Below are 70,986 nucleotides of genomic sequence, written 5' to 3'. Positions count from 1 at the left end.
CAGAAGCGAGTCGTCCGGTCAGCCAAAGATAAGCGCTTTGAGGAGTTGTCAGCAACTGTTGATCAGATGAAGAATGCTATGAAGATTAATGACTGGGTTAGCCTGCAGGAGAGCTTTGACAAGATCAATAAGCAGCTGGAGAAGGTCATGCGCATTACAGAATCGATTAAACCACCAAATCTTTATATCAAAGCTTTAGTGATGCTGGAGGATTTCTTGAATCAGGCTTTGTCCAATAAGGAGGCAAGGAAGAAGATGAGTAGTAGTAATGCTAAAGCCTTGAATGCGATGAAACAGAAACTAAAAAAGAATAATAAGCAGTATGAGGAGATGATTAATAAGTATAGGGAAAATCCTCCTGTGAGTGAGGATGAGGGTGGTGATGATGACGAGTCAGAAGAGGAAGAAGAAGATGATGAAGAGGAGTTTGAGGAGGACCCGACAAAGATTGCAGCTGCATCTGATGATGAAGATGAAGATCGGGATGAGACAACTGAGACTGGTACTGGGTGGGAGAAGATGCTGAGCAAGAAAGAGAAACTTCTGGATAAACAGTTCAAAGATCCAAGTCAAATCACGTGGGAGACAGTCAACAAGAAGTTCAAGGAAATTGTTGCTGCTAGAGGTAGAAAGGGGACTGGAAAGATTGAATTGGTTGAACAGCTCACCTTCTTGACCAAGGTGGCCAAGACTCCAGCCCAGAAGCTGGAAATTCTGTTTGGTGTCGTGTCTGCCCAGTTTGATATTAATCCAGGTCTCAGTGGCCACATGCCGATAAATGTGTGGAAAAAGTGCGTGCAGAATATGCTTACCATCCTTGATGTTTTGACCCAATACTCAAACATTGTGGTTGATGACATGGTGGAGCCTGATGAAAATGAGACCCAGAAAGGAGCAGACCACACAGGGACAATAAGGATCTGGGGAAACTTGGTTGCCTTTGTTGAAAGGATAGATTTAGAGTTCTTCAAGAGCTTGCAGGTAATTGATCCACATACCAGCCAGTATGTTGAAAGGCTGAGGGATGAGCCATTGTTTTTGGTTCTTGCTCAAAATGTCCAACGTTATTTAGAACAGGCGGGAGACTACAAGGGTGCTGCGAAAGTGGCTCTTAAACAGGTTGAATTCATCTATTATAAACCACAAGGAGTGTATGATGCTATGAGGAAGTTGGCTGAGCTCACGGAGGGTGGAGAGGCGGAGTCTGCAGAAGAAAACAAAGTGGTTGAGGAGAGTAGAGGTCCAATAGCATTTGTTGCAACTCCTGAGATTGTGCCTAGGAAACCATCTTTTGAAGAGAACAGCAGGACATTGATGGACAGTCTCGTTTCTCTCATATATAAATATGGGGATGAACGAACCAAGGCCCGTGCAATGCTCTGTGATATATACCACCATGCCATCTTGGATGAGTTTTCAACATCCCGTGACTTGTTATTAATGAGTCACTTGCAGGAAAATATCCAGCACATGGACATTTCAACCCAGATACTTTTTAATAGAGCCATGGCTCAGCTTGGTCTCTGTGCGTTCAGGATGGCACTTATTGCAGAAGCACATGGTTGCCTTTCTGAACTCTATTCTGCTGGCAGGGTGAAGGAGTTACTTGCACAGGGTGTCTCCCAAAGCAGATATCATGAGAAGACCCCAGAACAGGTATCTTGCTGAAAATTTTCATTGTTTGGTCTTTCATGCAGGAAATTTTTATTTTTATTACATGCTATTATATGTTGATCCATTTTTATGTTTTGAGATTAGTTGCTTTATGTTCATAATTTGTAGGAGCTAGTATCTATTTCAGAGTGTTATATAATATGGAGGAGGACAGTTAAAGATATTTACAAAAGTTCTCTGGTCATATAGTAGGGGAGAAGGAGAGAAAATGGTATAGAGAGGGATGAAGGGAGCGTGACGAGCGTCAAAAGTTTTTTTTTCACTTGCATTTTGGTGTAATAAAGAGATACTCTTTTTTTCACAGCTAGGCAGATCTGATAGAGGAGAAGTCCACTCCATATGCCACTTTTCTTTGTGCTTTTTGACACAATCTTTAGTGAATTTCTAATGAAATCTTTTAACTTGTCCAGATTTGGCACATGGCCCTCCTTTTCTTCCTTCATCTAGTAATCCTTCTTTTTACTTGAATCATAAGTCCTCATCACTCATGCTTCTAGAGCACTATGATAAGATGGACAGAAGTTGCTACCTCCTTTATTCTGACTATGTTCACTTGCTTTATTGAAACTTTGAGATAGATCCCTTAAAAGGGAAAAAGATTAACACAAACTATAAGGTCTTCCGTGTGTTCAGTGGATCTATCTTGCTGGATCAGTGCGCTCTAACCATAATAGAACAGAGCAGTCTAATATGACACTTATGGAGTTATGCGGTGTTGCTTAGTGTTTTTCTTCAATTGAATGTGTGACTTGAACACCACTGATAAAAATAGGTTATAAAGTGAGAATTATCCAAAAAAAAGGGAATAATTAATTATTTTCTTTTTCCAACGACAGAGCAATAGAATGCTCTACAGTTATGGAGTTATAAACAGATTAGGATGTGCTGTTAATGTTACCATAGGCTTTTTGATTGGATTTCTACTTCTAACAGTGCTCTTAGACTTCTTAGCTGTATGCCTTTAATGAAACTTCTTACTTCACCCAAAAAAAAAAAAAAGATTCGGATGTGAGCGTTAGGAATCAAAATGGGTAACTTATACTTGAATGATTTAGAATTGAATCACGTGTTATTTATTTTGCTCTATCCACGCGTTGGGAATAATTCCCGACATATGTGGGAGTTTAGAGGGTATTTAGTTTTTGTTTTTTTTAAAAGATTGTTGATATTAAATGCTAAAATACTGTGAACTAGCAAAACTTGTTATTTGAAAGGACGATAGGGAGATAATCAGTCACAGTATTATTAAAAGAACGTTGATGCATGGGAGTTCCATCAGTTTTAGCAGTATAAAGTGACTTGCAGAGTAGGTCCAACCACTTGAATGAACATGTGCACGTGGAAAATTAGTGGCCAAATTCACATTAACTCAAATAATCACATATTTTATATCAGATTGCACCTTCAACTGACTCATTTATCACTGTAGGATTTTGGCTGGAATTCTTCATTATGATTCTTACCAAAGATTCTAAACTATACATTTTGAACACTATTAGGAGCGGATGGAGAGGAGGCGTCAGATGCCGTATCATATGCATATAAATCTAGAGCTTCTTGAGGCCGTCCATCTGACATGTGCAATGCTTCTTGAGGTACCAAGCATGGCAGCTAATAGCCATGACATGAAGCGCAGGGTCATAAGCAAGACATTCCGGAGATTGCTTGAAATCAGTGAGAGGCAAACTTTTACCGGTCCACCTGAAAATGTGAGGGACCATGTAATGGCTGCGACAAGGGCCCTCAGGCAAGGAGACTTTCAGAAGGCTTTTGATGTTATCACGTCCCTTGATGTGTGGAGGCTGCTTCGCAACAAGGATAGTGTTCTTGAGATGCTTAGAGGCAAAATAAAGGAAGAGGCACTGAGGACCTACCTTTTCACATATTCGTCTTCTTATAATTCTCTGAGTTTGGATCAACTTGCGGGGATGTTTGACCTTTCAGCTTCACAGATCCATAGCATTGTGAGCAAAATGATGATTTCTGAGGAGCTTCATGCAAGCTGGGATCAACCATCCCGATGCATGGTCTTTCACGATGTTGAACATACAAGATTGCAGTCTTTGGCATTCCAGTTGACAGAAAAGCTGTCAGTTTTAGCAGAAAGTAACGAACGAGCAACAGAATCGAGGATTGGTGGTGGTGCATTGGATGGCCTTCCTCTGAGGCGCAGGGACGGCCAGGATTATGCTGCTGCAGCTCCTGGTGCTGGTAAGTGGCAGGAATTCTCCTTCTCACAAAGCAGGCAAGGTGGTGGTGGTGCGCGAACAGGGTATGTCGGTGGTAGATCTGGGCAAGGATCGAGGGACCGTACTAATCAGGCACGAGGGACTCTCGGTGGTCAAGGCTCAAGATATCAGAGCGGTGCAGGTTCTAGGGGAGGCCAGATGGATGGATCAGGTCGCATGGTTAATCTTAACAGAGGGATCCGTTAGTTAGAGCCGTGCACAAAGTTTTGCCTACAGAGAATCACAGAGCACTTGAGGGGGGTCCCTGATTGTAGTAGAATTTATAGTTTTTTTGCTTGTTTCGTAAACCAACGTTTCATTGTGCTACATTGTTTTCTGTGACTTCCTAGCATCTTTTGGCGATGCTATACTGCTTTTCTCATTTAATGACATTCATTATGGTGGGTACATTCTTTTTTAATTTAATCTGCATAGAATATTAGCTCGTAGTAGATACACACTAGAATTTTGTTACCTTCAAAGTCGTTTATTCTTTGCTAGAGTAGATGCTGCACAAAGTCTGGTAATGTGGCTTACAGACTGCTTCTGTGGATCATGCTTTCCGATAATTCCTTATACATTTCTTGATTTGTATCCTATCCTTAATCCAAATAAATAATTTTCAAGCTCCGCGACATGCTATCTATTTTTTTCTTTAATAAAATATCAGAACCTTCTTTCCACTCAGTAATAGGTACCTGAATGTGGCAGCAGAATTGCTCCTTCCTTCGCAAAGTTTTGTCCAGAGAATTTTTGTGTATTTAGCACTCAAGACGATCATTGCAGCGAGATATACTCCTAGCCTGATAATCATTTTGGAAGTGATGGACATCTTGTACATAAATCCTCTAAATGTATATTCTCTTTGTATAAAGCACTTTTGTTGATTAGAATGGCTAGTTATACACTAACTTGCACTCAGTGTTGACACTAAGTCACAGAATATCGTACATTTCGTAAAATCAGACACAAGCCCAACAAGACTTAAACCTTTTTTTCAATTTTTACTCAACAGTTAATAGAAGTGGACTCGTGGGAGGCCCCGATGACCATGTTGAGCACATGAAATTCTGGGCTCTGGACTCTATGACATGTGTAGATAGGCCCATAAGGCCCGCCATCTTGAATCAGCTTCACTGACGGAAAGAGGAACAATTTTTTGTGCCCAGTGGCCCTCAAATGCACTGGTCTTTAATTTTTATGCCTTTTACCGAATATCATGAGATTCGGGATTCGAACTCCGGCTCAATAAAAAAATAAAAAAAAAGACAATTTCACAAGGCAAAATTTTGTAGTAAAGTTAAGCCTTAAGGCAGAGATTTGTCTTCAGGTATAGAGTTTTGGTATGCGTGAAGGCAAAACAGGCAGGGGCGGATCTAAATATAATTTATTTTACATGTATGTCGAAAGTTAAGCCCTGAAAAAATTATATTTAGCTTTTTCTTTTTTTTTCAGAACAACCTGAATGAAAATTCTGGATCCGCCACTGAAAATAAGCATGCCTGAAGGTAACAAAATTCTACCTGCAGACAAATCTTTGCCTTGCGAATCTAAACTCTACCTTGCAACTTTTTTTTTTATAATTTTTGACTGAGCGGAGATTCAAATCCGAAATTAAGAGATTCTAGCAAGACCAAAAATTAAAGACCACCCCAAAATAAGAGCATTCCTGCCAATTGCCCGTAGAGGAACCCAAATAACATGCATGGACAATAAAACCAAAAAGGTTGAGAAAGAAGATAAGAATACTTATACAAGGACAATAAAAATTTGGCTCCTTGGTTTTGACTGACATCACAAATAGAGTCTGTTAGTCTTCCTTAGCAGTTGCATGGGTAAAAGTTTTTTATAGGATATATTTTATTTGGACATCGTTATTTTAAATGTAGTAATTTTTTTTCTGTCTACCCATTTCGAAATAAGACATGTAGTGTTGGAAGTTTGACTAGATAAAAGATGTTTGAAATTTCACACAGATGAAGTCCATACGAAAATAACAATTTCAGCCATAATTCGGACAAAAAATACTATTTTCAGCCACATCTGATAATATTGACATAAGATAATTTGGGGGTAATCAGAGACAGACGAAAAAAAAAAAAAGAGACAAAAGATGGTAGGGAGTTAATTTGAAGAAAAAAACATGGAGAAGAGACGAATAAATTAAGTTAGATGATGGAGGAGTAATTGACAAAAAAACAAAGAAAAGTCTCTTCTAACTAAAACCATACTCCAGCTCAAGAAAAAAGACATCCCTTGCCGACACTGCACATGATGACTTGTTTATTTTAGGTTTCTCTCACCCTCACCTCTCCTTCACATGCAGACGTCATTATCTTTATTTAGGGAAGAAGCCAGTAATATACTAAGAAATATTTTGTTTATTCTTCTAGAGAAATCATTGAGTACTTGAGTAAGTGAGTTGTCAACATTCGCAAACTAAACATGATATAGTCCTAACAGATATAACGATTAACGTTAAGCAACTTATAGACAGGGATCTTTTCTTTTGGTTTAGTATATATTTGTTTTTTAGGTTAAAAATGACGACGACAACAACAACAACAACCCAGTGAAATCCCACATCGTAGGGTCTGGGGAGGGTAGAGTGTACGCAGACCTGACTCCTACCAAGGTAGGACGGCTGTTTCCGAATGACAATAATACTTATAATAAATCTTGCAACCAAAGCATTAGGTTGTCAAATTAGTTTTAATCATATTGCACTTGTATGTATGGATGGTAGGAATCAGAGTATGGAACCCTTCCGCTACATATGTCTATCTCCTTTGAATCTCAACAGAAAAACATGCCTTTTGCATCTACATACTGCCAATAAAAAAAATTAAATTAAAAGATAAAAATACTAGTATTTCGTGTTTACATCAATACAGTGATTACATGACACATGTAATTACAACACTCTTATCCCTAAATAAGTAGTTAATAATACACATTTTTATTTTTATTTATGATTTAATCATGGCAAATTATTACGTATAATTTAGTATAAACATTGAGCATGATTAACTTTTTTCCAAATAAAAGCATTCGTTAATTTAGTTAAATTCATTATCTTACACAGTGAAAAAACAAAAAACAAAAAAAACTCAACCAATTTGTCTAAAAAATAATTAACAATATAAAAGAAAGTATGGAGAAAGAAGAGTTTTCTTCTTTCCTTTTATTTAAAACAGGAAGTTTTAAATAAAATCATTTGTTAAGTGAACTAAAGATTTGATTTGCCGCAATTAATTGCGTGACAACACAGCAACTTCCACTGTGGAGATTCTATATTTATTGTAGAGACAGAAAAACCAGACTTCCTAAATCATAAGTGGGTAATGAGGATGTACTGTAATACTAGTATATTTGTGTCACTGTCTTTTCCTTGCTGCAAAATTCATTTTTATAAGCACAGACCCATTTATTAAGAGTATCATTTTATCAAAAAATATTCAGACAATTTTATTATCTTTCATATTCTGTCTGTTGAACATGCTGTGGCTAAAACGCTACCCAATATGTCAGCTGGTTCCTCTTCGAAATTACATCCCCTTTCATGTGTACATCCCCTTTCATGTGCCATCTGGTGATTGTTAGGTATGAAAATGATAGCAAAAAGCCTTGTAGTGAAAGTCAACTAAAGCTTCCCACTGAAAAAAGTTTATTAAAATTTAAAAGGAACCACCAGATTTTTAATATATGTTACTGAAGTGTAATTTTCTCTTGCAACATGCATTATTTGCTCTGAAATTTGCATATATTAAAATGTATTCGAGCAGTAATACACAACGAATTCTGTATTTATTCTCAAAGATAGTGGAAATTATCTTTTATATATATAGAAATATCACTCCCCTGGTTAAGAAAAAGTTACCTTATTTTACTCCCCTTGTTATTTTCTTAGCTAGCTATCTATTAAGTTATTTACTTTAATCTCGTTTTCAGCTATTTGAAAAGTGATCTAAATAAAATTTTGTAATAGTATCCATAAATCTTTAACTTTATGGCAAAAAGAAAAAGATCTTCAAAAGCTCATTTCCTTCAACACTAATCAATACTAGTACTACTATTGTCCTAACGGCTAATATACAAGTATAGAGCACGTTTGCTTAGCTTATAAGTTGCTGAAAACAATTATAAGTTTAGCTTACCCAATTAGTTTATAAGTTATTTTATATTTAAAATAAATCTAAAAAAATAAATTGAGTGGCCCAACTTAAATAAATTATAAGTTGTATTTTTAAGCTCAGTCAAACGGGCTCATATACATTTTACGTTGTGTAGAGTAATTGGAAATTAGGAAGTAAATCACCATTTGAAGGGAGGATTGGAATTAGACAGGTTGTCATTGTCCATTAGCTGTGTCGTTAGTGTCATCAACTACAACCTTTTTTCCGTGGGTACACATTTTCTTGTGCATTACTTCACTGCCTTTTTTCATTATTTTAGGTTAGGTAATACCAGTGCATATAAAAATATTGTGTTATAATCAAAAAGCCAAAAAAACAGCACCATCACAGCTTCACATATCCATTATTTCCACTAGATCTTCCAGACTCACTTTCCTCCTCCATAATACCCCCTTTAACCCTCCCTTCTCAGTTCTCATTCCACATTGAAGAACCCACGCACAATTCTTGAAAAAAAAAAAAAACAGTAAATCAAGACTTACCCAGTTCAGCATTTATCAAATCTTGAAAAAAAGATCCAAGCTTTGCATATTTTGAGGTTGTGGGTGTGTGTTTTCAGCTCTATAAAGAGTACCCAATCCAGTATTTTCCTGAATCTTGGAAAAAAGATTCAAGATTTACATGTTTTGAGGTTGTGGGTGTGTGTGTTTTCATCTCAAATTTGAGTAGCCAAAATGAGTATGTACGGTAGGGATCCATGGGGTGGACCATTGGAGATCCATGCTGCAGATTCAGCAACAGATGATGACAGAAGCAGAAACTTACAAGATTTTGATAGGGCAGCTCTGTCTAGAAATCTTGATGAGACACAACAGAGTTGGTTGTTAGGTCCAACAGAACAAAAGAAGAAGAAATATGTTGATCTTGGTTGTATTATTGTGAGTAGGAAGATTTTTAAGTGGACTGTTATCAGTATTCTTGCGGCTGCATTTTTAGCTGGTTTTATTACTATGATTGTTAAGCTTGCACCTAGACACAAAGATCATAAACCTCCACCAGATAATTATACTGTTGCTCTTCGTAAAGCTCTTATGTTCTTCAATGCCCAGAAATGTAAGTCGTCTCTTATTTATTTATTTATTTAATTAGATTATTGCCTGAACTCTTTAGTCTGTGTGCTTAAAAATGTGATTTTTACTTTACCATCTCATGGCAGAGTAGATCTGATTGATAATTGTTTTTGTCTGGAACTTGAATGATCTTAGTGATGCTTGATTCAGTCCTCTGTATTAATCTTCTTGCTTTGATTTGGATATTTATTATTTTTTCCCCCAAATTTTAGATTAATTAAGATGATCAAGGTCATTTTATGAAAAATATGAATTTTTTTTCCATTTATTTTATATGGGATATGGAATGACTCTACGTGCTAATAGACAAAGGGCTTTGACATAAGATTGGAAGATTACTGCATCAGCAGTGGCTTGATTTGAGATGCACTAATTTTGACTTAATTGATGTACATTAGACTCTTATGACTTAATTGATGTACACTAATGTAGTAGTTATTTCCCCCAAATTTTGGTTAACTAGTTGAGCAAGGTCTTTTTGTGAAAAATGAAAAATATGATATTTTTTCCATTTATTTTATATCTGATGTGGAATGGTTCTACATGCTAATTGACAAGCGCTTTTGACTTAAGATTGGAAGATTACTGCATCAGCAACTGCTTAGTTTGAACTGTACAACAACAACATACCCAGTGTAATCCCACAAGTGGGGTCTGGGGCCTGGGGAGGGTAGGATGTACGCAGACCTTGCCTCTACCTTTGTGGGGCAGAGAGGGCTTGGCTTGGTTTGAACTGTAAAAATATAATTTTGCCTTGAATGATGTAACATTAGACTCTTATGGATTCAGTAGTTCTTTTTTTTAATTTAGTGTTTGAATGCACTTAGTCTTTTTGTTGATGGTTATAGCTCAATTGTTTGCTAATCCTCTATTGGTATTTACAGCTGGAAAGTTGCCCAAGCACAACAATGTGTCATGGAGGGGGAATTCATGTTTGCAAGATGGCAAGGCAGATGATTCAACTATGTTCAAAAATTTGGTTGGGGGGTATTATGATGCAGGAGATGCGATTAAGTTTAATTTCCCTCAGTCATTTGCTCTCACCATGTTAAGTTGGAGTGTGATCGAGTATAGTGCAAAATATGAAGCTGCTGGGGAGCTCAATCATGTTAAAGATATTATTAAGTGGGGTACTGATTATCTCCTGAAGACGTTCAATAACTCTGCTGATACCATAGACCGGATTGCTGCACAGGTAACTATCATTTATTTTGCATTATAATAAATGTATGGATTACAATTTTTCTCAACTAGAATGTTATAGTTTGTTCTATAATCAGTAATTAGTATTCAACTCTAACCAGTTATCATCGCCTTGGCCATCCGAGTCCTCTTTGCTTCTTGTAAATCAGATCAGCATCAATGACTGCATGAGATTTTATTTTCACAACGCTTGGATCAAAATTGAATTTATTCGGACTACTTGATCTCATTGGAATTCTGTTACATTTATTTAGGTTGGAAAAGGGGATACTTCCGGAGGGACTGAGCCCAATGATCATTATTGTTGGGTGCGTCCAGAAGACATTGATTATGATCGTCCCGTGACTGAATGTAGCAGCTGCTCGGACCTCGCTGCGGATATGGCTGCTGCGCTGGCTTCTGCCTCCATTGTTTTTAAGGACAACAAGGCTTACTCACAAAAACTTTCACATGGTGCTAGAACTCTCTTCAAATTTTCTAGGGACCAGCGTGGTAGATACAGTGTCGGCAATGACGCTGAAACTTTCTACAACTCTACTGGTTACTGGGATGAGTTTATATGGGGTGCAGCTTGGCTGTATTATGCTACTGGAAATTCTTCATATCTTCAGCTTGCTACAACTCCTGGTATTGCCAGACATGCTGGTGCTTTCTGGGGAGGCCCTGATTATGGTGTGCTCAGCTGGGATAACAAGCTCACTGGAGCTCAAGTAAGTCAATATTGCCTCTTCTAGTATTTCTTTGCAGCTATTGTTCTTGAGACTTGTAAGCTAGGAGGTTTTATTTCTTAGAGGGACCTAATTATTTTGCTATAATGCTGTTTTTCATTTTCTCTTCAGGTACTACTGAGTCGTATGAGGCTGTTTTTGAGCCCTGGATATCCTTATGAAGAAATCTTAATGTCATTTCACAACCAGACTAGCATAATCATGTGCTCCTACTTGCCAATCTTCACTTCTTTTAATCGCACAAAAGGTAACCATTTTTTATCCAGTTTGCGTGTAAAGTTATTTGAAGTTGTTAGTTTGGAATCTAAACCAATTCTTTTGGGCCTTTCCACAGGAGGGCTAATCCAATTAAACCATGGAAGGCCTCAGCCTCTCCAGTACGTAGTCAATGCAGCTTTCCTGGCTACCTTGTTTAGTGACTATCTTGCAGCTGCCGACACTCCTGGATGGTACTGTGGACCCAATTTCTACTCCACTGATGTCCTGCGTAAATTTGCGGAGACCCAGGTAAATGATCTCTCCTATTTTTAAGTTAATAAAATTCTCCTTCCTTATTCTTGGGTTTCTCTTCTCCTCTGTCTTGTCAATGGTTGTGGTATATGCTATTCCTCAACCAACTTCACCTCCCTCTGCATCATGTTCTGTGGATGAGTGGGCTAGATTGGCCTCATATATGGTGTAGAGAGCGCTAATGAATGATAGTTAACTGCTAGAGTGTAGACAGGGCCATCTCAACAAGATTTTGGGGGCCTAAAGCCAAACTTCAGAAAGAGGCCTTATGTTTTTTTTTTTTTAAAGAGAAAGATCGTCATATATAGTTTTATTTGAAGTCTACTTTTTTAGTTTTTTTAGATGCGAAGTCATTAATTACTATTTTATAGTCGTCAAGAACAATGCAAAATTGTTAACAATTTTTTCAAATCAATTTATTTGAAAAAAAATTCAACTGACAATATAGCTAAACAATCACGCGACTAAAAAAAAGATTCTTCTCTTTTTTTCTTTTATAAATATTGTGCACTCCCTCTGTCTCAATTTATGTGACACAATTTGAATTTCAAGAGTCCAACTTTATTTTTATCGTGAATTCAGACATACAATCTTTAAGTTTTTTGAAAAATAATTTACATATTTAGAAACTACATAAAAGTAGCATAAGTGACAATAATTTTTTAAACAAATTAGCATAAACCTTAATAAAAAATGGGGCCCCAAAAATTTGGGGGCCCAAAGCCATTGCCTTAGTGGCTTTGGCCATGGTCCGACCCCGTGTGTAGAATATTAAAGACACGGTATAAGCAAGTTCTCCTTTACTATTTTTGCTGTCAATACTTTTCTTCGCTATTTTCATCATAGCCTTTTTACTATTGTAATTTTCAAACTTGTTTTAAAAAACACGTTTCTTGAGCCGAGGGTCTATCCGAAACAGCCTCTCTACCGCACAAAGGTAGGGGTGGTCTGCGTACACCCCACCCTCCCCAGACCCCACTTATGGGATCGCACTGGGTATGTTGTTGTAGTAGTTGGTATAAGCAAGTTTTCCTTTGCCTATTCTGTTGTAAGGTGAAAATCATTGCTGGGTTTAACTTGGTCATTTCTCTAACTTTGTAGATTGACTACATCCTTGGCAAGAACCCCAGGAAAATGAGTTATGTTGTTGGCTATGGCAATCACTACCCTAAGCGTGTCCACCACAGAGGTGCATCAATTCCTAAAAACAAGGTCAAGTATAACTGCAAAGGAGGATGGAAATGGAGGGATTCATCTAAGGCTAATCCGAATACTATTGTTGGTGCCATGGTTGCTGGACCGGACAAGCATGACGGATTCCATGATGTCCGTTCTAATTACAATTATACGGAGCCTACTCTTGCTGGAAATGCTGGTTTGGTTGCAGCTCTCGTAGCTCTATCTGGAGATAGAGACGTCGGAATTGATAAGAACACGTTATTCTCTGCAGTACCACCGATGTTCCCCACTCCACCACCTCCTCCAGCACCCTGGAAACCATGATCTTTTCATCTTTAAAACATCGTGCGTGCCTCTCTCTTGTCTGAGTGTAGGTTCCTTATTTTTGATACTGTTGATTTGGATATTAGATTCTGAGACCATGAAGTAAGATGAAGGACAAAAAAACTTGGATGTGCAACTTGAACATAGTAGTTTGGGCATTACTAGGACTAGCAAGTGGAACTCTTGAAGAAATGCCCAAATGGCATGTCTGTTTTACTTTGAACGTATTGGTTACACACAATATGTATGTAGTATGTATGTAACGTAACCAATCATGTATTCTTTGAACACTGTAACTGAACGTGAACCTAAATTTCCTCGACAACTTTTCATGTAATGTTCATCATCTATTTCGGTTTTGCATTGTGAAAATTATAAAGGGCAATTAACTTGCCAAACAGCAATCTAACATATTGGATATTGATGGGTGTCCTTTCAATGCTGCAGCTGGTTCAAAGTAACCCTCATTGATAAATTTCCATGCCGATAAACCCCTCCTCTGTATCAGCAAGGAGCATATGACTATATTTGTCATCAAAGTCGAGCATAGACTTGTCCCAACTGAACCATTAAAGCTGAGGACAGTCTTTATTTGAGTGTTTTTTTTGCTTTGATAAGATTAGTTAGACCCACAAAAATCCAATGGCCCTTTAGTAAGCATACAACCAACTTCACCATCTATATTAGAGACCTTACTTTAAAAAACAGTAAGGTATACTTGTATGGAATTGTTTTTGGGTGTGTGACCAAATTTCCACATGGAAAGTAAAAAAGAATAAAAAAAAACTACTCTTAAAGGTGTGAGTCAACCGTATGAATTTGACCCGAAATGAAAAATGTCATGCAATATTAAGAATATCTTTAATTTATTTAACCGTAGAACATATGTTTCTGTAATTGTGGATTTGTATAGTCAGTTTGGTTCGTTTTTTCAATTGTTTTTGCATAAAACTATAACTGAATCAATTTTGTCGAATTTTATAAGTAAAAATCAAAATAAAACAATAAAAATGTTAGCTGTTTTTTTCCCGATGTGATTCAAGTTTTAATTTGTTACTTGTGAACACCTCTAGTCACAATTTCAAAAGTCTTATAGCCAAAAAATATTAAGCATGTTTGAGATACAAAAGTCTTATAGCAAGAGATATCATTTTTTTGCGCGGATTGCCCTTCTTTTGGGGTGGTCTTTAAATTTTGCCCTTCAAATTTGTGGTCTTTAAATTTTGCCCCTCATATTTGTGGTCTTTAAGTTTTGTCCTTTGCTTGGAAAGGTGGCGAATACATGAAGTTCTGGGTTCGAACCCCCGCTCAGGCATAAAATAAAAAAATAATTTCGCAAGGCAGGACTGGGGGAGTGTATGCCGGATCCACCATACAATCTTTAAGGAAAAGCTAAAGTTATGCCGGATCCGGCATAACTAAAAGTCTGCCCCATAAGGCAGAATTTTTCCTAAGACATAGTTTAGTTATGCTTTATGGGGCCGAATTTTAGTTAAGGCATAACAAAATTATGCCCCATAAGGCAAGAATTTTTCTTAAGGCATAGACTTTGCCTTATAAGGCAAAGTTTAAGTTATGCCTTAAGGAAAAGTTCCGACTTATGGGCATACTTTTAGTTATGTCTTTGGGGCACACTTTTTAGTTAAGACATAACTAAAAGTTTACCTTACAACAACAACAACAACATACCCAGTTGGATCCCATAACGTGAGGTCTGGGGAGGGTAAAGTGTACGCAGACCTTACCCCCACCTTGGAAGGTAAAAACAATAAAATAATTACAAAATTTAAACTTTGCCCCCACTAAAAGTCTGCCGGAGAGGGCATAGCAAAATTTAAACTTTGCCTTATAAGGCAAACTTTTAGTTATGCCTTAAGGAAAACTTACGCCTTATGGGACATACTTTTAGTTATGTTTTATGGGGCACACTTTTAGTTAAGACATTACTAAAACTTTACCTTGAAAAGTTAAAAAAAAAATACGTATATATGCTTCAAGGCAAAGTCTGCCCCCTCCGGCAGACTTTTAGTTAAACATGACTAAAAGTCTGCCGGAGGGGGCATAGCGAAAATTTAAACTCTGCTTTGCAAAATTTTTTAAAATTTTTGACTGAGCGGGGGTTCGAACCCGGAACCTATGGGTTTTAGCCGAAGGGCAAAATTTAAAGACCACAAATATGAGGGGCAAAATTTAAATACCACCCCAAAAAAAGGGCAATTGCCCAAGAGATATTAAGCATGTTTAAGATCCAAAAGTCTTATATATCCGATATACATTAAGCAAGTTCTAAAAAAAAAATTTTGGGAAGTCCCATGGAATAAACCGCTTACTAACAAAAATGACCCGTGTCCAGTAAGGCTCAAATTCAAAAACTCTAATTAAGAATGGAGAACTACTATCACTCCATCACAGGCGTTGTTTGTATTTATTCTTTTCTATATCCCAATAATTTGAAATTTGTGACTAGACCTGAATTGTAAATAATGGCTAGCATGAAGAAAGTTGAAGGAAGTCCCTTTAATAGTTAATATTTAAATGATTAAAATTCAAACCTAAAAGAATAAACGGATTTAGTGACTGAAATCTGATTAATTAAAATTAAAATCTTAATTAATTACAAACAAATTAAGCCTAAGCTCATGAAAACAAGAGAAAACATCCATAAAAATAAACTAATCAATCTACCAGAAGGTGTTAAAATTAAGCTAAGTTTTTTCACCGGTTTATTTTACCTTTATTACTCTAAATAAATAATACTACTAGTAAGAATTTATTCATAGAAAAAAAAAAAAATGGTCCAAACGACAGCTAACGCTTTCCTATTAAAGAATTTAGGCCCAATTTTCCCTCCTCCGGCGCTTCACTAAAACCCCCGAACACTCTCTTCACTTACTATCTCAAAAATACCCATTTATTGGCAAGAAGAATGGAAAGTAGGTCATGTCTAGCAGGTATGGAAGTTCCCATTACTGGCAGCGATTCCCTCAAGTTTGTTCAACTCACGCTCCCTTCTTCTTCTTCTTCTTCTTCTTCTTCTTCTCCAACCGGGTCGACCCATTTAACAAGAGACGTGGGTTCTTGCTCCATTATTGGCAACCCTCCCTCCTATTTCACTTGGTAACATACATAATTGATTGTCTTTCTTTTTCTTTAACTAGTTTATCTACTTCTTGAGAAAATAGTTTATCACTGGGGTTTATGATTAGAAGAAAACTGATCTGTGCAATCTTTCTTGAATGATGAAACTGTCTTTCTTGTTTTTGATTATTCAACAAGTTTCTTCCTACTGTAATTGGAACTTAATTATGAAATCTTGGTACTTCTGTTTTTGCGTCTTTCTTGAACAATGAATCCGCGTGAATAAAGTTCGGTGTATTTTCAGCCTGGCCTTGATGGGTAATGATAGACTTGACCATGTTAATACAAGTGTAGCCTCTTGACTCTGGATTGGAATAATTGATTGCATATTTAATTTTCTATAGTAGTGTATGTAGTTCTTGTGGAAATAAGTGTACCCTTTCTGAGTGTGGGTTTAAAATATGAAGTGTATCTGGTGTTAGAAGAAGAGTGATCTATGCAATTCACATGTATTGTGCCGTTCTGAGTGTCTAGTGAAGTGGGTTGTGTATGGTTTTAAAAAGACAAGGGATTTTGAATTTCTTGGATGGTTACTTTATTCAAAGAAGTTTCTTCATATTTGTAATTGGAACTCAATTATGAAATTTTGGTACTTCTGTTTTATATCGTTCTTGTTATTTTTTTTTTCGTACTGCTTTGAATTGCTTGTCCTTGTGCCGAGGCCCTACCGGAAACAGCCTCTCTACCTTCCAAGGTAGGCGTAAGGTCTGCGTACACTCTACAGTCTACCCTCGCTAGAGCCCACTTGTGGGATTATACTGGGTATGTTGTTATTGCTGTTTATATCGTTCTTGAACAAAGAAAATATTTGTATGATCCAATTGGTTGTGAGAATAAAGTCCGGTGTATTTTGAGCCCAGCCTGATAGGCAGTGGGCTTTGTCCGAAATGATAGAGAGGATTTTCTTGGGTGGGGGATGTTCTTTAGTTCCTTGTGTTAAGAAGATTAAAATTTAGATTCTTAATAGTGTTATAAAAAAATAAAAATGGAGCTTCTATAGGATCAGCCGCCTACTCGTGGCAACCCCACAAATAAATATCTTTCTCTTTCGTGTGTCGAAAGGGCTGGTAAAGATGTTGGTAAGAACACGTTGTACTTGGGCTTTGCCTGCTTTTGTAGTAGGAGTTAACAGCATCTCATCTTATTCTTCTTACATTTCCATCTCTTCAGGTTGTTATTTTACATGCTTTCTTCCTTGATGTGTTTGGTGTAGCATATTGATTACCCTGGTATTCTTCTTCACATACTAACTATAACTGCTACAGGAAAATTTGCAGAAGTCAGCCAAATGTGCTGGAAATAATTGAGTTCTGTGGTCATAAGGAGTTCCCAAAAACGGGATTGCAAATTATATTCCCAGAAGCACTTTTTCCATTTGCAATGATCTGCAAAAATGAAGTATGCCATTTTGTGCCGGCTTTATGCTGATTAATTTTTCTTGTTATCTTTCATAGTTGACAAAGATTTTCATGGATCATTAACAATTGTTAATGCACTCTTGGTTCTTGTAGATGGCATTTTCTTCTGTCAAACCATATTTGCTTCATGCCATGACAGTGTCTGGGGTTGCCTACCTTATTAAACTTGAAAACATCTCCAATTATGTATCTAGCTCCCATTTGCAATCTGATGACTTTTTTGAGTTCAACGCTCTGACTCATCCTCATCAAGGAGCAACAACAGCAGTGGCAGGAATAGCAGAATTGATGGTAGTTGGAAGAAGTGATGGATCGGTTGGATGCTTCCAGCTTGGCATCCTTGACCAACGAGCTCCAGGTTTCAAATCCTTGTAAAATTTTCTTTCAACTTTGTATTTTATGCTTTTTGGATGTTTTTTTGGTAAGTGTCTGGAACTTTTGCATCTTGAGGGCTGTACTTTATGTTTTGAAATATGGATTCTTTTGTCTTGTTACTGCCGTTACTTTTGCATAAGAGCGGCATCTAGATGTTTTACTATTTGCAATCTTGTTGCACTTGTGCTTTGGTCTCTCTTTTCTCCTCTTCATGCTGACACTTTGTAAGTTGATAGGCTTTGTGCAGGAACTGCGTGATGATGCTGGTCTTGGTCGTTTGTGGGGCGTTTTGTCAAGGTATTTACTATCAAATGTAGTTACCAATGGAAAACTAGTTATGAAACTGGGTTCTGTCTTCTTTCTTTTGCATGTTTACAGATATTATCCTTGCGATTGTTCTCAGAGTTTCTAAGATATGCAAAGGATACAACTGTTTATATCCTTTCGTCTGAGTTCAATCTGTTTGATGTGAGATTTTGGCTAGCTCGCCTTAGTTTCTGATAATGGCATTCCAGAATTCAACCTGTCTGAATTATTTCCAGTTTGGTGTGCATCTTTAAAATTCATGGCTTGAGAGATAGAAAATAATTGAGTTCTATTTTCATAAGAAAGAATAGTCATCAACAAAAGTAATGAAATGAGTAGAAATCTTGAAGTAGAAATGATACAACAACCCTTATGTATCTGAGTAGACAACTCAAGATATTCAAGACTTCAAGTATTTCAATTATCTACCTTGCATTTTTGTCTTACACAAAAATAGCATCAACTATGAAGTTACAGAACAATTGAGGTTTTTTTGTTAAAAAGGAACAATTGAGGTTTTTGATTAGTGTACAAACAGATATATAGACATCTACCTCCAAAAGAATTGAAGTTAAAGATAGTGAAGGAGGAGAGTTTCACCTATTGTTTTAAATGCAGTGTTGTATAAGCTAAGGTGACAATTGAAAAGACTGCAGGATAGTTAAGGACATTAAAATGTATTTGTTATTAAGATGTGGTCAAAGGTACAGGAGTCGAGATCCCATGGCCCAACAGTAGACCATGTGACGTAGGCAATGGAGTTGCGGGTTGGGTTGTCTAAGTTGTAGATGAAGATTCTCACTGTTGTTTGCAGTCTGGTACCAAAGATAGCATAACTAGCTGTGTCGATGAAGTGGCGCTGCAGCTTCAAGGACCTGGTACTGCAGTGCCAGCCTTCTGCCTGTTGAGTCTGCAGCCGCTTGCTGGAAGTTGTGCAACACCTGAGGTCTTTGAACGCTGCAACCTCAACTGAAGTTTCTGGTTTTGGCTTGTAACTGCAAAACAACTGTATATACATAATTTTCTTTTAACTTCCAATCAATATTTAACCTAAACAGCTCTTAACTTAGCATAAAATCAACTATATGAACTACTTACACAATTAAATCATAGGTAGCATGACCCTACTGCCATTTTCACTCAAACTATATAGGGCTTAGTATTCAATTAGTGAAGTTAGATACCATAACTCCAATTCTTTAGTTTAATTAATTAAATAACCCTATTTGTTTTAAAAAAAGTCAATTAAATAACCCTATTTTTAAAGTAATCAGTCCTCCACCCTGTATATTGTGCAAAAAGTAGTGTTGGAGCAATATATGAGAGAAAATTAGAGAGGAACTAAAATGTCTGCAGGTGTGTTGCAACAGATGCTGTAAATCAATATTTTGATGCTTTATAATTTACATACCGAAACTAATGGCTTTCTTGAAAAACAGCTTTTGATGCCCATTACCCCCCTAACAAATAGAAATGAGACCAAATATTTTGTTATGCATTCTGTTTTTCCCCCCCTTTTACCCTGTCTCTGATTTTCAGGGGAAGGTCAATTGCTGCAGTGCAGGATCTAGTAATATCGGAATTCCACCAGAAAAAGCTTCTATTTGTGCTTCACTCTGATGGGAGCTTACGTGTGTGGGACCTTTCAAACTGTTCCAGAATTTTCAGTCATTCGTTAAGTGGTTCACCATCAGCAGGCAATTTGCTTCTTATTTTGTATTTCCATTATTTTTCTGCTTGAACTGATTATTCAGTTGCTTTTGTGCACAAGTTCTTGCTTAAGAATTTGGATTTGTCTGTCTTCAATTCAGCACCACTTTTGCTCTCCTTGGAGCGGGGAGGGGAGGGATTGTGTCTCACGTCCTATCCGCGGTGTCAATCTATGGGAAGACATGTCATGGACTACATTTAATAAGAAAATTTTACTGTATATACTCAACAGATAGGGTTTTATTTTGTAGATGACTTTTTAAAAAATACTGTTAATTTGTGGACATCTTTTTGTGAGGTTTAATAATAAATGCACCGATGATCTACTGGTTGCAATACTCCTGTAGGTATATTTTCCAGCAAAGAAAGGAAAAAGGAAGTGTAGGAAAGTTTACTTTGCTCCTTTTTTGTGTTTCTTAAGCAAGATAGCTATGGGAGAAGTGCCAAAACCTTGATCTACTGGTTGCAATACTCCTGTAGGTATATTTTGCAGCAAAGAAAGGAAAAAGGAAGTGTAGGAAAGTTAACTTTGCTCCTTTTTTGTGTTTCTTAAGCAAGATAGCGCTATGGGAGAAGTACCAAAACCTTCCCACTAGAAGACTTCATTCCCAACCAAGCCTTGCACAAATTTCAGTGTTCTTGAAGGGAGGTGTTTTTTCTTACTTTGACCTTCATTTCCCTTCGAAGAGCACATGCTAGAAAATTAGTTTTCCCTTTCCTTGATTTTGCTGCAAATTTCCCGAGAAATATATTTTCTAACTACTTTATTGACATCCAAGAGAAGCCATAGTGATTAGAAGTTGGGTCTTTAGATTTCTGTGATGTAATGTGGAGAATTTGGAGGGAGAGATACCGGAAGCTGTTTAAAGGATAAGGTTCTTTTCAAATTGTGAACATCGTACTGTTTCATACTTAGTTGGCACAGTCTATTTTTTATTATTTCATGTCAATAAAAGATAAGCTTTATATGATAACTTCTTTATTTCATTTTGCATTTAGGATCAACTTTTGCAAAGATATGGGTGGGAAATGACCACAACAATGCTGATGCAATTCCTCTGGCGGTACTACAAAAAGATGATTCGGTAAGTCCTTCCTTATTTTATTTACGTGCTTTTTGCAAATCCCTCATTTTTTTTTTGATAAGATAATATGAAATCCCTCATTTTTCTTTGTACTTTATTTTATATCAGTTGGAGTACTGCTTGTTACCCTGAAAACCTTTTCCCTATTCTGCATAGTTGTGTAGTTATGACCGGAAAATACAGTGCAAAGAGTTACTCAAATTAGGAGCTGTCTTAGACTTGCATTTTTCCTTGTGCTTGTCATTTCTTTATTTGGTGATTTTCATGGCACGTATGATTCTGCAATAACCTGCAACTTACATCAGATATGTGCTTTTCTTTGGCAAGTAAAACATGAAGACAATCCATGGAGCTACTCTGTGCTTTTTTCTCCTTCTCTATTCAACCCATCTAGCCACTAGTATTTCTCCGGGCCAACTCATTAGCTCGTTGAGCCTAATCTCTCTCCTCCAACTCGCTGAGCCTCCTCGCTCCATACTCACAGACAAAAATCAAAATAATAGTAAAATAAAGCAAAAAGGAAGCACCAGAAGAAAAATCAAGTCCACGTGTAAACCTTAAAACTGGGTTACATGTGGTATTTGCTTTAAAGATTTGGCGTCACTGCCTCTATGGTGGCGAGCATTGTGACTTGTTTACGAATCACAAAAGCAGGGTGTTAGAAATGCTACTTGTTCTCATTAGTTGTGTAAGGGTTTCTAAAGGAATTTAATTGGTCTTGGCTAGAGGATTTAGATGGATCACATGGGCTAGAGCCTAGAGGTGGCTCTCACCACCTATAAATGGAATTCCCATGTTCCAGCTGATTTCTCTTGCATTCTCATCATTTATAACGTCCTAAATCTATTGACCAGCCCAACAACTTATTAGGTCTGTACTTGCTTATCATAGCTGGGACTGATTCTTGTTTCCTGTAAGTTCTTCGGTGTTTCCCTTGTCTTTTTAGCTTTTCAAATTGGATGTTTTGAATGCAGATTGTTCAATATGGCCCACGGTAGTGTTGATTGACTTGCCATGTGCCCTACTGTTGGAATTTCACTTTCTGCCCTTTAATATGCCTATACCTTAGCTTTGACTTCTACTTGTTTCTTTGGTTATTTAAGGAAGTTGGCACAGCGGTGATCTCTTTATATAGCCTTTATTTCAGTACTGGGGACAGAATTAACTTGTTACTGGATCCTTCAACAAAAAGCATCTTGTTGGAAGAGGTAAACAGTTTTTTTTGGGGTTAAAGAGCAGCTTGCTTTATGTATCTTGATTAATCTCAATATTCATTATTTAAGGAATATCTTTGCTTACTGTTGTGGGGGTAACCTCAGGGTGACGTCATTGATGTAAAACTTACTCCAAACAAGTTGTGGATACTCAGAGAAAATGGATTGGTCATGAAGGGGTTGTTTTGTCAGGATGGGAAAGAGTAAGTTTTCCTTTTCTTGGGAGAGTAAGTTTCCCAATGCCTGGTATGAAAGAGCATATTATAACTTTCTTAACATGGTCTCATTATATATTTTGATTGGTAGATGATTGGGCGTCTTTTGCAGAGATGTTCTGATGTAGATTCTCTACTTTCAATATATTTCTTGTATACAGGAGCTTTTCACAATTTTAATAAAATTATTTATCTTAATAAAAAAATTATTTATTTCTTTTCTTAAGTAGGTGAAGAGATTGTTATCAGTTGAGCAGTTTTATAGATTCCTTAGGAAGAAATGGTGGTCAGCCTTGTCTTGATTTTGTGTCTATCTCACCATTTATTTAGATTGTATGTACAAAGAGTGCTCAGTATTTTGCTTAAAAGGCCGAATATTTCTTTTTGAGAGGAGCTGTTGTTAGAAGGAGAAGGATCAGTTGCTGAAGTGATGTTTTTTATTTTCTTGCAGTTGTTGTATTCTGATCATCCTGTGAATGTCTTTCGAAGTTTTCCACTTTTCGCTTAGGATTGTCATCTTCTATGCGTTCATAGTTTCTTTGGTGTTAATAAAGATACATACTGGTTTTTCTTCTTTTCACTTGTAAATATGGTTTCAGCACAACCTCAGGTGCTTTTATATAAATATATACAATATGTTACCTTCTCAAATAAAAAATTAATACATACTGGTTGACCGTCAAAAATAAATAAATAAAGATAGATACTGGTCCGTTGACATTTTCTGCTGCGTTCAATGGTTTTGGCAGTTTGTCTGCACATGTTAACTACAGTGTTGTATTTTTTCTTTGCTTAGATTTACATACTCTGCTTGCTTCTTGTCTTGAGGGCAACTAATGGTGATATTTATTTTCAGGGAATTAGCTTATTGCTATACTTTACAGGATGCATTTGTTGCTGAGCAGCTGTTTCAAGGCTCTGAAAATTCTTCAGATGATCTACTTTGGCTTTCTCACACAGTTTTGTCATCTCCAAAGGTGCTCTAATACATGCTCTTTTAGTATCTTTCTATTTATTGTTGTCTTGCCATGTTGATATGTTCCATTTGTTTTCATAGTCATTTGCCTTTTCCGCCCCTAGTTGGTAAAACTTCTACTGGAGCTAAATTTTATTCTGTATAAACATTCCAACACAACTTTAAAAGTTATGCAGTATCTTGATTTCACCAATGAATGTTATTGATGTGTCGGATTAAGCATGAAAATTATGGCTAGTTAGCTGATTTCCTCTTGTTTACCCCTTCTTATCTTCGAGTTTTTGATTGTTATTTTGTTTACATTTTTGTTTAATTTTATGCTGTGCGGGTCAGGGGGAGAGGGTACTTGTGAAACCGGTTGACAGTTCTGCAGCTGCTAACCAGCTTGCTGGTATTGGTTGAGTATTAATGAGTCAATTAGCTTTACTTTTGCGCGATTGGGATGCTACTTTTTATGAGTCAAATGGGTAAGCTGCCTCAATTTAACATTGCGTATAACCTGAAGATTCACCTGAGGTGCTATTAAACTGCTACTTTCATGCTGAGGTCCGTTTGTTCTTGCATAATTGATTGAGTAAAAGATTACGAGGGTGTTTGGATTGGCTTTTAAGCCTGCCAAACCAGGTTTTAAGCTCTTTTTAGTTTATTTGAGTGTTTGGAAAAAACAAAAGGTGCGTAAAAGAAGTTTAAAAAACAACCCCCAGTAGTTTCTGTTTTTTTTTCTCTTTTTGGCTAGTTTTTTTTAATTTTACATGTTATGTTAATCACCCTTTGGCCATGATAATATAGGTTCTTTGTTCTGTCGTTATTCACTGCTTTCCCACTTATTTCTTGTTATACTACCCGTTATGCACTAAGAATTGAAGAGGGTCAGACATAGCCACTAGACTCTTTGTATATTCTAACCTCTGATAGGGCAAAATGTAACAACTGAAGAGGCTCGCACTTAGCCACTAAGAACTGAAGAGGGTTAGACAGTAGTAAAAAATAAACCCAAGTGCTTAAAAGCTACTTTTATTCAGCTAATCCAAATGGGCTCTATATCATAAATGATATTTCACTTAAATTGCTTCCCTACACTTTTTGCAAAGATGAGAGCCCTTTTTATCCCTAAACTAAACATGTACAAATGAGTGATCTAGATAGCTTATTACCGATGTTATAAATAAAATGCTTATTATATAAGTGTTATAGTACAAAGCAAGCGGATCACAAACAAACAGAAAGAAGTTGATGAATAATATAGGATGAAGAATCAGAGTGAAGCATTGGCAGTTTTTTCAAAGGAGAAACTTGCAGTGGCAGTTAGCAAAGGTCTTGAATCTAAAAAGTACTTGTAAGTTGTCAGCCTTCTCTGCTAATGATGGAAATTATGTCGTAAGTTGATTGTAGTTCAAGAAATTGGGATTTTGGTTTCACTTTCTTGCATAAGTGAACACAGAGACATTGTGTTGGGAGATTTGGAACATACAGGTAGGCGTCACGATTTTGGGTATTGCAGGAGTATTAAGGTTGAGGAGGTTAAGGGTGCTGTTCGTAGCATGCGCAGAGGAAGAGCGACCGGACCTGACGAGATCCCTGGGGAATTTTGGAAGAGCCATCCAGAAGAAAAGTAGTTTCAGGTATCTTGGGTCTATCATGCAAGGCAACGGGGAGATTGACGATGATGTCACACATCGTATTGGGGCAGGGTGGATGAAATGGAGGCTTGCTTCCGGAGTGCTATGTGACAAGAAGGTGCCACCACAACTTAAGGGCAAGTTTTACAAAGTGGTGGTTAGACCGACTATGTTTTATGGGGCGGGGTGTTGGCCAGTTAAGATCTCTCACGTTCAAAAGATGAAAGTTGCCGAGATGAGAATGTTGAGATGGATGTGTAGGTACACCAGGAGTGTGACAGGATTAGGAATGAGGCTATTCGGGACAAGGTGGGAGTGGCCTCGGTGGAAGACAAGATGCGGGAAGCGAGACTGAGATGGTTTGGGCATGTGAAGAGGAGAGACACAGATGCCCCAGTGTGGAGGTGTGAGAGGTTGGCCATGGATGGTTTCAGAAGAGGTAGGGGTAGGTCGAAGAAGTACTGGGGAGAGGTGATTAGACAGGACATGGCGCAGTTACAGTTTACCGAAGACATGACCTTAGATAGGAGGGTTTGGAGGACCCAAATTAGGGTAGAAGGCTAGTAAATAGTCTCGATATCCTTCCGTATTAGTAGTCGCATTGTCGCAGTATAATTTCTTCTGCTCTGATTTCTGCTATTATCTGTTATTCCCTGTACTTTGATTATCCTATTTTATCTGTGTCGCTTTCGTTATTTGCATTTCCATACCGCTTTGAATTTCTTAGCCTTATCTGACCTCTTTTCATGCTTTTATTGAGCCGAGGGTCTTTCGGAAACAGCCGTCCTACCTTGGTAGGAGTAAGGTTTGCGTACACTCTACCCTCCCCAGATCCCATGTGGGATTTCACTGGGTTGTTGTTGTTTCTTGCAGAAGCATACCGTTCCCAAATTTCTTCTGTTGTAGCTTATGATATATTCCTCATTGGCACCCAAGGGGGTGTGTTCTAGTGGTTAATGAAGTGAGTGCTAATCTTGGAGACTAGGGTTCAAATTCCAGTGGGTCCAAAAAGACACTTGGTGATTTCTTTCTCTGTGCTTAAGCTTGGTGGGCAGACCTACCCGGTACCTGTGCTTGTTGGAGCTAGCAGATATCTGGTGGATAGTCAAGGTGGGCACAAAGTGGCCCTGACACTACAATTAATAAAAAGAAGTTTCTGTGGAAATGTAACCTATCTGCAAGTGAACGTCACGACTATCTCAAAATAATAGGTGTACTTGTTTTGCTGGTAAACCAGTCACCAAAGCTTCCCAACTTTGTCAAAACTACCCCAAGTCCCCAGGAAAAAAATAAATATTAAGTGCTAAGCCAAAGCTTGTTGAAAATCTATAATTCTACGTTTGCCACTCGAGTATTTTTTAGCTTGGGCTACTTTTTGCTCCAGATTAGTAAATTCTTGAAGTGAAACTGACTAGAAAAACAATCAGGCATCGTTTTTCTTGATCGAGAAGTTCTCTTGCTTTAGATTTCAACAGATAACTCAGTTGATCAGTATTACAATAATTAGCTTATGGATGAGTGTAAATAAAATGACTGACTAGTTCGTGATCTATAGCCTCTTGCATTTTGAGCCTATCTAAACATTTACCTAAAAGTATACTTAGCTGTAGTTCTCGGAAATGCCTATCATTTATGTTACAGCTGATGGTATCATTGCACTATTCATCCTTGGTGAAGAGGTTATCAGAGAATTGGGAAGAATTTGCTAGTCACATTCTAAATTCCATGAATACTTAATCATGTCGTTCAAAGGTGAGAATATACTGTCTTTAAGAATAAGTAGTATAGTTGGTAGCGTGGCATACTCCTTTTGATATTCCAGTAGTGCATGTAATTGGACATTGTCTTCTAGATTGAGGTCCTACAATGGGTACTTTGGGAATCATATTGCTACTTCTTTTCTTTTTCTTTTTCCTTTATGTACATGATTATCAAGTAGAAACCACTGGAGGAGTTTGAAAAATGCTGAGTGGAGTGGAAGTGACTTCTCATGAGATGGGATGTGTAGCCCTAACAAACTTCTAAAGCTTCTAGCTTAGATGACATAGGCCACATTATTATGTTGGGTCAATCACTTGAAGTGTATGAAATATACATTGCTTAAATAATCTTTTTGGGTTCTTTGTCACGCGCGCAAAAACTTGTCTTTATTTTATATATTATATGAACTTTTGGTGAGGTATATTCTTCTCAGAATATTACCAAAGGAGTTAATCGCCACTTTCTGTGATTACTGCAGGATCAGATTTCTCCGTTTGTATCTTCTGTTTTCTTACGTAGGTTGCTCCTTCCGGGTGTCTATCATAGAAATGTTCTTCGGGTAACATTACGAGATTTTAGCAAGCACTTAAACGATTCCGAATTTGACTCTCTGACTGTGGACGGACTGAAAAATGAAATTCTGTCAGTCATTCAACACGAGGTATTTTCACCTGCATGTGGATTCGTGGAGTGCTACTATTGATATTTCCAGGTCTCTCATATTATATGAATTTCAGGATTATTCAGTACTTTTTTTTTCCTTTTTCAAGGTGGGAGCTGATAGTCCAATTTCAGTACTTCAGAGCTGGAAAACCTTTTGTACCTGCTATTTCAATAATTGGTGCAGAACAAATGTAGCGTGTGGTTTGCTTATTGATTCAGCCACAGAAGCTGTGGGTGTAATTAGAAAAAGCTCAGTCTCCATGTGTCGTAGTCTGGAGGACATAGAGCTTCTTGTTTTTGGTGCGTAAAACTTTTTTTTTTTTTTTGTGAGTTCTAATTTTCTTACTTGAGTTGTCTCACTCTTGTACAGTCATTGAAATTTTCCTTATTCAATTGCTTTTTAATTTTTACGCTCTCAGGATCTTCAGAAGAACATGGAAATATAGTATGCTCTAGGTTTGACTCCTCTGATAGTGATCTTGAACGGGAAATTCTTTTGGACATACTGCAGTGTGTTGGTAATCTCAGTCAACAGTTGAGCAAAGCTGCTCCTGCCATATTTTATGAGTCTCTTCTTAGAACACCAAATTTATCATCTGAAGAAGTTATTCCTCGGTTGCTGAAAAATTTAGAAAGTGGATATAGCTCATCAATGGAAGCTTTCCATGTATCCGAACTTGGAACTGATGTAGCATTGGATAAGGAAATTTCCTACCACAAAAGACTCAGAAAATTCTCAGTAGATATGTTTTTATCCCTGCACAACTTGCGCAATAGAGCTACCAGATGGGGGAGAGTTTTGCATGTTATTGAGAGCTACTTGAAATTTCTCGTGCCTCGAAAATATGAACATAACTTGGATTCTGATGGACTCTTCACAGTCAGCACTGCCCTTACAGTGCATGCAACTTCTCAGGTTGCTAAAGTGATGTTTGAATCTGCATTGGACGTGCATTTGCTTCTAAGCTACATGGTTAACAGTAGCAGTCAGGTGCGTGTTACTTTACATCATCAATGTCCATAATTGGCTTTGTAGTCTTGGTTTTGTAGTAAATTTAGATATTGAAACACCAAACTGAACTACTGTTGCGATGCCATTTCTTGAATGCTAACACATCTTCCCGATTGTTATTTCAACTTTGGCTACTGCTGTTTGTGTAGTGAGTAAGTTGCAGATATCCTTGTGAAGTATATTTCAGAATAATTCTTTGTTTTAAAATTGCACTCCAGTTGATTAAAAGGTCATATAAGTGACCATGGCCTAAATGTTCGGAGCTAGTGATCTGGATCCCCTCAAACCTTTTGAAAACTGAGATTCCCCTTTTAAGCCCTCGTATTCAATCAATCAGCACTGAAAAAGAATTAGTTGCATTATTCAGTCTCATAGTCAATTGCTTTAGCAATTTTGCTACTGATAGTATGCTTCAATTGCACTAGTCATTCTTTTATATATAGACAATCAGCCTGTAGATAAAAAATCGAGAATAAAAACGTAATTGAGGGCATAGAAGAAGAGGAAATAATGCAAGACAGTGTAAAAGAGAGCAGCAGAAGAGAAGTCCAAAAGCAGAAGTAGCAGAAGAAGAGGTTGGCTACTAACAGTAAGGAGTTAGAAGAACAAAAACAAGAGAAGTAGATGGACAGAAGTACTAGAAGAAGTGTTGTCGCAAACAGATAAAAAAAAAAAAAAAAAACAAAGAAGTCTGAAGTGTATCCTCAGAGAAATCTTAGTACCAAAGTAGCATAAGGTCTTTTTTTTTTTTTTTTTGATGACATGGGAACCCGCAGCCGCAACCCTTCGGGTGCGCACAGGGCAAACCCAACTCCTGTGCAATAGCTCGCAAACCACACAGGAGAGGTAACCCGCACTAGGCAATTCCCATGCGACGAGCTCGACTCAGAAGGCAAATCCCCTGCTGTCGGAGGCAGGGGGTTTCGAACCTGAGACCTCCATTATGAAAGCCCCATGCTTAACCAACTGAGCCACCCTTGCGGGTAGTAGCATAAGGTCTTATCTTTCTCCCTTTTTCTCTCCATTCTTTTCTTCTTTGAAAGTCAGATTCAAAAAAGTGAGGGAAAAGCAAAAGAAAGGAGAGAAGTTAGAAAGAGGAAGACAACCTTTAGGAAATTTATGGGCTTATAAAAGAATTTGTAATTTATAGGTTGTTTTTCCCCCCATTTTTTTGAATAAAGATCCCTCTAGACACTTGTTACGATTTCAATCTGATAGAAGTATTGAAAAATTGCATTAGATTTCTCAATTCTTAGCTCATACAGTAGTAAATATGGGATGCCCATGTGCACAAGTATACTGTGATGTTTTAACCCAATTTTTTGTGCAAGCTTAATGTATCTTTTATTTTATAACAGTAGATACAGCTGGTCACTATAATTGTGGAAGAACTAATTTTGCAGAAACCAATACAACCCACATATGAAATTCACAACAGAAATAATGATTTTAAAATACCTTCAGTAGTCTTAATAATAATTAGACAGAATTAGATGTGGTCTTTGAAGCTCCATATTTCTGTGTTTGTAGCTTAAAATATAATGAACTGAATGTATTATTTTCTATATTAGATGATCATTTGCCCAATTCTAGGTACTTCCGCAAAGAAGATAGCAGTTTAACGTCATTTTTGTGTTTATACAGACATTCTTACTTTCTTTAACGTTAAATTAAAACAAATAAGCTTATGAGGCTATTGGAGGCTTTTAGATATCAAATAGGACCATGGTGCAATTTGTATTCGACTATCTGGATTTCAAATGATCTTTTCTTGCAGATTGGCATGTCAGAGGATGAGGTTTCAAGAGTAAAACTTGAGTTAGTTCCAATGATCCAAGAGGTTCTTGCTGAGTGGCATATCATCCATTTCTTTAGTACCACACCATCTGACTCTCCTCTTCTTGAAGATTTCAGCAGTCAACTTTCGTCTTTACAGCTTGGTACGTACCACTTCTATTGTGACGAAAATCAATAGGACTGTCTTAGGTCGGTTGAAAACTTATTGCATGTCAGAATGTATATAAGCAGACCCAATTAAACTTTTAGGATCTCTTCTGTGGCTTTGGCAGTCATAAAGGAAATTTGTAGGACCATCATTTGACTGAAAAGCAGTGCCAATATTATTCGTTAGTGGACTCTGTGTGAAGCTACAACAAAGAAACTTTACGGGAAGGGGGCTACCTCTTGAGGAGCATTGCAAAAACTAGAGGGAGACCTTCAGTGGAAGGGATGTTGTTGCAACTAAATTGCGAATGCTTCTCTTATTATTTTAGTATTAGCTTCTTATATCGGAATGAATGTGTGGAATGGAGAGAAATTTATGATATTGTTACAATATAAATAAAGCGTGTTTCATTAATTTCTAAATTTTGAGTAAGATTGGTGCCTTCTGCTGCTTATTAGTCTGCAGTATGTACAATTATTGTAAGTAGAGAAATAGTGATACAAGTCAAGGAGGTTTTGAGCTTTGCCCTTTTTTTTTTTCCCCGTGTGCATGCCTTTTAGTTTCACCATCTGTAACTGGCTTGAAGATAACGTTTTACGCACATCCAGATTGAGTGCTATGGTTTTACATGTTATTTATCTGTGTCTTCAGATGGAAATGTTGATCGGAGATCATGGAATGAGAAACTTGGTAAATCTGAATTCACATTGGCCTTTATTCTGTTACTTGGAGGTCATAGTGGGCTATCTTTTGGACATCTTCCTGATCCCAACAGTTTAAGTAATTCAGTGCAAGAATTTTCTAGCTGGATAATATGGGGGAGAACAGGAGCAGAACCTTCTGTTTTCTTCAGTCATTCGATTGGCCTTGCTCTGATATTACTTAGACACGGACAATACGATGCTGTTGAGGTGAGTTGCCGTCATTTCATTTTACGCTACCCAAAACACTATTAAGATCTTACTGAAACAATTTGTTCATTCATCCAGTATGTGCTCAGTTTGGTGGATGCGTATTCACGCGAGGAGAAGATTTGCCAAAGTCTTCAGAGCGATGGTGGGGAGTGGTCCACTCTGTTGCATCTTCTTGGTTGTTGCTCTATTGCACAAAGTCAGCGTGGTCTGCATGGAACAATGAAAGAGAGAAAAATTTCTGAAGCAGTGCGGTGCTTTTTTAGGTACGTGTAGGTTTAAATTCGAACTATCTTGTTATAGTCAAAGCTATGAACTGGAATATTTGCAAGAAAATTTTTTACAGCTACAGTTCAGATTTAGTGTTTAGTCTGGGGAGGGCATAAATGGTGTTCGAGGATTAAAAGGTAAACTTTTGTGACTGAAAATAGAAGAGGATTGTGGTGGCGAAGCAAATTCAGTAGCCAAATAGAAGATTGAACGTTGAGGCATGAGGGTGAGATAGGTCAGAAGTGAGGTTGCAGGATTTCCAATGGTAACTCTTGATACTCACAGTAACTGTGTTGAGGCTTGTGCTATTTGGTTAATAAATATATGTCCTAACAGAAATGGCATTGTTACAAGACATTCAAGACACTTCGATGCATCACTGTAAAACACAGCTGGAGAGCATTTTGATTGAGAAAATAACAGATAGTAAAAAAAAATAACAGATAATCAAAAAAAATAACAGATAGGAAATGGGTAATATGGTTTAACAGCAAGAATCTAGCTTTTTGCTCTTTTATAGTAGCCTCCACAGGTCTTGTCAGACAAAAAGGAAAAAAAGAAGTCGTTGTTTGCAATGTCTACTAGCTTCTATAAGTTTGAATTTGTTGAGAATATAAGTAAGTAAATAAAAGTGTGCTCTATCTAACAACTTAAGCTTTTACATGAGATGGTCACACTTCAACATGGTATCAGAGCAGGTAGAGGTCTTGGAATCGAATCTCACAAGCCACCCACTATCAAAAAAAGGCCCATGAAAAAAAAAGAATCATGGCCACAAATGAGGGGACGTGTTGAGAATATAATTGTGTAAATAAAAGTGTGTTCTCTCTAACAGCTTAAGATTTTGATGAGATGGTCACACACTTTAACGGAATTAAAGGACCTTCAAGTCCACTTCTTGATGCCGGCAGCATAGGTACTTGTAGTGAAAGATGTTAGAGTCAGTAGAACCTCTTTACTCTCCGTAACTTCTAGAGTCTGGTCTGGTATTCTGACATGCCAAATTTTCAGCCAACAACTCAAACAAACTGCATAGAAAAATCTTAGAAGAAAAGGAATTATTGGAGAAATTAACATGATATTATTTCACATCTCTACTTTCGTTTCAGGAAGAAAAAAAAAAAGGAATTCTTGGACATTGTTCATATCGCTAATCTTGTCTGTATGTTGCTCGGACTCTCCAAAACTGATGCCGCGCCCGTGTCGGATCCTTCAAAAATGTACTACTTTTGGAGGATCTGACACGCTGTAACCATTTTTGAAGAGTCCGAGCAACATATTCACTTCTGGGTATAGCTAACCATAAACTTTTCACTCTCCTTTATTATTGTTGGGTCACTGTTCTTGGTGATAAATTTTTGTCTTTGTTGTCCCTTCTCTCATTCAAAAAGTTGAAGAATTAAAAAAATAAAGAAATGACACAGAGTGACATGCTCACCCAAAGTAAAATTAGAGCCTTATTTCAGTTTGGATTGCTATGACTTCTGCATACACTCGTGTTCTTGACTTCTTCTGTGAAAATATTCTTTAAGTTGTACTTATCAAAACAATTAATAAAATTCTTGAAGTGGTTCGTTTATGAACATATTGGTTTATGCTTATGCTCTCAGAGCTGCGTGTGTGGAAGGAGCTGCCAAGGCGTTGCAAAGTTTGCCAAATGAAGCAGGATGGGTACACCTTGGTTTCTGTATGTTTTTCGCCAAATCTTCTTGTAGTTCTAGAAGAATGCTCTCATTTCATCATTATCTTTGATTCTTTAAATAAAACGAAGTCATCTTACTTTATACCGTTATGTATCCTAGCTCAACAAGTTTCACCTGCTGCTTGGAAGCTTCATTACTATCAGTGGGCAATGCAAATATTTGAACAACATAACATGAGGGAGGCTGCCTGCCAGTTTGCTCTTGCTGCACTTGAGCAAGTTGACGAAGCTCTTGGATCTGGTGTTCTTGATGAATCAGCAACTGCTGTCAAGGGACGTCTTTGGGCAAATGTCTTCAAGTTCACTTTAGATCTCAACTATTACTATGATGCGTATTGTGCAATCATTTCAAATCCAGATGAGGAAAGCAAAACCATTTGTCTGAGGCGTTTTATAATTGTTCTATATGAGCGAGGAGCTGCGAAGGTTCTGTATCCTTGGTCTTTTCTTTTTCCTGTTGCATCCCTATATAACCATTCTATATTACCTATTCTCTTCCTTACTTTCTATATGTCTTCCTCACCACATTCTTTCCGTTTACGCTGCAAATAATTACTTGATCACTTATGCTAGTTGTTTTTACTTTTGCTTTCATCCAGATTCTTTGTGACGGCCAGCTACCATTTATTGGCTTGTCAGAGAAAGTGGAGCGAGAGCTTGCTTGGAAGGTTCGTAATCATTTCATGAACTATAAGTAATTAAATACATGGCTTGCAGCTTCTCAAGGCTCACATTAAATCTTAAAATTTGTAGGCTGAGCGTTCAGATGTTTCAGCCAAGCCAAACCCGTTCAAGTTGCTCTATGCATTTGCAATGCAGAGACATAATTGGCGGAGAGCAGCGAGCTATATTTACTTGTATTCAGCACAATTAAGAATCCATGGTGCAATGAGAGATCCCCAACGACGATCCTTTATTCTGCAGGAGAGACTGAATGGGCTTTCTGCTGCTATCAATGCTTTACAGCTGGTTCATCCTGCATATGCTTGGATTGATGCTCCACTTGATGAAACTTGTTCTAATATGTATCCAAGTAAAAAGGCTAGAATAACCATCGAAGAACAGTGTAAATTATACTGCGAGACTTATTTGATTCCTTAAAAATCATGTTCTTTTTCAAACTTCACGACATTCTTTGCTTGGTTATGTCACATCTGTTGTCTCCTTTTCCAGCTCCTGGTAATGGTGCTGAGTCTCAAAGGCAAAGGTCATATGTAGATGTTGAAAAACTTGAGAATGAGTTCATTCTAACGTCAGCTGAGCATTTGCTATCATTGGCAAATGTTGCATGGACTTTTGCTAGTAAGTTTGATGCTAAGTTAGAATGCCTTCTCTTGTTTCTAAGTTCTTTATTTGCTGTTTATGTGGTCACCTCAATGTTTTCAAATTTGAAGCTTTAGGTTTGAGATCTCGTTTACATCCTTGTATTTTCATTCATCTGCTCAGTTTATATGAAATGGAATGTGTCAACTCAATAAGATTCAAAATTAAATCTCTCTTTTGTTGTTTCCCTTTCATTTGACAAAAGCTTCTCTTCTTTTAGGAATTGAGGCACCCCCAACTGATGTAATTGACCTTTTGGCTGAATCAAACTTGTATGATATGGCTTTTACAGTAATTCTTAAATTTTGGAAAGGTTCAGCTTTGAACAGGTATGTTGTTTTGGGGTAGCTTCAACAGAAGTTAGTAAGCCTTCGTGATTCCTAGGTTTCTTGACTAACTGCAACACTCGTGTCGTTTCTCAGGGAACTGGAAAGAGTTTTTGCAGCTATGTCAATGAAATGCTGCCCAAAAAAAGCCCCATCAGTTGGGTAAGATTTTCTTATTCTGTTCTTTTATATGGATCATTTCTCTTTACCTTTTATATATATACTAGTTTCACGAGGCCCGGGCTTAACTCCAGATGTAAGAAGTATTATTTTAATTAAAGAAATAGAATTTCTGTTGGTTATAATTAAACTTCAAATAAGTATATTTTCAATATATAAAAGCAAAACTTCCATTTCACTCCTTTAATATCTTAACTTTCATTTTGATGAAATTATTTACTTCAAACTAAATGCGGAGCCATAATTTGAAATATTTGAGTTTCGAATCCTAACTTTTTAATTTATTTAGTTCTAAATTAATAATTTATATATATTTAATGAACTTTTAAGACAAATACAGAATTTGAACCAAAGTACTACCGAATCCGATCAAATCGGTAGCTGACACTCTAATTCCGCCCTACTTCAAACTCATTTTGTGTTTAAAAGATTAATATTAGTTAACCAAACAAGAGATTTTAAAGATAACCCGATCTTGACTGATAATATTGTCTTCATTTTCAACATTATATGGCATCATTTAATAATTTTTATAACTATTTGAAATTCATTTTTGTACTAATCTTGGTAAACACATAGGAGCTCATTAAAGTATAAATATAAAGTAAAAAAATGCCTACATATGAGTAAAGAATTTTAAGAAATTCTCAAATTTCATAATACAAATATAAAGTAAAAGAAATGCTTACATGTAAAAATCTATCATAAGCAACAAATGAAAAAGAAGAAAACAAAGAGCAACAAGAAGCAAGAATATCTAGCGAAGAAATGACTATTTTTTAGGTTAATAGATAAGATCAATAGAACAAAGCAACAAGGAAAATAAAGTGCAGTGAATGGGTTTGTTCCTCCCTTAATCAGGGGCCTCGGGTTCGAGCCTGTGTATGAAAAAAATCCTTGATAGGGAGCGCTTCCCCCGATTGGGCCCTATGCGACGCGAGTCTGGATTAGGCGAGTTCCAATGCGGGTATCGGATACCGGATAGAAAATAGGTAAATAAGGCAGAATGTTCGACAACTTTTAAAAAGTAGACCATGAGAACAAAAAATAAATTTGACTTTAAAAAATAAGGTCAGGAGCTAGAAGCAATTATTTGAAAAATTTGACATTTTTGGGGAAAGTTTTGTGAGGACTACAAAAGCCCTTTTGTTGTACCTTATATACAGTAGTTATATATATATATATATATATATATATATATATATATATATATGCATCATTTCTCATTCCCTCGGTGCCAGCTGTTTTTCTTAATATGTTTCTGGTACATATTCCTCAGGAATGGTCAGAGGATGCACAGTCTTCTTTTGACTTCTTCACAGGATGAGATTGTTGTCCATGAATCATCTAATGTTGGTCTACCTGGACAGGAATCTGCAGGCAGTAGCCATTGGGAGACACTTGAGCTCTATCTTGTCCGTCCTTTCTTTCATAACTAATTTTATCTCTTTAAAGCAAACAAACTCTTCTTTCAGTTTTGATGTCCGTGATGTCAATGCAGGAAAAATACAAAAAGTTTCATGCTAAATTGCCTGTTGTTGTTGCTGATACTCTTCTTGCTGCTGATCCTCAAATTGAGTTGCCTCTTTGGTTGGTTCAAATGTTCAAGGTAAGTATAAAATCATTTCTTAAGTGAGGGCGTAAGCCCTAATTTTCAAGGTTATAAATCAGCGTCATGGAAAAGAATTACACAAGAATTCCTTGCTGATCTGCGACGATCTTCAACAGTGTTGCTTATCTTCTAGATTTCTTCAATGTAAAGTCAAGGTCTGATATTTATTTTGATGATTCTATTTTGACATAGGGTGTGCCAGCAAAAAGTGGTGGAGGAATGGCGGGAAGTGAGTCAAACCCTGCTTCTTTGTTTCGGCTATATATTGACTATGGTCGTTATACTGAAGCGACTAATCTGCTTCTGGAGTACATTGAATCCTTTGCATCACTGGTGAGCTCTCATCCTTATTCCACGCAGCATTTGACTGTGAACAGCTGCTGTAAGGGTTTTTATTATTTGTCTTCCTGGAATTTTGGCTGCTGTTTCAGTTAAGTGATCTGCTTAGGTTCGATATAAAACCATAGCACTTGTGGACATTTGCTGTACTTAGTGATGACACTTGGACTGGTATCATCTCTCTGAGAGGACTTCTGTGTCCTATTGGTTGCTGCTTTTGAATAGTAGAACAAGCCAGAGGTAAGATAGGGTTCCCATCGTAGGGCTTTATTCAAACACCCATTCTGTATGATGGCTATCCACATTCTTGTGTACAAAATTTCCCAATTATCAAATGCAGTTGATGGATAAATTTAACTGAAGCTTTAACATGTAGAGATCTGTAGATCTCATTAATGTTGATATTTTATTGAGTAAATGACACATCCAAAGTTCTATCTGTAAGTACAATGAGAATAGAACATGTGTTGGGGAAATGGTTCATATGGTTGATTTCTTGGGGATTCTGGGCTTCTTCATAGATCAAACAGACTGCAGAAATGTGAGAAATTAAGTACTATTAGAGAGTTGTATGATGGTCGACATTGACTCTACATCATAACGGTGTTAGGGGGACGTTAACTGTCAACTTTGGGCCAGTAATTCGCAACCTGCATAGATTGGCTCACACGGAAAACCCACACTGCCAGTTCCCTTCTCCATTAAGCAATTCCCAACTTATCTCACATCATAACTTACTCTGCTGTCCTGTCTCTTAGGTTCATGCTTGTGCTAGCCTTTTCCCCCCTTCAATTTAATACTTGTTCACGTTTTTCCTGCTACAATTATTTAGCTATGGCAGGCTAGCATGATAATACAGATGGATGCTGTATTTTCATATTTGCAGTGGCCAGTGCCTAAATCGTGGTGTGTGTGATGCCGATGAATCTTATAATTTCCTGCTACAATTATTTAGCTATGGCAGGCTAGCATGATAATACAAATGGATGCTGTATTTTCATATTTGCAGTGGCCGGTGCCTAAATCGTGGTGTGTGTGATGCCGATGAATCTTATATCATCACAAAAGTCTTTGATACCTAGTGTTTTTTTTTTTTTTAAATTTTATTTGTGGACATATCTACTAGCCCACTAGTATTATTGATGCATTATTTATTGATTTCAAGATCAACCAATTCTATTCTTGGCTATGTCCACTTCACTTAACAACTCCATCTGTTGCCATTACCTGCAGAGACCAGCTGATATTATTCGTCGTAAAAAGCCATTTGCAGTTTGGTTTCCCTATTCTTTGATTGAGCGATTATGGTGTCAACTTCAACAATCTATCAAATTAGGCCACATGGTTGATCAAAGTGAAAAGTTGAAAAAGTTGTTACAGGGCGCTCTCATGAACCATCTGCATCAAGTATGCTTTACTCTTAAAACTAGCTTTCCGAGATTGAATCTCCTTTCACTGCTTCAACTTATCTCCATTTTGTTTCTTATCCTCAGCTTAACGTGGATTCAGATGATGTGATGTCTTCTGTTTCCTAGTCATTGCTTGCGTAGGCTATGCTGGATGAAGGGTCATCACACAATTTTTGAAGAAATCAGAGACAGTAGTATGTTTTCCGAGTACTACTGACCTCTCTTGGCTCCTCTATCTGCAGAAGAGATGTACTTGTTCAAACTTGAGCTTTGTATTCCCACCCTTCCCAGAAACATGGGATAACATGAAAAGATTTATTCTTGCTGCAATTGTATAACATAGGAAGCTGTGTAAATTCCAACTTGGGCCAGCTAATCAGCCTCTCATAGCTAATTCAATGAATGTATCAGGTTTAATTTGTAAATTTAACTTGGAACTATTTAATGTAACGTTCAAAGTGCTTCAATTTCTATGATGACTTATTTCCAAGTTTACTTAGCTCTACCAAAGCAAAGTCACTGGTTTTGAGTAGCGGCCCCGTTGTCTCCTTGTGTATAAACGTACAGTGAAGATGTAGTCGAATGGTTTGTTTCAACATCCAATAAGTTTTGCACGAATTAAGCATTAGTGTTTGATATATTTGTTAGGTATTAATCCCCTACGGTGGCGACTTAAATTATCAGATTCTCAATGCATTTGGCGAACTATGTAAAATAAGCAAGGAAAGAGTTTACCCCGATTAGTTTAGAATTAAGGCTTGGTAGATTGAATAATCAAGGAAGAAATTCATAATTCAATGAACCCTAAAAATGGTATCTAACGCTGCCTTACAAGATAATTGACACGAAGTGTACTTCTAAGTAGAAAGTTCCACAAGCTCGTTCATTTTCCTGTATTATGTATAAGATTAAATATTTAACATGGAGGGAATAATATGCTTGAAGGATAGATTACGAGGCTTGGAAGTTCGTTAAATGTGGCGTGCATTCAACTTCTAGAAGAGTTTAGTCAAATGCAAAGGAAATGACGTACTAGCCTTAGTATATCCCCGACACAAAATGCATTCACAAATACTAGTATTTGTTTGGAAATTTAAAAATAAAAATAAAAATTGAGACTTGAATATAATGATACGTATCTATGTGATTTTTTTTTATTTTTTTTTGGCAAAGTCAAATGAAGACAGTGCGTTAAACGGAAGCTTTAATTCCCTTCACAACTTTTTGCACCATATAATATCTTCACAACTTTTTACCCTATTTAATATCTATTGAAAGTAGACGACCCCACAGAGTAATTAGTTTTTAATCATTAAAGGGTTAGGACCTTTAGGTAGGGCCTAACGATCCCTATGAAGACAAACATGAAGAATTATAGAAGTCGACGTAGTGTACTGCCAAAGTGGGACCAAATAAGTTTGAGATAAAATATCTAACCTCTAAGCTCCTGTGGATTCCAAATCTTAACAGTCAAAATTTAAGACTAACAGGAATATTTTTACTAATTCTGATTGGTCACGTTTTACTAACATGATTATGTTATTTGACCAATGGAAAATCTTATTACTACTGCATAATTTGGCATCGTAATTACAATAGGTGTCAATTTTCTCCCCACAAATCTAAAAAATACTGGTGGTTGGATGAGAGATGTGTTCCAATTAAGGGCTGAACTGGATTTACCCCAAACCAACCAAAAATAGTTGTCAAAATGAGAAAATTAATCAAACAAATGGTTTCGAGTGTAGGGTAAATAATTTTGTTTTATTATACCATAAATTGGTTTAACGATTGAATTCTATAGTTAGGAATCTAAAAAAAAGAAATATAAAGTGTTTTAAATTGGGTGAATTCAGTTATAATTCGCTTCTCGATCCATTTTTTATCTAACCTTTATTAACATTGCCAAACTTTGTCCATCTGATACCTTAGCAATTAGCCAAGTCAATAAGGAACAACCATGTAGCCAGAGTTTATTTATGTAAATGAAATACAACTGCCTAAAACTAAAGAAATCAGAAAAATAACACTGAAGAAAAAGGGTGCAAAACGGAGGAAAAAAAATAATTAAATGTGATGCAAAAAATTGTAGGCCACAAAAAATGAGGCAAAATTGAGTTTTTGTTTGAATATGCCCATTTTTATGCCCTTATAAAGCACTGTCCCCAAAAAATAAAATGGTTACCACTTCCTTTGCCACTAAGCAACCAAAAGAAACTTCTTTTCACTTTCGTGTACCATCTCATTTCCCTTCCAAAATCAGCTCCCAAACATTATTAATTTTGTAATACTTCGTACCCCTTTCCCTTTGGCAGTGTGTGTAACATGACTACTATGAATCCTTTGAATTGGAAAGCTTTTTATCTGATTTTCATTAATTTAAAATTGAGACATAGTTGAATATGGATCTTCTATCACTATCATCAGGAGTCATTAAAAATAATAATATTGTAATTACTTTTTAAAGAAAACACATAAGTACGTATAAAGAACTATTATAGAGGTATAAACCCCGAGTAGTAGCATAAGAACCCTTTTCCGTTTTTCCCTCCCCCTTCTTGATGTAATAAAAAACATAGTTATTTCTTTGAACTTGATGTATTTAAATTAAAGCATGCTTCTATGTTATCAATTGTCTCTAAAGTATATCTTGTATTCTTTTTATAAAATCTCATTTCTTGCTATATTTCTTTCTTTGTATTTATAGTAGTTCTCATATTTTTCCGTTCAATTATTGTCATGTTTTTATAGTTGTTCTCATACTTTTTCCATTCAATTATTGTCAAAATATCTAAAACACAAAACGTACTTCAATTTTTAGACGTGATACAATCGAACATTACTTTCACGCAACATTCTCCAATCAAATTTAGGACAGACCAAGCTGTCGTTTTAACAATTTATTTTCCTAAAATTAGTTCTTGTTAAAAATAAAAATAATAGTTTCATTAGCAAGGAAATACTGGTCAACCTTTTTTTCCTTAAAAGAATTTCAAGATTTTAGAGCCTGTTTGGATGAGCTTATACCTATATGCTGTTTGCAATTTATAAGCTAAAAAAAATAAGTTGGGTAGTCTAATTTATTTTTTTTGGCTTATAAACTGCTTTAGATAAGTTAAGTCAAATAGACCCAATTATTTTTTTAAATTTATTTTAAACACAAAATAACTTTAAACTGTTCAGCCAAACACTAAAAAAAAAAACTGAAAATAGCTTATAAGCAACTTATAAATCAATCCAAACGGGCTCTTAAACATTCTTGAAAAACGAAAAAGAGAACACAAAAAGTAGTTGGTGGACTCCTTCACGTTAACCATTTTATTCACGAAAAAAAGGAAAAATAGAGCACAACATTAGAATACACCCAAGATAGTGGCTACACACCGGAAAACTTAATCTTTTCCGGTCACCGGTAATTTTCTTGAAAACCCTTTTACTCTTTTTCTTGTGTTATTTTGTCTTTTGGTTTCTGCTTATTTGCATGTCTTCTTTTTCTTTTGAAATTAAAGTTATGAAAACTGTACAGCTGTGCTTAAAGCATGATTTTTTTGGTGGGTTTTGGTAAACATAGATTTTTAGAGGGAGTGGGGTTGCATATACTTTCATTCTTGTTTTATTTTGGAATTTCTTTTCATGGTTTGTTTAGTTTGGTGAGTACAGAGGAGCTTAGGAACTATGTATTGTTCCCCCATCAAATGGGAAATTCAGCATTAGTCTAAAAGGGAATTTCAAGTGTTGGACTTAGTTTAAACCCCAAGTGGTTTAAGGGTTAGCCATTTGAGGTATCTTTTCTTTGTAGTTTTCAATGTGATGATTACAGGACTTGCTCAAATAGGACAAATGGTGTTCTGTTTTGGAAACAGATGCAAATACTAATAATGGTATCAAATATTCCCTCCGTTTCAAATTGTTTGTCTGGTTTTGAATTGGAACAGTGTTTAAGAAAGTAAATAAAAACTTTTTAATTTTGTGGTCTTAAATTAAAGATATGTATAATGTACCAAAATTCCCTTTAAACTTGTGGTCTTAAACATATCATGTGGAAAAGAGACATTCTTTTCTAAACGGACTAAAAAGGAAAGTAAGACAAACAATTTGAAACAGAGGGAGTAAGAAATTCCTTTTTTTTTTTTAAAAAAAAAGTTTTATATATCGTATTGGCGGAGGGAAGGGGTACTTTTTTGTAGCCATAGATCACACGTTTGGCTTCTTTTAAGAGGCAAGCATTGGGCCTTGGGTTCTTGGGCTCTTGTACTCTTCTTCCATGCTATCTTCCATAGCTTGAAGGCCCTCCATTCATTGTCTCCAAGGCCTTGGATAAAATTGAGCACTTGAGCCATCCCGTATCGTATCATCTGTCAAAGTTTTAAATAGGCTTTTGTGTATATCCTTCCTACTAGCAAATTTTGTCATCACCTTTATCATGCTTCTTTGGTACCTTTATAGGTTATAGGAATCAGTGTTATCAAAAGCGAAAAGCGCAAAAAAGCTCTAAGGTCAGCTAGGGCTTTAAGCGCAAAATGCAAATAAAGCGTGGGCTTTAATGAAAAAAGGCTCAATGGTGCAAAAATAAAAATATATACATGTTTAGCCCAAGACTAATTATAATAAGTGTGAATAACAAATATATGGACAAACAAATTGTAAAAACATAACGATAAAGTGAAATAACGATTATCTAGGGTCATCTCTTCAAGAGAGGCTCATTGGCAAGGAAAAGTATGTCTTAGAGCCTTGATGATGACACTGAAGCGCACATAAAGCGAGGCGAAGCGCTCAACGTGTTTTGAGCTTCGCTTCAGGGCTTAAGTGCGCGACAAAACTGATAGGAATACAGAGTGTGGAGTCCAGAACTTTTTAGCTTTGTGTAGATTGATTCTTTTCCAGGGCAGAGACTCCGCGAAAGGAATTTTACAACTCAACAAGTCATTTAAATCCACCATCTTTAATTTGTTCAGAAGTTTGAATTATAGTGATTGTTTGATGGTACCTTAATTGGTCGGCTAAGTACAGGTACTCGTGTAGTGAGACATTGAATTTATATGATATTAGTACTTTATATAAGCTAAGTTCAGTCTGAGCATTTTCCTCCTTTCCATTCAATTGGCACGTATTGTGGTGGGATAGTGGGGGTGGAGGGCTCAGAAGTTGAATGTCATTATATCATGATGAATCAGTTGTATAAATTACTTGGTCTCCCACGCACCAGTTTCCTTGCTGACCTTATGCAAGACCAATAGTGAAACGGTATGCTCTTGGTTCTTGGTCGAGTAAATGTTAGCATGTATGTGTAACACATAACTAGAAGGTGCTTGAAAGGGAAATGTCAGACCAAAATTTTCCGCCTCAACTACTTCAAACCTCTGGGCCGTGTTGCTTCTTACTTATTCTTGATCTTGTAAGGCCAACAGGAGGGAAGCTTATCCAAAAGGGGGTCGAGGCTGTTAGGACATGCCTCTTATCGTGGTGCTAGTGTGAATTCCAAGGGATTCATTTTTCTGGGTAAGTTCCATTAATGGATTTTATGGAGCAAAATACCAGTCCCTTTGGTTTTTGCGTAGAGAGACGTTTATGTTTCTTTTGTTAATTTGTATGGACGCATTATTTTCGGTGGAATGGCATTGTTTATATTTTCAGCTGTTTGCTGACGGCTCATTTTATTGGGGCTTATTGAAAAACGAGACCTGGTTGGTATAATTGGACTAATCTGAATCAAGTTCAGTAAAATAATTTGCTCATATTACGATTTAGTTAATGGTCGCCATTTCGTATGATTATCTTGATAGGTAATGGAACTTTATTTCCTCTTCATCCTTTTTACTTTGAATGATGATGCAATATGGCCCTCAGAATTGTGAATAAGTATGAGAATATCTTTTTGAGAATATCCTCAGCTTCTATGAGTAGACATTTTAAGTTGTGCACCTGTCTTTTCATCTGACAGGTTTCTGGTGTCGAACAATGATGCCAGAGTCAACTGATGATTCAGACAAAGCCAATATTAATCACGTGATTCAAGTAAAGGAAGACAGCGAGTATGTGAGGCTTGTTGTTAGAACTGAAAGAACAGATGAAGTTGAAACTTTACAATCACAGTCCAGAAGAGGGTCTATTGTATGGTGGATCAAGGCCATTTTGTGGTGTATTTTCACTGTGATAATAGTACTAGTTTCCATAAAATGGGGAGCACCCTTTCTTTTTAAGAAGGTACTTATAGTGTTCACACTTTTGTCTATATACACCCTATGTCCTAATTTGGTCGGTGCTCTTTCATTTTTTGTCCGTCCAAAAAATTGACACATTTCCATTTTTTTTAAAGGTTGACACATTTCCATCTTTAGAAACTAGTTACTTTAACATTCCACTTGACATTGACATGACTTGTTGTTCACTGAGTACAAAACAAATCATTTGGTACAAGGGTAGTTTTGGTATTTCATGCATTTTTAGCTTATGTGCAAAGGTCTCCCTTTCTTTCTTAAATTTTGTGTCCGGTCAAACAATGCCAAACAAATCGAGATGGGTTTTGCTTGACTTGTTGTGTGTCTATCCTCCTATGTTGATTAAAAATTGACTAGTGGCGCAAAATTCTTGGAGATTGGATCACGTCTGTCAACAAATGTTACACTGCATAATGAATATGCACTATGTAGTCCTTTGAATAGGGTCTCTTCACATTAATTTGATTAGTTTTGTGTGTTGCACCAAAAATATTGATAATGAAAATGAAGGTGGAGAAAGATAACAGTTCCTCGTTATTTATCATAGTGGATAATAGTGTGATTCAGCTCAAGATTCTCAGAGACCGGACTGCCTGTAGGTTACCAGTGCATTACTCTTGCAATGTTTGTTATGGTTTTCTTCTTCTGTTTCTTAGTGATAAAAGATTCATAAATTAGGTTTCCTTGTTAATCATTGCATTCTTAAATTTTACAGATTTTAATTCCAATCCTACATTGGGAAGCCACTGCATTTGGCCGTCCAGTGCTTGCTCTTGTACTTGTAGCTTCTTTGGCACTATTTCCGGTATTCCTAATTCCTTCTGGACCATCAATGTGGCTCGCTGGAATGATCTTTGGATATGGTCTTGGATTTGTTATTATAATGGCTGGAACAACAGTTGGGATGATCCTTCCATATTTCGTTGGCTTGCTTTTCCGAGATAGAATTCATGTGAGCTACCTTCACATCTTATCTAGTTTATTAGTTCATTGGTCTTGTGGACTGGTAATTGTAATTTCTTGTATTGTACTATCTGCAGCAATGGTTGAAGAGATGGCCTCAGAAGGCAGCCATGATTAGGTTGGTGGGAGAAGGGAGTTGGTTCCATCAATTTCGTATGGTTGCAGTATTTAGGATTTCGCCATTTCCGTACACAATCTTCAATTATGCGGTGGTAGTGACAAAGATGAGGTTCTGGCCTTATTTTTGCGGATCTATTGCAGGAATGATTCCCGAATCCTTCATTTACATCTACACGTAAATACTCCAGACTGCACCCTTCCCTTCTTTTCCAGTTTATTTGCTGATTTGCTTACTTTTTTCTTCCTTCAATTTGTCTGCAGTGGTCGCCTAATGAGGACATTTGCAGATGTTCAATATGGGAACCATCACCTGACTACAGTTGAGATTGTCTATAATGTTATATCATTCATTATAGCAGTCGTTGCAATAGTGGGTGTCACAGTCTACGCCAAGAGGACACTGAGTCAGCTTGAACGTGAAGAAGAAAACAACGGTGAAGGCTCTACCTCTAACCGTGGGAGGTTAGAAATGGAGGCTCTTCCAATGCAAAACTTCAAGCCGCCTAGTTTTTGCTCAACTTTGTAGTAAGAGGAATGTTAAACCTTGGACTTCGTTGAGACTACTGTAAATAATTCGAGCTAGAGATGGGAATGTTTTATATATCCCTTCATATTTGTAACTAGAAAATCGAAAGATGCTTGTCGGGAAAAAAAAAAAGAGTGTTGTGTAACTAAAGCTGATGCCTGACTAATTAATCTTGGAAAATGAAAACAACATTTGATTGTTGATCATGAACATCTGAAAACAATCTTTACTCTTGAAAAATAATGTGCTGTTCATCCTTATTCTTTTCACTCTGAAAAAACAATAACTGTACAATTAAGGAGTAGTGTGAGGCTTGTTTGGATAAGAAAGCTCAACAGTTGATGAAATGTCTTCAATTTCATTGATTCTCTTAGAAACACAGATGCTTTCTAGTGTTTCCATGACCATCCTATTTTGGGTTGATGAACCAGCTCTACCACCTGATGCCAACTCCCTCGAATCCCTTCCTGTTTGCTTATCAAATATTTCTTCCTTAAATGTGTTTCCCATCTGTGTCCAAGTCAAATATGTACATTAAACACTATCTTATTCAAGAATCATCATTGTGAATTAGAATTTTTTTATTTATGTTTTCTTTGGAGACATGGTGTATTAGAACTATTTACCTGTGTGACGAGCATATAAGGGCAAAGTACTGTAACTGCAAAGAACTTGAACAATTACCCTGTCACACCACAAAATTTACATGGTTACTTTCAGCCATAAACTAATTACCACTGTTTCATGAGGAACAACAAAATCTCTGGGATTTGAGTTTACCCAATAACAAGTTTTGAGATAATGAAACCCAAATCTTCCATGATGCATGATTTGAGTCCATAAGTACACTGGAGAATTGTCAATTAACATAGTTTCACTTTAGTTAGCTCTCAAAAAGAAAAAAAATGACTTGAAATAAAGAAGTTTACTTACCAAAATCCAGACGAAGAAAGCAATCTCAAAGGAGTTTTGGAACAAAATGAAGTGAATGAGGTGAAGTACAAGAGTTGGATTGTGAAACCAAAACAACTCATCAGAAGGTCTAACTACTGACGACCCCTCATCAATCTTTTGAGCCAATTCTGTTATTATGTGTTCCAATTTTGTTCCCACTAGTAGTAGTAGCTGCATAAATTTTTATGCATGTCAAAATATATGTTGTTAAATGAAGTGATATGAACGGTTATAATTTATATAGCCGGTCCCAACATGTTTGAAATTGAGGCATAATTATTTTTCTTGGAACATAAAGTCAAATCTCTCTTATTGGCAGCTAGTGAGGTGGTGTTATGTATGTATACTGACATTTGATGTTTAGTTCTCATTTAGCTGTTATAAACAAAAGTATGTAAAAATTATTTTTCTGTACTTTATGTTATAAACAAAACCAAAATACTTGTTAATTTTAAAATCTCAATTGATTTTCATATTACATTAACTGAAAATTGAAAAGACAAATAAATTACTAAGAAATCCATAACTATTTGTACCATAATGATAAAGAATTAAAATCTAAGGAACATATACATTCAAAATTAATTGAAAATCTAAATATTATAAGTTTGACGTAAGAATTCTACAATTGTAGGTTGTTTTATAAATTACAGTCTCTTAATAATGATATAACGCTTGAACTGACAAAGATTTTTGTCCAAACTTTCTGTAAAAGGGAATTCAATAGCTTTCCCTTGAAGGATGTCTAAGAGTTTAATAGTATAATTGAGGATTTTTAGATATTTGTATTTGAAGTTGATTAATTGCATGACAATAATGATAATTATCATGAATATTTTAATATTTTATTTTTATAGATAATATATTTTTTACAAAAATTTAATGAATGTCACTACAATTATAGGTAGAATATTGTTATAGAGAAGGAAAATATAATATGAAAAATGAGTTCCAAAAAAAAATCGGGTCGTTATAGTGAAATGGTGTTATAACGAATGACAATTATAGAGAGGTTTGACTGTATGTTGTTACACTCCTTAGACCTTGTTTTTTTCTCCTGCTTTTCTTCTTTTAAAAGATAATCTATCAACAAAATAAGGACAGGTTAGGCTTTGTTACAGTTAAATGGAGTAAGATAAATCCATTTAAATTTCTAATAATTCGGAAATTAGGATAGGAATTCTTTGAAATTTCTCAATATCTTGTTTATCATAAATGTCTTATGGTTAAATGAATAACTTGAAAGAAAACCTTAGTTAGCACTCAGCTTTTCAGATTTGAAAACAAAGTTAATTCGGTGGCATATTTCATTGAAGTCTAAGTTTGAAATTGAATCTGATTCAGGTTTTATTCAAAAGGGTTTTTCCGTTTTTTTTTTTAATTTATTTATTTAAACTATTGGCATTAAAAGGGGGTGGGAAAGAAAAGATTGGTCACTTACAAATAGAGGCAAAAATGATAGCCAAAAGAAAGAGTTCCATCCTGTATATTTGAAGCATATATTAACAGGAGTATTTCGTTTCTCAAAGTGAAATATACATCTTCATAAATAGGAAGGGGGGAGGAAAAAAAAAAAGAGAGAGAGAGAAAGCAGCAGCAGCAAAATTAGGACTAATAACTTGTTTGGTCAAGATTTTGCGAAGCCAAAAGTGTCATATTTTTCTTTAAAAAAATATTATTTTAGAGAGTTGAGGTATTTGATCAAATTTTTTAAGAATAAAATAAGTATTTTTGAGTACCAACAAAAGGTAGACAAATTAGCTTTTCTCTCGAAGCACTTTTGGAATCTTGCCAAAGACAAATTCTGATACGATATTTGCAAGAGCGTTTTTCAAATTGATTAATAGCCAAACACAAACTGTTACTCTGTAAAGCACATCTTTTAAAAGCACCTCTAACAAAAAGTATTTTTCAGAATAAGTAGATTTTGAAAGTTTAGCAAAACAAACAAATATAAATATAAAAGTATATGCTAGGATGGAAAAATACCTGCAATGTTGATCAACAAAAAGAGAACGACAAAAAGCCACAAGTGCCAACTGTTCAAGATCGTTTTCCAAAATTTAGCCTGATCACATATCATTAAATCTAAATTATCAAGTTATTATCCAATCTACTATTAGTATATGTATGCTCATTTACCTGATTCCGACTATCTTTTTGAAATCATGCTCTAGTGTCCCCAACATATACTTGTGAAAATCAAACGTAGGATTGGCTCGACAATGTTTCTATATCATACATAAAAGAATGTACTATAATTAAAGGACTGTAATTTTGTTGCAAAAGCATAGAATTGACACAAAGTAATCATCATCATAAGATAAAAGATAATGGAATATTACAGCTTACCCCGACAAATCCATTCCGCAAGGCAGTATAGTCTGACTTGGTTACTGAACCATAAAATTGTTTGACAAATGCCACCTATTATACACAAGGAAAATGTTTACTCTTGCCTTCTCCATATTCTTCTCTGCAGAATACATATCTTGTACTTGGTACGATGAAAAATATTTTTTGGAAAATAAGTTAGTTTTTAGTATTTGATTCTCAAAAATATTTTTCAATAAAGGAGGAAATATGACTTCGACTTTGGGTAAAGTACTCATTTTTCTTCATAACTATTTCAACTCTAATTAGCTTATTAGGTGTTTGATCATAGTTTCCAAATATTTTTCACTTTATTTAGAAGTTATGAAGTTAAAAATGGAGTTGTGTTTGGTTATATTTTTTTGAAATTTATTAAGACGAAATTGGAACATAGGTTTGGAGTACTTTTTCAAATTTGGAATCCGACCCTTGGATTCAGAAATTTTTATAACCAAACACTGATTTTAAAATAAGGTGAGATATTATTCCAAAAAAAAAAAGTAATTTTCATGGCCAAAAGGGTCCTTAAATCAGTGTTTGGTTATAAAATTTCTCAATCCAACTTGGAGTTGGATTCCAAATTTGGAAAAGTGCTCTAAACCTGTTTTCTAACTCCATAAATTCCAAACAAAATGTTTATTCTTACTTTGCGAAAAGTATAACCAGAACTCCATTTTTAACTTCATAAATTCCAAATAAAGGGAAAAATCATTGAAATCTACCGTTAAACACCTACTAAAATAAAGTGAAAAGTTATTCCAGAAAAAAGTAAATAATTCTCGTGGCCAAATGAGTCCTTAATATCAATGATCTAATGATCAATACCTAGACATTAATATCAAATCTTATCATTAAAATATTTCATCAAAACATTTTCCAATTTGCTAACATTGTTATCAATCTTTAGTGGGGAAAAGGCAGAAAATCTTTAATAAATATTTTTCGTCATACCAAATACGCTAGAAATCGATCAACATACCGTCCAACTAATGAGAGCGTGCTTCCTCCAACGTCTACCAGCTCTATCCAGGAATGATCGAAGATGGCGAACATGCACTATACACAGAGGATATCATGGTTATAATCCGTTTAGATATCATGGTTATAATCCGTTTAAAAAGTATATCTGAACAAATAAGGAACAATAAGTAACATAATTCTACCCTGATGTGGCGTTGATTCCCTTTGAATTGAGTGCTCCCAGTGGCGCCACTCTTGTATCTATTTAAGCAAAGAAGAAGGCGTTAATTAAGTGGGGAATATTATATTAATGTTATTGTTAGTGAGAAGTAAAAAAGTCAGCTAGCACTAACGTTATAAGGTCATGATTCATGAACATATATAAGTTGATTAATGAGACTTTATAACCCAAGCTTTTGCTTGTCATGCGACATTAATTCTTTACCCTTTTTCGACTGTCAATAATATATTTTTTCTCAAAATGTTTCTTTCACAAAATTGGAGAAGAAAATTTAAAAGGGTCTTAATTTTCTTTCAAAATTTTTTTGAAATCATACCTTAGCCGCTCCAAGAGACATGGTGGTGGCACAGAAGATCACATGTGTGACTGCCATTACAAATATGAAAATGTGCAGTTGATGCAATGCATCCGACGATAATAGTGGAGCTCTTCCCTACACAAAAAAAGATCAATAAGATCATTTAAAAAAATGTGGATCACTCTATATATGCACTTGAAAAGACACGAATTAATTAATGTTTATCCACTGTGCTCTAAACCAGAAAAACATAAACAGAATTTGTATATGAACATATACTTAAAACTGACGATAGCATGAGGGTTTATCTTCCTCCTAATTCTTTTAGCCAGTGTAGAAATGTTTTTTTTTTTTTAACATCCATTTATTTTCCATTCATAACCCAACCCAAAAATCATGGAATCAAACTCCGTTCACACCAAAAGCCCAACAATTCCCAACAATTAATTTATCATTTAAAATTCATAATTGACCCCTGAGCTCGTGGTCCGAGAGAATCAGAAACTATTGTATCTTTTCTAAAACAAGATTCTTCATTCGAAAAGAAAATAATTAATTAAAAGAAAACATAAACTACCTTATGATGGCTACAATGGTCTGCACCGTTACCTCCAGATAAAAGGTGTCTCCCAGTCTTATAGTGAAATGACTAGAAGTGGCAGATTCATTCAGCTTGCATGGAAGCATTATTAGTGCAAGATTTTCAGGAATACAAATTTGGCTTATTGGAATAGGCCCTACGAACACCGCCAATAGTAAGGAAAGAAATCCCAAAAGCATCAATTCTGGAAATTCAATACCAAAAACAATTAAAAATGAGAATTGTCTTTATGTGAATTTTCAATTTCTTAAAAGATATTGTAACGAAAATAGATGGTGCGTCAAACCTTCTTTTAATTTCTGCAGGGCCTCGAATAGGGCATCTTGATTCTTATCCCGGAAGAACTGTATGCAACATGATATCATAATTAACACAATAAGATAGAAAATTTAGCACTCAATGACCCAAGGTCTCTGTCACCCACAGTGAAAAAAGATAAGTTAATTACTTATATATTGTCATTTAACTATTTAAAATAGTGTAACAAATCTCATTTCGTTATTTTGTAACGGAAAAATTACTTTACTATTGCTATATCACACCAAAGGCTATCTAAGGAAGGACCTTTCCAAGATGATGAAGGCCACGTTCGGCGACAAAAGAAATGAGAACGATGATAAAGCAGACAACGGAGACCACCCATGTTGGTGTATACTCTACAGATGGAGACTCTTCTTCCGCCATTTTTTTGGAATTTATTCAATGCATATGCCTTGATGAATTAAGGACATTTGCAATTCATTCGTACGTGAAGCATTATTATAAAGGAAAGTATGGAGAAATTGTACTGGGGACATGATTGAAAGCATAAGTGTCTGGGAAGGAAATTACAGTACGTATGTAAAATTGTAAATGGTCCGTGGAGAACAAATAAAGGTGATCACCAAGCAAAGAACAAATGTTTTTTTTTTTTTTTTAAATTTTAAAGTTGGAGTACTCACAAAGAACTTCTACTAGAAATTACTAACAACATGTTTTTACTTTGCACCAAATCTTTCTGGAAAAAAAAAAAACTTCTCAAAAAAAAAAGTACTTTCAAACTGTTGTCGAAATGACACCTTTGTTTTGCTTAAAACAAAAGCCTAAGGTGCTACTTACGGGATTCAGCTCCCCTCCAGTAGTCCATCGGTCCATTTCGTCCGGTGGGCTCTTAAATATAGTACACGTGTCTCTTTAACAAATAAGTGGTCCAGATTAATTCACATAACTTAACCCCGGTCAAATCTTCTTCAATCTCTCCTCTCTGGTATCAGACAAGAACCTACTACCCCTGCAAAACTTGCAAGTAATCTAACAACTAACCAAAACAAAAGTGGCGTCCTCCTTGAATTTCTTGGTGAAATTAGCTGTTTAAGTTACTTCGTTGGAGGGTGGTCGGTATGCAAAAATGGGGTCGAGCTGTCCTGAGGTTGCCATAGACAGTAAGAACTAAGGAGGACCCTGCAAATTCATTTAGTTGGTACACAAGCTAAAGCTTGTTTTTAGTTCTCAGTAGTGTATTCATATATTTCAATTGGATTTTGATTTGTTACCTAGAGATTTTCAATTCAGCACATAGAATTGAAAGCGAGTACAGTTCGTAGGGGCTGCACTTTGATTAAGATCTGGTAATGGAGTACTATAAATTTTACCAACGAGTGCCTTGCGCATTAACATTGTTCGTTCCCTCCTGTTTGAGAAATTTGGAAGGAAAGAAAAGGAGTTTTACTCTTATTTGGCTGTGGAGAGGAGATACGGAAACAGAGTGAACTATTAACCAGGGTTAAGTTATGTGTGTTAAGTGAATTAATCTCTGGACCACTTATTTGCTAAAGGGACACGTGTACTAAATTTAAGAACCCACTGGACGAAATGGACCGATGGACTACTGGAGGGGAGCCGAGTCCGCTACTTACGGGATCTAAAGTTATAGAACTTGGTATCCTTCGACAGGAACTGCTATGCAGTACTAGAAGTTATGTTCATAAGGACCGTGGATCTTGCAAATGAGTACTATCATTATCCAACTGCCAACTTGTAAATGCATTCGGGTAAGGAGGGTCTACGCTGGTGATAGTATTGTTTTAGTTTCCTATTGGATGTTGTGTTGAGATTCTAATTTCTTTTTCAGAAAGTCGAGATTCTAAATTCTAGTGGCTTGGGTTAGTAGTGCTGGTTAAATGTATATTCACTCCATGGATCTGAGCTTTTAAGGTTGGAGTAAATCAGTGTGAATTAGCTCACGGTATTGAACAAATTATTGCATTCGAACTAGGCCAACAAATTATTGCATTCGAATAAGGCCATGGGCAATGCACATTGTGGCCAGTGGGCTAACTAACCCTATAAGAGTCCATAATTCTTTTGCACGTTGGCTCACTCTAGTCATGTTTGTGAATTATATTGCATGATACATTTTCAAATGATGGTGATAAATAGTTTGATTTAGCTCAAGATTCTCAGACACGAGACTCTGTAGCCTACAAGTGCATTGCTCTTGCAATATTTGTTTTGTTTCCTTCTTCCGTTTCTTAGTGATAGAAGATTCATAAATTAGGTTTCCTTGTTAATCATTGCATTCCTATAGCTTACAGATTCGACTTCCAATCCTACATTGGAAAGCCACTGCATTTGGCCATCCAGGACTTGCTCTAGTACTTGTAGCTTCTTTAGCACTGTTTCCAGTATTCCAAATTCCTTCTGGACCATATAATGTGGCCTGCTGGAATGATATTTGGACACGGTCTTGGATTTTTTATAGTAATGGTTGGAACAACAGTTGGGATGATCCTTCCATATTTCGTTGGTTTGCTTTTCAGAGATAGAATTCATGTGAGATACCTTCACATCTTGTCAAATTTATTAGCATTGGTCTTGTGGGCTGGTAATTGTAATTTTCTTTATTGTACTTATCTTTGCGGTTCTATTGCAGGAATGATCCCCGAATCCTTCATTTACATCTACATATAAATACTCCAGACTGCGCCCCTCCAGACTGTGCAATATGGGAACCATCACCTAACTACAGTTGAGATTTTCTATAATGTTATTTCATTCATTATAGCAGTCGTCGCTATAGTGGGTTTCACTGTATATGCCAAGCAGTGGCGGAGCCACACTATGCCGAGGGTGTTCATCCGAGCCCCCTCGGCGGAAAAAAACATTGTTTTTACAAGGTTAAAATTATTTTTTATGTATACATAATAGACGTTGAACCCCCTTAGGCTTCTTCGTATGTTTACTTTTTTATATTTTGATCCCCCTCTGCGGAAATCCTGGTTCCACCACTGATGCCAAGAGGACACTGAGTCAACTTGAAAGTGAAGAAGAAAACAGCGGTGAAGGCTCAAACTCTAACCGTGGGAGGTTAGAAATGGAGGGTCTTCCAATGCAAAACTTCAAGCCTCCTAGTTTTTGCTCAACTTTGTAGTAAGAGGAGTGTAAACCATGGACTTCGTCAAGGAAACTAGTGTAATTAAATCGAGCTAGAGGGGGCAATGTTTTATATATCCCTCTTCATATAATCATATTTGTAACATGAAAATCAAAAAATGCTTATTGAAAAAAAGAGTGTTGCGTAACTAGAGCTGATGTCTGACTAATTGATCCTGGAAAATGAAGACAAAATTTGATTGGGGAAAAATAGCATGAACATCTGAAAAACATGTTTACTCTTGAAAAAATAATGTATTGTTCATCCTTATTCTTTTCACTCAGAAAAACCAATAACAGTACAATTAAGGAGTATTTTGAGGCTTGTTTGGATAAGAAAGCTCGACAGATGATGGAATGTTTTCAATTTCATTGAATGCAGGTGGTCTCGTAGAAACATAGATACTTTCTAGTGTTCCCGTGACCATTCTACTTTGGGTTGATGAACCAGCTCCATCACCTGATATCCAGTCCCTGATACGCTTTTCTGTTTGCTGATCAAATATTCCTTTCTTAAATCTGCTTCCCATCTGTGTCCAAGTCAAATATGTACATCATACACCATTCTTATTCAAGAATAATCATTGTGAATTAGAACTATTTACCTGTGTGACGAGAGCATATAAGGGCAAAGTACTGTAACTGCAAAGAACTTGAACAATCACCCTGTCACACCACAAAACATACATGGTTACTTTCAGCCAGAAACTAATTATTACTGTTTCTTGAGGAATGACGTACAAAACCACTATGGGATTTGAGGAGTTTACCCAATAACTACTTTCGGAATAATGAGACCCACTTCTTCCATGATGCATGATTTGAATCCATAAGTACACTGGAGAATTGTCAATTAACATAGATTAAATTTAGAAAAGAAGAAAAGTGAGTGAAGTTAAGTTAGAAATGAAGTTTACTTACCCAAATCCAGACGAAGAAAGCAATCTCAAAGGAGTTTTGGAACAAAATGAAGTGAATGAGGTAAAGGACAAGAGCTGGACTGTGAAACCAAAACAACTCATCAGAAGGTCTAACTGGTGTGGTTTCATCTACTACTGACGACCTCTCATCAACCTCTTGAGCCAATTCTGTTATTATGTGTTCCAATTTTGTTCCCACTAGTAGTAATAGCTGCATAAATTTTTACTCATGTCAAAATATGTATCGTTAAATGAAACGATATAAACAATGATAATTCATTATAGCCAACTCCAACTTGCTCGAAATTGAGGCGTAATTATTGTTATATTAAAATATATGTTGTTACACTCCTTTACCTTTTTTAAATATAAAAAGAGTAATCTCCTTTTTCTTCTCTCGGGTTTTCACGTTTGAAAACAAAGTCAGATATCAATAGAGTTGTAATTCAGTGGCATATTTCATTGTAAGTCTACAACAACAACAACATACCCAGTGAATCCCACAACGTGGGGTCTGGGGAGAGTAGAGTGTACGCAGACCTTACCCCGCCTTAGGTAGGGAGGCTGTTTCCGGAAGACTCTCTAAGTTTGAAATTTAAATTTGATTCAAGTTCGCAAAATGGCTTTTCCTTTTTATTTATTTATTTATTTAACTCTCGTTATTAAAAGGGGGTAGGAAAGAAAAGATTGGTCACTTACAACTAGAGGCAAAAATGACAACCAAAAGTAAGAGTGCCATCCTGCATATTTGAACCATACATTAATAGGAGTATTTCGTTGCTCAAAGTGAAACATATATAATAGGATAGAAATAGTGAAAAAAAAAAAAGCAAACTCAGGAGTAAGATTTCATATGCTAGGATAGAAAAGTACCTGCAATGTTGATTAGCAGAAAGAGAACGACAAAAAGCCACAAGTACCAACTGTTCAAGATCATTTTCCAAAATTTAGCTTGACTATATATAATTGAATCTAAGATTATCGAGTTGTTATTATATGTATGTTCATTTACCTGATTCCGACAATCTTTTTGTAATCATGCGCCAGTGTCCGCAACATATATTTGTGAAAATTAAACTTAGAATTGGCTGGACAATGTTCCTGTATCATACATAAAATAAAAAGAATGAACTATAGTTAGACTGTAAAAGAGCATAGAATTGACACAAAGTAATGATAAAATAAAAGATAACGGAAAGTATTAGTACAACTTACCCTGATAAATCCTGTCCGCAAGACAACGTAGTCTGACTTGGTTACTGAACCATAAAATTGTTTGAAAAACGCCACCTATTATAGACATGGAAAATGTTACCTCTTCCCTTTTCCATATTCTCTCTGAAAATGAGTTATTTTTTAGTATTTGATTGTCGGAAACATTTTTCATAAAAAAAGGAGAAATGACTTCGACTTTCGGGGGAAGTACTCATTTTTCTTCATAACCATCTCAACTTTTAACTTAATATCAATTACCCAATCAATACCTAGACATTAGTATCAATTTTTAACATTGAAATATTTCATCAAAATACTATCTGATTTGATAAAATTGTTATCAATCTTTATAGAAAAAAAAAATAGAAAATCTTTAATAAATTAAATATTTTTCGTCATACCAAACGCGCGCTAGCAATCGATCAACTTACCGTCCAACTAATGAGAGCGTACTTCCTCCAACGTCTACCAGCTCTATCCATGAACGATTGAAGATGGAGAACATGCACTATACGTAGAGGATATCATATGGTTATAATCCTTTAAAAGAAGTATAGACATAAACAAATAACGAACAATAAGTAACATAATTCTACCATGATGTGGTCTTGATTCCCTTTGAATCGAGTGTTCCCAATGTCGCCACTCTTGTATCTATTTTAGCAAACAAGAAGGCGTTAATTAAGAGCTGAATATTATATTACATGGTTGCATACTAATGTTAATGTTAGTGAGAAGTAAAAATAATTGCTACAACTTATAAGTAAGTGTGTTGAATAAATAAATAAAAGTCAACAACTAAAGCTATAAGGTCATGATTCATGAACATATATAATTTGATTAATGAGACTTTAATTATAACCTAAGCTTTTGCTTGTCAAGCGGCATTCTTTACCCTTTTTTGACTGTCAATGATAGATGTTTTCTCAAAATGTTAATCTCTTTTTTCAAAAAAGTGGCCAAGAAAATTAATAAGGGTTCTAATTTTCTTTTAAAAATAATAACTAAAATGATACCTTAGCCCCTCCAAGAACCATGGTGGTGGCGCAGAAGATCACATGTGTGATTGCCAAGACAAATATGAAAATGTGCAGTTGATGCAATGCCTCTAAGGATAAGAGTGGAGCTTTTCCCTACACAAAAAGATCAATAAGATTAAATTTAACAATATAATATGGATAATCACTCAACCTATATACTTCAAAGGCGGAGTTAGGGTATCTGCACCCTTTTTGTCGAAACATTAAAATATATATATATATATATATAATAGGTTAAAATTACTTTTTATGTATATATTATAGGTGTCTCCTCTTGGCGTCTTCATTTATTTATTTTTTATATTTTAATTCTCCTTTAATAAAAATTCTGATTCCGCTACTGAGTCTTCAGAAAACTCAAATTAATTATTTTTCATTTAACATTATAATTTTCCAGATCCCACTTTGAGAGATTTCACTGGATATGTTGTTGTTGTTAATATTATAATTGAAACTTACATTATTCCTTGGAAAAAGAAAACATAATTAAGAGAAAACATATGCTACCTCATGACGGCTACAATGGTCTGCACCGCTAGCTCCAGATAAAAGGTGTCTCCCAGTCGTTATAGTGAGATGATTAGAAGTAGCAGATTCATTCAGCTTGCATGGAAGCATTATTAATGAAATATTTTCAGGAATGCATATTTTGCTTATTGACGTTTGGAACACCGTCAATAGTAAGGAAATAAATCCCAAAAGCATCAATTCTACAAATTCAATACCAAAAACCAATTAAAATATACATATGAATTTTCAATTTCTTAAAAGCTATTGTAACGAAAATAGATTGTGTGTCAAACCTTCTTTTAATTTCTGGAGGGCCTCGAATAGGGCATCTTGCTTCTTATCCCGGAAAAACTGTATGCAACATGATATCATAATTAACACATTAATATAAAAAATTTAGTAATCAATTGATCCAAGGTCTGTCACCGCAACGCGAAAAAGATAAGTTGATTGCTTATATATATGATCACTCAATTATTAAAAATAGAGTAACAAATCACATTCTTTACATTTTGTAACGGAAAAATGACTTCATTATTATTGTTATATCACACGGAAGACAAACGAGGGGAGACAAGGAAGGAACCTTTCCAAGATGATGAAGGCCACGTTCAGCAACAAGGGAAATGAGAACGATGATGAAGCAGACAACGGCAACCACCCATGTTGGTGTATACTCCAGAGTCTCTCGGGACTCTTCCGCCATTTTCTTGGAAGTTATTTTAGAGCATGCCTTGATGAATTAAAGACATTTGCAAAGCATTAATATTATAAAGGGAAAGTAGGGAGAAATTGTACCGTGGACATGTTTGAAGCTAAGGCAAAGCATAAGTGTCAGCGAAGGAAATTATAGTACGTATGTACATCATCCATCGAGAACAAATAAAGGTAATGAGCAAGCAAAGAACAAATGTTTTTCTCTGTTCTCATATCTTTCTGCCAGATTTTTTTAGGCTTTCTTTTTCTTTTCTTATGTTTTTCTCTGTTCTCATATCTTTCTACCAGACTAGACGGCCTATGCGCACGGGCCCAACACTTTAGATTATAGTGCATCTATGTGTATATAGTTGTCTTTGAATAGTGATTATATATATATATATTATGTTCAAAACACGATTAATATAACATTGTAGTTTGTGCTCCGTATCTAAAATTTTATTATATTAATGTTTGCTACGAATACAAAATCGGCAAATTTATTAATATTTTTTAAAAGAGAAGATTTGTTTAAAAGGAAACTATTTTCCTCTCTTTGAGATAAAACAATAGCAATATTTAAGCATCAGTTGATACTTTCAATTTTAATTCGATTAATTTAAAGGTGTAAAATACTTATTATTTTTTATCAAATTTTGATTTGGATAATTCTAATTCAAATTATTAAATTAATTTTATATGTTTAAAACGAAACAAAGTAGAAATTGATTTTCTATTTAAATGAAGAAATACTATTTTTTAATTTTGGTAAATATTCTCGATTTAGCTCATTTTACTCGTCGTGTTGTCTTCTGCATGGTTTTTTAAGAAAACGTCGATTAGAATTATAATTTGACTAGTTTACCTTATTCATTATTTGATCTCCATTTGATATTTATTTTTTACGACATTAATCTCTTTTCACATTTATTAGAGTAAGAATAAAAATAAAAAAGTAATTAAATTCTATCTTATTTTAAAATATAAATATTTTAAGTATATTTATTTTAGTAAACATAACAAATAAATGACATGGCGGAATAGCAAATACAACAGTTTAATATCTAGATTAGATCTCAGGCTAATATAAAAAAAAAATTGTATGGTTTGACTACTTAACCTTTTGAAGAAAAACAATTTCATTTGCTCCCACTAATGGATTGATACGCACGTGGCAATGAATCCATCATTATTGACTTAATGAGATACTTTGGAAATTATAAGAATATTGTTTGATTTTTTAATATGGAGTGCACTTTTTTTTTTTGGACATTATTAATTTGCACTATTTTTATGCATATATATATATATATATATATATATATATATATATATATATATATATATATATATATATATGCATAAAACACGATTAATATAGCATTGTAGTTTGTACTCCGTATCTAAAAATTTATTATATTAGTGTTTACCACGAATACAAAGTCTGCACTTTTTTTTTGACATTATCTTTTTTTAATATGGGGTTGACTTTTTATTTATTTTTTATTTTTTGATATTGCTTGATTTTGTTAATATGGGGTCCACTTTTTTTTACAGTGAGTTTGGAGATGGTGGGTTCAACTTTTTTTTATTTTATATATTGCTTGATGTTGTTTAGTATGAGGTCCACCCTTTATGGGGTGTACTTTTTTTTTTTTTGGACATTATTAGTTTGTACTATTTTTATGCATATAATATATATACATATACTATGTTCAAAACACGATTAATATAACATTATAGTTTGTGCTCCGTATCTAAAACATTATTATATTAGTGTTTGCTACGAATACAAAGTCAGCACCTTTTTTTTTAACATTATATTTTTTTTAATATGGGTTCACTTTTTTTTTTTTTGATATTGCTTGATTTTGATAATATGGGGTCCACTTTTTTTCCCATGAGTTTGGAGATGGTGAGTTTCACTTTTTTTTTTTTTTTTATTGCTCGGTGTTATTTAGTATGAGGCCCAACCCCTTTTTGTTTTTAATAAGGGACAACGGACGACGAAGCCTGGGTCTAAACCCATGCTTTATATAGTTTCTTCTTTTTTTTATTTTTATTTTTTATATTGCTTGGTGTTGCTTGGTATAGGGCCCACTATTTTGGACATTATTAGTTTGCACTATTTTTATGCATATATATATATATATATATACTATGTTCAAAACACGATTAATATAACATTGTAGTTTGTACTCCGTATCTAAAACTTTATTATATTAGTGTTTGCTACGAATACAAAGTCTGCACTTTTTTTTTAACATTATATTTTTTTTTAATATGGGGTTCACTTTTTTTTTTGATATTGCTTGATTTTGATAATATGGGGTCCACTTTTTTTTCCCATGTGTTTAGAGATGGTGAGTTCCACTTTTTTTTTTATTGCTCGGTGTTATTTAGTATGGGGCCCACCCCTTATTATTATTTTTTTAAAGGGATAACGGACGACGAAGCATGGGTCTAAACCCATGCTTTATATAGTTTCTTCTTATTTTTTATTTTTATTTTTTATATTGTCTGGTGTTATTTAGTATGGGGCCCACCCTTTTGGACATTATTAGTTTGCACTATTTTTATGCATATTTAATATATATATATAATATTGTAGTTTGTGCTCCGTATTTAAAACTTTATTATATTAGTGTTTGCTACGAATACAAAGTCTGCACTTTTTTTTTGACATTGTTTATTTTTTTAATATGGGATTCACTTTTTTTTATATTGTTTGATTTTGTTAATATAGGGTCTACTTTTTTTTTGTCCCGTGAATTTGGAGATGGTTCCACTTTTTTTACTTTTTTTTTTTTTAATATCGGTTGGTGTTTTTTATTTTTTATTTTTTAATATTGGTTGGTGTTTATTTAATATGGGGACCACACATTTTTTTTTAATTGCTTAACGGACGACGAAGCATGGGTTGAAACCCATGCTTCTATATAGTAGTAATTTTTTTAGGCTTTCTTTTTCTTTTTTTTTTCTTTTTTTTTTTTCTTTTTTTGCTTTTTGGTGGGTGCATTTTATTGGACACCAGACTTTTTTTGGTTTTTGAGAAACAAAAAGTTTTTTTCTTGTTGTAAATTTGATAGTTAGAGAATTTGAATCTGAGGAGTACTCAGTCTGTTTGTGAAAGTTCCCCAAAAACCTATACCATTTGACTAGTCTAGGTTTTTAGAAAAATTGAAAAGAAAAGTCTCATCAGAATACTCCCAAAGAACTTCTATAATGTATAAGACATTACTTAGTGTGTAAAACATGTTTTCGCTTTGCCCCAAATCTTCCCAAAAAATATTTCGCTGAAAAAAAAAATCAAAACATTCTTGAAATGACACCTTTGTTTTGTTGTAAACGAAAACTGTTAAGCTACATATGTGATCAACAATGGTGAAATGAGATTGAAACTAACACCATTGAAGAGAGAAAATGGAAGTCAATCAAAACAGAAATAGCCAAAAATGAATTGTTATCTTCTCATTCCAAAATATCTGAGTACATATACAAACACATACACACGTGAAAACTTAAAACTAAAATTACATTGGGCTGGGTCTATTTAATGACTGGGCCTGTATCTTTATTCCGGAGATGGGCTTGATCGGGCTTCATCTTCACACCCCTCCCCCCTCCCCCCTCAAGCTGCAGGGTGAAAACACACCTAGCTTGCATAAAATAGCATGATGAAGTACACCTGAGAGAGCCTCTGTCATAATATCAACCAACTGATTAAGAGAAGAAACAAAATGCAATATAATTAAACCAGCGTTGATGCTGTCACGAACATAGTGACAATCGATTTCTATGTGCTTTGTACGCTCGTGAAACACATGATTTTTAGCTATATGCATAGCAGCTTGACTGTCAGAATAAACTGGCTCAAGATCACCAATAGACAAACCAAGATCACCAAATAGTCTGGTAAGCCACGAAATCTCAGCAGCAACTTTGCGAAGGGCTCTATATTCAGCCTCAGCAGATGATAATGAGATAGTGGGCTGCTTTTTGCATTTCTAGGAAACAGGACTGCCACCCAAAAACACAAAATAACCAGTGACAGATTTGCGAGAAAGAGAACATGCAAGCCCAATCTGAGTCTGAGTAAGCTTTCAGTGAAAAAATCTGAAGAGTTGGATAGTAAGATACCTTGAGCAGGTCCTTAGAAAGGTATCTCAAGACATGTAAAGCAACTAACATATGAGGAAACTGAGGGGCTTGCAAAAATTGACTTAAGTGTTGGACTAAAAAGGCAATATCAGGACTTGTGTGTTGGAGAAAGTTGAGTTTACCAATTAATCTTCTGTAAATGCTAGGATCAGAAAGAGGTTCACCCATGTCCAAGGTCAACTTGACAGAAGTATCAAGGGGAGTGACAACTAGGGAAAATTGGTGACACTTAAATTCAGCAAGTAAATCAGTGGTGTATTTATGTTGACTAATGATGTAACCTTGAGGATGAGTTGTGACTTCCAAACCAAGGAAGTAGTGAACTTGACCCAAATTCTTGATCTTAAACTGGGTATCCAGAAACTATTTCAGGGCATTTAGTTCATCAATATCATAACCATCCAAGAGGATGTCATCCACATCTATAGGTAAGACCATGAGAGAACCAGAAGAGTGTTCGATAAACAGAGAATAATCATTTTTACTGGAAATGTAGCCTTTTGAAAGCAGTGCTTCAAACAATTTTGAAAACTATTGCCTGGAAGCCTGTCTAAGGCCATAGAGAGATTTTCTGAGCTTGCAAACCTGTGTAGATGGGGAAAAAGGAGAAGGAGAAAAAACATCCAAGCCAGGTGGTACTTTCATGTAAACTTCCTCATGGAGATCACCATGGATGAAGGCATTATTCACATCCAACTGAAACACTGTCCAGCCCCTCTTGATAGTAAGAGTCAACAAACACTTGATGGTAGTGAGATTAATGACAGGAGAGAATGTCTCGGTGAAGTCTATGCCTTCCCTTTGAGTGTCACCCCTTATGACAAGTCTAGCTTTGTATCTTTCTACTGAACCATCAGCTTTTTGTTTGATCTTATAACCTCATTTACAAGGGGTAGCCTTTTTGTGGGAAGGAAGGGGAACAATGTCTCATGTGTGGTTTGCATCAAGTGCTTGAAATTATTTTAGCATGGCCTCTTGACAAGCAGGTTGATTGGCAGCCTATTGATAATACTGAGGTTCATGCAGGTGAACAACACTAGAAGGGGCCTTGGAAGGGCCAGAAACAAAAGAACAAATATAATCAGACTAGTAAGATGGTTGTTGTTTTGGTCTAGCAGAAGTCCTGGATGGAGCTAAAACTGGGAAACCAGGTGGCCAGAGTAGTATTGATAAGATGAGTAGAAGAAGGACTAGGAAGAGGAGAATCAGAAACAACAGATGAAGACGAGTGTGGAGAAGTAGGAATGACTGAGGGTATAAGAGGGCTAGTGGAAGATGGTGGATCAGTATAGTCAAGCACAAGAACTGGAGGAAAGATGGAAGGAGAAGACGAAGAATAAGGAAAATAATGCTCATGAAATATAGCATCCCTGGAGTAGAAAATAGAATGTGAAGTGAGGTTGAGGCTTGTAACCTTTCTTTTCACAAAGATAACCTAAGAAGACAGATTTAATTCATCTATACTGAAACTTGTCTCTGGTGACCTTAGGGGTAGTGGCAAAACACAAACAACCAAAGGATCTTAAGTGATCATAAATTGGAGGAGTTTGATGTAGTTTTTCAAAAGGATAAATATGATTTAGGACAGGTGACGGGATTCTATTGATAAGGTATGTAGCAATTAAAACACAATCACCCCAGTACTTAAGAGGCAGGTTGGACTGAAATAGAAAGGCTCTAGAAATTTCCAAGAGATGCTTGTGTTTTCTTTCTACAACTCCATTTTGTTGTGGAGTATGAGGAATGGAAGTTTGGTGTAAGATACCTTGACTGGAAAAGAATGCAATTGTTTCATTACTACTACCAAGTTCAAAAGCATTATATGACCTAAAGGTTTGAACCTTGGACTGAAAGTGAACTGAAATCATGGAGGTGAATGCTTTAAGAATAGACAGTGCATTGCTCTTACAAGATAAAAGGTGAGTCCAGGTTGCTCTAGTGAAATCATCTACTAGGGTCAAGAAATATCTCTAACCATTGTACGTTTTAGTATTATGGGGTCCAGATGTCAATATGCACTAGTTGAAATGGGTTAGTAGAATGAACAGAACTGTTTTTTAAGGGGATTCTATGTTGTCTAGCCATTGGGCATATTGAAAAAAAATAAAAGGTTGCTTGGTTGATACTTTGTCTGAGATAAATGGAATAGATCTCATCTTACAAAATGGCATAGAACCTAATCTTTGGTGAGAAAGTAAATTCATTTTATTTACAACTGAATTGGAATTACAATTATTGGAATTGAAATGCAGAGAAACATCAATAGAACTAGAATTATTACAAGTAAGTGGAGCAGGATTATCATTAGGATGAACAAAGGAAGACATAGAAATAAGACTATTGCACTCAACATGACCAACACTAGAAGTAGAAGGAAAGAGATCAATATCTAGATGTAGATAGTTTAGCTTACCTGCAGCTCTACCAATTACCAATGGCCTCTTCTGAGATGGGCCCTGTAAATAGCAAAGATGCCTGGCAAGTATAGCTATACAATTCAATTGACAGATAAGTTGATGCAGAGAAATTAGGTTAAATTGGAAGGGAGGAACTAACAGGACACTAAGCAAAGTTATATCCTTCCTGAGATATAAGGTCCCAATGGATATAACTTTTATTTTATATCCATTTGGAAGTGTGACAATGAAAGGTTTAGGTAAAGGGAAAAGATTTTGAAGAAGATGTTTGTGAGGAGTCATATGGTTAGTAACCTCTGAATCCAAAATCCAAGGGTTTGCCCCTAATTGTGAAGGAGCACAAGTATGATGACCTACAGAATTAACAGCATAGGTAGAGAATAAACCTGCAAAATGTGCAAAACCAGTATCCTCTGAAGAAGCAGGATCAAAGTTATAACCAAGAGAAAGTTGAGCCTGTTGGAACATAGCTTGAAGTTGTTGAACCTGCTCTAGACTAAAACCATGAACAACATTTGGCATAGATCTCTGCGAGGAGAAAGGAGAAGGATCAGGTGGTGGATAAGTACTTGGTTCAGTTTGAACACATGAGGTTGACTTTCTTGACCTTGTGAATTTATAGTCAGTAGGATATCCATGTAGTCTATGAGTGGTTTGTCTTTTTGTAGTACTTACAGAACAAACCACCAGAAACACCACCAAGAGTACCAGTAGGTGCACCACCAGGTCCTGGTTCTCTTTTTTTAGTCAAAATTCACTTTTTGATTAAAATTGTTGTGAAATTTGTGGGAATTTGATGTAAATAACGCAGCAGAGTCACTTGAGAAACTAGGATTGTTAGAGGGAGTTTCTCTTTGACTTTCATCTTGTTGAAAAGGAGAATAAGATTTGCTTATAGATGGGGAGGGTTCATCATCAAGATGTTACTCTTGACTGTAGAGTAAAATTCATTTAGTCCATTGAGGAATTGAAAAGGTTGTTGATCCTCTATGAACTTGGGTAAAGCACCACAAGTTCAAACTGGTCCAACATAAGCATTATTGAGTTCATCCCACAAATTCCTAAGTTTGGTAAAGTATGTGGCTATATCAGTAGAACCTTGAGAAATATAAGTTATTTCTCTTTGAAGCTGAATATACTTGGACCCATTCGAATTCCCAAACCTTTAATTTATGTCTTCCCATACTTCCTTAGCAGTTTTCATGCACACAACATGTTACACCTCGGAAAATTTTTACGTCGTTCATATCGTAAGTTGGTTAATGTAAGCTCGGGAATGAGACCATCCGTAAAAAAAAATATGGAAAAACTAAGCCCCTGAAATAATTCCACTGGATGAATAGTAACGCGGGTGAACAGTAACACTGATGAACAGTAAAAATCAGAAAATTAAAAATGGGAAATTTGTTTTTTTTCAATCATTTTTTCCCCTCTCTCACCCTAAACTCTCCCAAAACCCTCTCTACCAAGTTCATGAATATCCAAGAGCAAATCCAAGTGTTTTCATCCAAGATTTACATTAAAGATTAGCTTAGGTGAGGGATAAAGCTTCTATGGTGTTGTGGTGACATTAAAGGTTGTTGTGAACTAAGGGATGCTTGGATTTCGAGTTGCAGTAGCTGTATAAGGTAAGTATATTATCTCTTTTCTTGTGCTTAAGTTTATTCAAGTGTTGGTTGAGTTGTTTGAATGAAAACTACAAGCTAGTGGTTGAAATAGCATAAGGTGTTGTTGTCTTCTTGTGGACTGTTTTGGGGTTGTTGTCTTGTGGTATTTTATGGCTGGAATTTGATGGAATAACTTGGATATTCTATTGTTTATGTTGTTCTTGTTGTTTTGGTGTTGATTTAAATTGGAGGAGAAGCGAAAGATATAGGAAAAGTGTTGCCCAATTTTTTTTCTAAAAATCGTAGTTTTGTTGTTGTTGTTTGTTGGACTGTTTTGAAGATGTAAATATGGTTTCTAATTGCTTGAAATTATGGAATATAACCTGACTATATTGTGGCTATTGTTGTTAAGATTATTCATGTTTTAATTGACGGAAGTGAAAAAGGAAAACATGTAAACTAAGACTCGGAATTGAAAGTTGAAGAATTAAAACATATGGATTGTTTAGAGATTATCTTTATGATGTTTTGGGTGGAAAAGAATATGGTAAACATAAGTATAATTTTATGGAGGGTATGGACTGAACTATGAAAGAAGAAATTGGGTTCGAATTGCATTTTGTTATTCGTTAAACGAGCTTGCCGCTCGATATGATTCTTAAAGTAATTGAAGAGGTTTATATTGGATTATATTGTAGTTGTTGCTATTGTTGGTTGTTGTTTTTGTTGTTGGACTATTGATGACCTTTGGTTTCTTTTGGGATGTAGTATAAATAGGGGAAATGCTGCCCGTTTTTCCGTAGGTTATAAGATTAGCGAAATACGATAGTCATTACCTTATATGTTGACGACGATATTATTTCACTTATTGTAGACGCAAGAGGATTATGTTAAGTTTGATTGTGGATTGAGAAGGAGATTGTTCGGGTATGTTAAGGTTATCCTTTCTTTCATTTTGGCATGATCCTTATGATATGAATGAACAAACGTATGAACAGACTTCCATATTACTCTACTCTTAGAAGCATTAGGAGAACTCTAATCTTTGATGTTCCTGTACCTCTTTTATGATTATTCCTCCTATTCACGGGTCTTGAGATTACGTATGTTGATGATGTTAGCTCAAAGATATTTATAGGAGGTAGCACGACTTTATGTCACTCCGAGACTTCTAGTTATTCATCTTATTTATGCATTGCATTTATTTATACATATGCACATTGACCCATGACCAGAAGGCGTTATATACGTGTATATTATATGTATATCGGGTATGGAAAAAAGGGATAGGCGTTATATACGCATTACCACCTGATCAGCTAGCACACAGTGATGATGATGATACATAGATCGGGTCGTACGTTCCTCGGCACTATTATATGATATATGGATCGGGTCGTACGTTCCTAGGCACTAATATATGGGATATGGATCGGGCTGTACGCTCCACAGCACTGACAGTTATATTATGACCTATGCATAGCATACACCCTTAGAGGCACTTTCAGTTATACAGAGTTATGCAGATATTTATAGATGTTAGTCACACATGCATTCAGATATTCAAATTAGCTTTTATGTTTCAGTTGTCTCTCATATTTCTTATGTACTTGATGTTCTTATGCCTTACATACTCGGTACATTATTTGTACTGACTCCCATATTACCTGGAGGGGCTACGTTTCATGCCCGCAGGTCTGCAGATACAGGTTGGTGATCCATCTAGTAGGATGTCAGCTCAGCGGTTAAGATTATTGCACTCCATTTGCTTCGGAGATGCCAGGGGTCAGCATGATTATATATGCATGGGTATGGCGAGGCCTTGTCTCGGCCACGTTATGTTATGTTTTCCAGTAGAGGCTTGTAGACAGTTATGTACAGTCAGATAATGTTCAGCCCTGTTGTTTTATATATTGCCACATAGATGATCATGACAGCCTTGTTGGCTCATATAGTATGTTCAACATATCCATATAGATGAGTCTTTCAGACTATTTAATACAAACACATTTTCCTTATGAGTCTATTGAGTATCATATGATGGCCCTACTGGCCCACTTATGTTTATGTTGATGTCACAGATGTATGTCAGATGGTGCTTGACTAGTACGGTCAGGTGCCCGTCATGACCCTCCAGTTTGGGTCGTGACACAACACTAGTAGTTATTTCCCTAGACACTGAGTTGGTGATCCAAGCCTTAACTATGTCATTGTACCTCTCCTAATATGGGATGTAAAGTGAATTTTCATATGTAGGTTTACCATTCCTACCATCAATTAATCCTAATTTGTTCTTAGCTGAAAGAGAAGTCAACATGCTGCTTCTCCATGTGACAAAGCCACAACTACTAAAAGGAATAGCTACTAACTGACTACCAGGATTATTAGAAGGATGTACATGAAAGACATGGGAAGGATCTAGAGAAAATGGACTAAAACCTTCAGTGTTGGTATTAGAACTATTTGCCACATTATTAGCGGTATTAGCATTGTTTGAAATCAATCCCATGATAATACAGTAACGATAATCAGATTTTAACTAGAATTACGGAAGTCGAACTGTCACGACCCAACCGGAGGGCCATGACGGGCACTTGGAACTAGCTCACCGAGCACCCCTCATCATACCTTCACAATCATATCCAGGTGAGCCGCATAGCTAACTCGCAATTCCTATGCATCAATAATACAAATCTCATCGGGCTAAGGCACCTTTATATCAACGTCATCAATTATGCCCATATATATATATATATATATATATATATATATATATAAGCCGGCAAGGCTATCAAAATAATAAACAAAATATGAGCCGACAAGGCTGAGAGACATCTAGCTATACGCGACTGTCTACGAGCCTCTAGTAAGAGTATGTAACATCATAAAGATAGGACAGGGCCCCGCCATGCCCATATAAATACACAAAAGAATAGTACTAACGGCTGCAGCTCCGAATTAATGGAGCTCCTCTAGACAATCTCTGATAAGCCTAAGGGTCGAGTCTGTCTCCCTGTCCACCTGCGGGCATAAACACAGCGTCCACAAACAAAAAGACGTCAGTACGAACAATGTACTGAGTATGTAAGGCATAAGTGATAACATGATAAAAACATGAAGGATAACATAAG

At 35.8% G+C, this 70,986-nt stretch overlaps 5 protein-coding genes and 2 pseudogenes across 7 annotated transcripts in view; 5 read left to right on the top strand and 2 right to left on the bottom strand.

Moving 5' to 3' along the window:
• LOC132598549 (eukaryotic translation initiation factor 3 subunit C-like) overlaps nt 1–4,310 on the top strand; it is a 5,422-nt gene extending 1,112 nt beyond the window's left edge. Inside the window, exons 3-4 of the mRNA XM_060311488.1 lie at nt 1–1,656; nt 3,174–4,310. The exon at nt 1–1,656 is cut by the window's left edge and continues 132 nt beyond it. Coding sequence (XP_060167471.1) covers nt 1–1,656; nt 3,174–4,109 — 2,592 coding nt within the window. The 3' untranslated portion in view covers nt 4,110–4,310. The remainder of the gene's footprint in view (nt 1,657–3,173) is intronic.
• A 4,071-nt stretch (nt 4,311–8,381) lies between these two features.
• On the top strand, nt 8,382–13,471 carry LOC132598548 (endoglucanase 25-like). Its single transcript, XM_060311487.1, has 6 exons — nt 8,382–9,151; nt 10,053–10,363; nt 10,626–11,081; nt 11,211–11,346; nt 11,434–11,606; nt 12,711–13,471. Exons 1-6 carry the CDS (start codon nt 8,773–8,775, stop codon nt 13,110–13,112), a joined length of 1,857 nt encoding a protein of 618 aa, XP_060167470.1. The 5' UTR covers nt 8,382–8,772; the 3' UTR covers nt 13,113–13,471.
• A 2,475-nt stretch (nt 13,472–15,946) lies between these two features.
• Nucleotides 15,947–39,092, top strand: LOC132598547 (nuclear pore complex protein NUP160). Of its 2 annotated transcripts, none has more exons than XM_060311485.1 (27): nt 15,947–16,063; nt 17,516–17,648; nt 17,762–18,026; nt 18,280–18,340; nt 19,889–20,046; nt 21,059–21,144; nt 22,248–22,352; nt 22,464–22,561; nt 23,430–23,550; nt 27,408–27,590; nt 27,700–27,892; nt 28,012–28,583; nt 30,382–30,544; nt 31,201–31,460; nt 31,539–31,726; nt 33,341–33,417; nt 33,533–33,858; nt 34,032–34,100; nt 34,186–34,498; nt 34,606–34,734; nt 34,976–35,084; nt 35,178–35,243; nt 36,541–36,676; nt 36,763–36,870; nt 37,066–37,206; nt 38,446–38,619; nt 38,706–39,092. In XM_060311485.1, the coding sequence occupies exons 1-27, from the start codon at nt 16,053–16,055 to the stop codon at nt 38,745–38,747; spliced, it is 4,287 nt and encodes a 1,428-aa protein (XP_060167468.1). In that variant the 5' UTR covers nt 15,947–16,052; the 3' UTR covers nt 38,748–39,092. The 2 variants fall into 2 exon arrangements, with proteins under 2 accessions (XP_060167468.1, XP_060167467.1); XM_060311484.1 differs by having other exon boundaries at nt 15,951–16,229.
• A 4,940-nt stretch (nt 39,093–44,032) lies between these two features.
• Nucleotides 44,033–46,657, top strand: LOC132598545 (uncharacterized). Its single transcript, XM_060311483.1, has 5 exons — nt 44,033–44,123; nt 44,566–44,828; nt 45,558–45,794; nt 45,883–46,100; nt 46,187–46,657. The coding sequence occupies exons 2-5, from the start codon at nt 44,583–44,585 to the stop codon at nt 46,449–46,451; spliced, it is 966 nt and encodes a 321-aa protein (XP_060167466.1). The 5' UTR covers nt 44,033–44,123; nt 44,566–44,582; the 3' UTR covers nt 46,452–46,657.
• An 88-nt stretch (nt 46,658–46,745) lies between these two features.
• LOC132598546 (MLO-like protein 13) lies at nt 46,746–52,690 on the bottom strand (annotated as a pseudogene).
• Nucleotides 52,691–53,265: 575 nt separating this feature from the next.
• On the top strand, nt 53,266–55,327 carry LOC132644577 (uncharacterized; annotated as a pseudogene).
• A 132-nt stretch (nt 55,328–55,459) lies between these two features.
• On the bottom strand, nt 55,460–59,773 carry LOC132598544 (MLO-like protein 13). Of its 2 annotated transcripts, XM_060311480.1 has the most exons (14): nt 59,561–59,770; nt 59,268–59,325; nt 58,972–59,174; nt 58,441–58,557; nt 58,021–58,078; nt 57,856–57,932; nt 57,425–57,499; nt 57,222–57,310; nt 57,083–57,132; nt 56,909–56,949; nt 56,211–56,420; nt 56,060–56,127; nt 55,895–55,955; nt 55,460–55,819 (listed from the first exon to the last, which is right to left on the bottom strand). In XM_060311480.1, exons 1-14 carry the CDS (start codon nt 59,678–59,680, stop codon nt 55,595–55,597), a joined length of 1,452 nt encoding a protein of 483 aa, XP_060167463.1. In that variant the 5' UTR covers nt 59,681–59,770; the 3' UTR covers nt 55,460–55,594. The 2 variants fall into 2 exon arrangements, with proteins under 2 accessions (XP_060167463.1, XP_060167464.1); XM_060311481.1 differs by lacking the exons at nt 55,460–55,819; nt 55,895–55,955 and having other exon boundaries at nt 56,056–56,127; nt 59,561–59,773.
• Nucleotides 59,774–70,986: the final 11,213 nt, after the last annotated feature.

The sequence above is a fragment of the Lycium barbarum genome, chromosome 6 (assembly GCF_019175385.1).
Source record: "Lycium barbarum isolate Lr01 chromosome 6, ASM1917538v2, whole genome shotgun sequence".
NCBI lineage: Eukaryota > Viridiplantae > Streptophyta > Magnoliopsida > Solanales > Solanaceae > Lycium > Lycium barbarum.
This window is presented reverse-complemented; position numbering and strand designations above follow the sequence as displayed.

Bases quoted from the DNA above. Each gene is read 5' to 3' on its own strand.
- LOC132598547 (XM_060311484.1), top strand. From the start codon at position 16,039: ATGGAAAGTAGGTCATGTCTAGCAGGTATGGAAGTTCCCATTACTGGC. The intron at 34,101-34,185 runs GTTCGTAATCAT...TAAAATTTGTAG, and splicing joins AGCGAGAGCTTGCTTGGAAG to GCTGAGCGTTCAGATGTTTC. The intron at 37,207-38,445 runs GTGAGCTCTCAT...CATTACCTGCAG, and splicing joins TTGAATCCTTTGCATCACTG to AGACCAGCTGATATTATTCG.
- LOC132598545 (XM_060311483.1), top strand. From the start codon at position 44,583: ATGATGCCAGAGTCAACTGATGATTCAGACAAAGCCAATATTAATCAC. The intron at 44,829-45,557 runs GTACTTATAGTG...TAAATTTTACAG, and splicing joins CACCCTTTCTTTTTAAGAAG to ATTTTAATTCCAATCCTACA. The intron at 45,795-45,882 runs GTGAGCTACCTT...TACTATCTGCAG, and splicing joins TTTTCCGAGATAGAATTCAT to CAATGGTTGAAGAGATGGCC.
- LOC132598548 (XM_060311487.1), top strand. From the start codon at position 8,773: ATGAGTATGTACGGTAGGGATCCATGGGGTGGACCATTGGAGATCCAT. The intron at 10,364-10,625 runs GTAACTATCATT...ACATTTATTTAG, and splicing joins TAGACCGGATTGCTGCACAG to GTTGGAAAAGGGGATACTTC. The intron at 11,607-12,710 runs GTAAATGATCTC...CTAACTTTGTAG, and splicing joins GTAAATTTGCGGAGACCCAG to ATTGACTACATCCTTGGCAA.
- LOC132598544 (XM_060311480.1), bottom strand. From the start codon at position 59,680: ATGGCGGAAGAGTCCCGAGAGACTCTGGAGTATACACCAACATGGGTG. The intron at 59,326-59,560 runs GTTCCTTCCTTG...TGTTGCATACAG, and splicing joins GCCTTCATCATCTTGGAAAG to TTTTTCCGGGATAAGAAGCA. The intron at 56,128-56,210 runs GTAAGTAAACTT...ACAATTCTCCAG, and splicing joins CTTTCTTCGTCTGGATTTGG to TGTACTTATGGATTCAAATC.